A 72,089-nucleotide genomic window follows, 5' to 3' on the forward strand; every position below is an offset into this window, starting at 1 on the left:
AGATATTACTTACGTTTTCTTCTTTTTTCCCTTCCCTTGGGCCTAGAAAATGCTTGGTAAACAACAGACTTTTATTAGGTAAATGGAAGGGAGTCTCTGTTTTACTCTTATTTTAAATTCATAGCTGTTAAAACCAAGGCAAAATAATTAACTGATACATTTTTCTTCTAATGCTACCATAGGTGTCGTGTTACCAGGAGAGCGCATTATGTAAGCTAAATTCTTCACTGGAAGGGAGGAGGCCATTGTCTGAGGAGAATTTTGTTGTAAAAATATAATATTAGTAACGTTTATAGGACAATTTTATGTGCCAGAATCAGGCTAAATATTTCACATGAAGTGTCACCTTTTCATCTTCATAATGGCAACATACATTAGACCCTGTTATAATTCCCATTTCACAGAGAAGTATGTGTTACCCACCCTTTTGAGTTGGACCCCAATAAGAGTACTCCTGCCTGGTGTCAATGGAGCCAATACAACAAGACCAAGATCATCAGATTCAGAATCAAAGAAAAGCTTTGCACGCTGATCAGCAAATGAAGAGGACAAGTTCGTGCTCTAGAGCAGGAGCCCCCAACCTCCAGGATCTAATGCCTGCTCATCTGAAGTGGAGCTGATATAATAATAACATAAACAAAGTGAACAATGAATGTAATGCGATTGAGTCATCCTCAAATCAGCCCCCTGGTCCATGGAAAATTTGTCTTCCAGGAAACCAGTCCCTGGTGCCAAAAAGTTGGGGAGTGCTGCTCTAGAGCACAGGTTTTTTGAGGCCGTGGGCGGGACTGCTTTATAAGGTTTGGGGCGGGGTGGAGGGGCGGAGACTGTCTTTGGGGAATGATGCTAAAGCTGAAGCTCCAGTACTTTGGCCACCTCATGCAAAGAGTTGATTCATTGGAAAAGACTCTGATGCTGGGAGGGATTGGGGGCAGGAGGAGAAGGGGACGACCGAGGATGACATGGCTGGATGGCATCACGGACTCGATGGACGTGAGTCTGAGTGAACTCCGGGAGTTGGTGATGGACAGGGAGGCCTGGCGTGCTGTGATTCATGGGGTCGCAAAGAGTCGGACACGACTGAGCGACTGAACTGAACTGAACTGAACTGGACGGCCGGAGGCGTCTTTGGGGCGGGGCAGAGGGGCGGAGTTCTCGCAGGGCTCTATGGGAGTGCTGCTGAGATCCTTCCAGGTTCTGGGCCAGTGTCTCTGCCCAGGCCCGCCACCATCTTGAGCTGAGCTGTCCGAGTTGAGTGGAGACGTTTCCCTTCAGAATCCTGGTCTGAAGTGTCCAGTGCAACGCCTCCACATGCAGTTCCCTAGGAGCAAGTGAAACTAGTTGAAGCACGAGGGAAAAACAGGTTAGACTGTATTTTATTATGCAGTTTCTATTTTTATTTCTCAGTAACTATTAAGGGGCTTTGCTGGCGATAGATATTCTGGTTATTGTCTTGTCCTATATGAAGTCATGGGCCATCCCACTGCCCCATTTCCCCCTTACTGTCAGCTCTCAAAGAGTTGGAGTTGATAAGTCTAAAAGGAAACACAAGAAGGAAGTGACTAAAGATTAAACGAGGTGAGAGGTTTTACCCCGCAGAAACGCTGTTGAAGAGATCAGAAACAGAGAGCAGAGCGCTAGTCTGCTGAGTGAGAGTGAGGAACTTGGATTAGAATTATGTGCCTCCCACCATGTGCCTCACATTTACTATTAGGAGAGAGGATAAATTTTCAGGTGAGGTTAGGATGGAAACTTGGAGAAAGGCAGTGGGAACCTACTCCAGTACTCTTGCTTGGAAAATCCCATGGACAGAGGAGCCTCGTAGGCTGCACTCCATGGGGTCGCTAGGAGTCGGACAACACTGAACGACTTCACTTTCACTTTTCATTTTCATGCATTGGAGAAGGAAATGGCAACCCACTCCAGTGTTCTTGCCTGGAGAATCCCCAGGACGGGGGAGCCTGGTGGGCTGCAGTGTATGGGGTCACACAGAGTCAGACCGGACTGACATGACTTAGCAGCAGCAGCAGGATGGAAATTTAAATGGTTGGCTTTCCTTGCCTTTCTTTGCTAACCTGCGAGAATTGAATGTGTTTTTCCTCATCCCCTGGATGGCTTGAATATTATGTCTTCTTTTCCATCAAAGAAAGAGGAATAAATTAGAATCTGAGTTTAATAAACCAGTAAAGTCAACAGAAGTTAAGCCAAATGCTGTAAAGAGCAATATTGCATAGGGACCTGAAATGTTAGATCCATGAATCAAGGCAAATAGGAAGTGGTTAAACAAGAGATGGCAAGTGTGACCTTTTAGGAATCAGTGAACTAAAATGGACTGGAATGGCTGAATTTAACTCAGATGACCATTATATCTACTACTGCCAGCAAGAATCCCTTAAAAGAAATGGAGTAGCCATCACGGTCAACAAAAGAGTCTAAAATGCAGTACTTGGATGCAGTCTCAAAAATGACAGAATGATCTCTGTTCGTTTACAAGGCAAACCATTCAATATCACAGTAATCCAAGTCTATGGCCCAACCAGCAACGCTGAAGAATCTGAAGGAAGACCTACAAGACCTTTTAGAACTAACACCCCCAAAAGATGTCCTTTTGGGTATACAGGACTGGAATGCCAAAGTAGGAAGTCAAGAGATACCCAGAGAAACAGGCAAATCTGGCCTTGGAGTACAAAACGAAGCAGGTCAAAGGCTAACAGAGTTTTGCCAAGAGAACACACTGGTCCTAACAAACACCCTCTTCCAACAACACAAGAAATGGTTCTACACAAGGACATCACCAGATGGTGAATACCGAAATCAGATTGATTATATTCTTTGCAGCCAAAGATTGAGAAGCTCTATACAGTCAGCAAAAATAAGACTGGGAGCTGACTGTGGCTTAGATCATGAACTCCTTATTACAAAATTCAGACTTAAATTGAAGAAGGTAAGGAAAACCACTAGATCATTTAGGTATGACCTAAATAAAATCCCATATGATTATATAGTGAAAGTGACAAATAGATTCAAGGGATTAGATTTGACAGATGGAGTGCCTAAAGAACTATGGACGAAGGTTCATGACATTGTATGGGAGGCAGGGATCAATACCATCCTCAAGAAAAAGAAAGGCAAAAAGGCAAAATGGTTGTCTGAGGAGGCCTTACAAATAACTGAGAAGAGAAGCTAAAGACAAGAAAAGGAAAGATAAAAGCATCTGAATGCAGAGTTCCAAAGAATAGCAAGGGAAGATAAGAAAGCCTTCTTCAGTGATCAATGCAAAGAAATAGAGGAAAGCAATAGAGACTAGAGATCCCTTCAAGAAAATTAGAGATACCAGGGGAACATTTCATGCAAAGATAGGCACAACAAAGGACAGAAATGGTATGGATCTAATAGAAGCAGAAGATATTAAGAAGAGTTGGCAAGAATACACAGAAGAATGATACAAAAAAGATGTTAATGACTCAAATAATCATGATGGTGTGATCACTCACTTAGAGCCAGACATCCTGGAATGCAAAGCCAAGTGGACTTTAGGAAGCATCACTTCGAACAAAGCTAGTGGGGGTGATGGAATTCCAGTTGAGCTATTTCAAATCCTAAAAGATGATGCTGTGAAAGTGCTGCACTCAATATGCCAACAAATTTGGAAAACTCAGCAGTGGCCACAGGACTGGAAAATGTCAGTTTTCATTCCAATCCCAAAGAAAGGCAATGCCAAAGAATGTTCAAACTACCACACAGTTGCACTCATCTCACATGCTAGCAAAGTAATGCTCAAAATCCTCCAAGCCAGGCTTCAACAGTAGGTGAACTGCCAACTTCCAGATGTTCAAGCTGGTTTTAGAAAAGGCAGAGGAACCAGAGATCAAATTGCCAACATCTATATGTTGGATGATCGAAAAAGCAAGAGAGTTCCAGAAAAACATCTACTGCTTTGTTGACTATGCCAAAGCCTTTGACTATGTAGATTACAAAAAATGGTGGAAAATTTTAAAGAGATGGAATACCCAACCACCTTACCCACCTCCTGAGAAATCTGTATGCAGGTCAGGAAGCAACAGTTAGAACTGGACATGGAACAACAGACTGGTTCCAAATAGGAAAAGGAGTATGTCAAGGCTGTATATTGTCACCCTGCTTATCTAACTTATATGCTGAGTACCTCATGTGAAATACTGGGCTGGATAAAGCACAAGCTAAAATCAAGTTTGCCAGGAGATATATCAGTAATGTCAGATATGCAGATGACACCACCCTTATGGCAGAAGGTGAAGAAGAAATAAAGAGCCTCTTGATGAAAGTGAAAGAGGGGAGTGAAAAAGTTGGCTTAAAGCTCAACATTCAGAAAACTAAGATCATGGCATCTGTTTCCATCACTTCATGGCAAACAGATGGGGAAACAATGGAAACAATGAGAGACTTTATTTTGGGGGCTCTGACATCACTGCAGATGGTGACTCCAGCCATGAAATTAAAAGATGCTTGCCCCTTGAAAGAAAAGCTGTGACCAACCTAGACAGCATATTAAGAACCAGAGACATTCCTTTACCAACAAAGTTCTGCCTAGTCAAAGCTATGATTTTCCCAGAGTCATTTATAAAGAAGGCTGAGTGCTGGAGACTTGATGCTTTTGAACTGTGGTGTTGGAGAAGACTCTTATGAGAGTCACTTACACAGCAAGGAGATCCAACCAGTCCATCCTAAAAGAAATCAGTCCTGAATATTCATTGGAAGGACTGATGCTGAAGCTGAAACTCCAAAACTTTGGCCACCTGATATGAAGAACTGACTCAGTGGAAAAGACGCTGATGCTGGGGAAGATTGAAAGTGGGAGGAAAAGGGGACGACAGAGGATGAGATGGTTGGATGGCATCACCCACTGGATCGATATCAGTTTGAGCAAGCTTTGGAAGTTGGTGATGGACAGGGAAGCCTGGCATGCTGCAGTCCATGGGTTGCAAAGAGTCAGAGATAACTGAGCCACTGAATTGTACTGCAAGTTGACTGAGAAAAGTGAAAAGGAAGCCTAGGCTTTCTCGAAAAAGGCTGAAAGAATGGGAGATGTGGAAGGCAGAGAAAGGCTTCCCTCAGATAATTGCTTAGAAAGTGAGGGAGGGGTTGGAGCCTAGCTGTGGAGATCCAGCCCCAGACTCCTGGTATTGCCCTGGAGACACTACAGAAGTTCTGAGGAGAAGGGCTGTGGGAAGAGTCCAGGGAGGGCAGGTTCAGTGCCCCTTTGCTTCCCTTGGCTAAGTAGGTGAAGATGGTGAAGATTCTTCCCTTTATCTTCATTGTGTTAAGTCTAGCAAGGGGTAGCTTTTGTCTTCCTTGAGCCAAAGTGTTCATGGAAGTGATTAAAGGGGTAGAGCTTAATGGCAAGGTGCTTGTGAGAACTGGATTAAGAGGATCTCGCTGTCCCATCCCACCTCAGGGAAGGTCAGCCTCGGGCCTGCCTGAGCAAGTTCTCTTTCTGGATGTTGTTATCTCATGACCTGAATGGGTGGGTCTCTGTTCTATTTTGTTGAGGTGCTATTGTAACTGAAAGTGAGGTCTGCTGCTTGCCGCTCAAAATCCAATAAAGAGGCTCAGTTGGTGGAAAGGAAAGTTTGCTTTATTTAGGATGCTGGGTGGGGGAGGGCAACGCCTGTCCAAAGGCAGACTCTTCCCTACCCCGAAAATCAGGGGACAATAGCTTTTATAGACAGAGGGAGGGGGCTACAGGCAGAAACAGCACAGTCAGTTCTGACAGTCACCTTGAAACTGGTTATCAGTGGTCTGATCATCAGTGTCATCTTGACTGTTTTAGCTACAGTGGGTCTTCAGTTCCAGGGTCAGTTTGTTTCCATTTCCTTGAGGCCAGTTATTGGAATTGTGGCAGATTATGTCATGGCTACAATCTGGTTGTCATGTAGTTAACTTTTTTCTACCTGGTGAGGGTTTCAGTATCGATAAGACAACTCACAGGATATGGCTCAAAATATTATTTACAGCCCCTGAGAAGGAACTAAAGGTTCTTGGCTATGCCTAATGACTACGTTATTTGGTCTCCTTTGACTGTTTTCCTCTGTTTCTGCATTTTCTCACTTCTCTGATTAAACTTATTCTTTGGGTAAAGTTTTTGCACAGGTAAATGGTAGGCAGAGAACACTGGGGTGCAAGGACCATAGATCTTGCTCCGTTTCAGTATTATTTAGTCCAATACGCATAAGGATTCCTGATGTAACATAACTACATTCTGAACTTAAGCAAAATATATTTTTAGTATATTAATATCCTTATAACTGAATTTTCCTGCTTTTTTGTCTTATGACTGCAAGAAGCACTAAGTATACTAAAATAGTATACTCTGTGTTCTTAAGGAAACAAGAGAACCCGATTCGAGTTCTGCGGTTTACCCACAGTGAGGCCAAGACAAGTGGCAGCCCCCTCTAGGTCTCAGATTCTCTCTTCGAAAAAACGTGGAGGGTGGGCTGGTTGCTGGATACAGCTGCAGTCAATTCTTATGACTGTGGATCCTTTGATTCTTCCATACAGAGTCAGTTATGCAACTATTACCCACAAGCTGCCAAATGGGCCAGCTAATAAAGATGAACAAAATATGATGGTATTTATAATTACCCTGGGGATCAGTTCAGATCAACAAGAGTATAAATCTAATAGAACTGAATATTGGAGAAGTTGTTAATTTGCTGGCCTCTGCTGCTGTGCCATTTTTTTTTTTTAACTTTTAATTTTATGTTGGAGTATAGCCGATTAACGATGTGGCAGTGGTTTCAGGTGAGCAGCAAAGGGACTCAGTCATATATATACATTTATCCATTCTCCCTGCTGCTGTGCCCTCTTGATTGAGGTTTTGAGTGATGGAAAAGGGAATGAGCAAAGCAAGCCTGGGAGGGAGAAGTCAGACCAATGGGGTGCAGCTGCTGCCTGCTTGCACCAGGATTGTCTGAGCTTGTTACGTAAAAGATATCTTCTTAGCTACACCTGGAAGCAGGAGGGCTCCTTTTGAGTATGGTATATAGTTAATACTAGATGAGAAGAGTCAAAAGGTCTGCTTCGTTATTATTTTTAAAAAAGAACAGTTTTACTATGTAATCAGTATTTAACTAAATGCTAGGATCAAGGACTTTTGCTACCTGATCTCACTTCATTAGGACTTTAAGTTCTGTGAAGTAGGTATGTTTTGTCACTCTAAATGGTTTAGTGACAGGGAAGCTGAGATACCAAAAATAAAAATTATTTTCCCAAGTTGATCCAGGGGTTTTTGCAGTAAATAAAGAAGCTATCATTTTGGGTGGAAATAGAAAGAAAATTGCCCTCACATCCCTCGTTTATCCCCGCTTCTACTCTTTCATCATTTCATTTTGAAATGATATCACATGATGAACTATATGCAAGCAACACCTGAGGTGGGGGAAAGTCCCCAGAGGGTAACAATTTGAGAAGGTTTCTGTGAAAGTGGAAAGGAACAGACTTGTTGATGTAGGGGTGGGGAAATGCCACAGCTGATTATGTAGGCACATGTGAGACTTAGACTTTCTTCCCCGTACATTTCTAAATCTGTATCTTTTCATCTTTGGTCAAAATCCTGACACCAATCCCAGTGGCCAGACAACGGTTCTCTTCCACTTGAGCAATTTTTCCTACAGTGTGGAAAGGTTTTGATTATAAAGTCATCCTAACACTTGAGGAGAGAGGAGTGAGACATTAATATTCTAAAGAGACAAAGTTGGCTTTCTGTCTGTATGGACTCAAAGCAGAATTTTTTCTCACAAATACCAATCTCCCTTCCACTGCCTTCACTTCACATTGATTAAAGGGCTGGAAAAAATTTTACTCTTCACTAAGTCCTAGTTAAAAAGAGAAATTCAGTATTGCATATTTGAAAGTTGCTAAAAGGATACATCTTAAAAGTTCTCATTACAAGAAAAAAAATATCATAACTATGTGTGCGATGCTTGTTAACCAGAATTTTTTGGTGATCATTTTGTGATATCTACAAATACCAAATCATTATGTTGTACACCTGAAACTAATAGAATGTTATGTGTCAATTATAACTCAATTTTTAAAAGGAGAAAAATTTAAAAGTGGGGGGCAGGCAAAATGTTGGTTAGTGCAAGAATCTAAGCCTTGAAATATAAACCTTAAGCTAACTTTCCCAAAGTAAATCCCAGGAAATACTGGTTTCACAAGTTGGTCTCCAAATTAAAGGCTCTGTGGTCAAATTCCTTTGGGGATGTTACATTCTCTGCCAGCGTCAATGAGAGGTTACTAGCATTTAGGGGCAAACAATTCTTTGTTGTGTGGTATTGTCCTAAGTATTGCAGGGCATTCAGCATCCACACTGTCTGGCCTTCAAGTGCAAGGAGGGTCCTCAGTTATCATGATGATCAAAATTTGCCCTAAAACATTTCTAAATGACCCTTGATGGAGGGTACCAAATATCATGTAGAACAAACATAGCTATCACCTTATGCAAATTCACAGAGCATTTTTTTTTTTTTTGGTATATTAAAGATTCTGGGAAGAATTCCTTTTAAAAATATTTTTCATTTAATCCAGCATATCCCAAATAAATATAGTTTCCCCTCTTTTCTCATTTACACCCCACCCCCACCCTTTGTGTTTCCTTTTTTTAGAACACCAAGTGAAATTCCATGAAATGCCTTTTGAAAATACTGCTTTAGCAAGAAGGACCAGGACAGGAATATTAAAATGTGAAGCTATATTAATGATCAGCTAATATCTGTTGTTGTTGTTCAGTCCCTAAGTTGTGTCTGACTCTCTGTGACCCCATGGACTGCAGGCTCCTTTGTCCTTCACTATCTCCCTGAGTTTGCTCAAATTCATGTCCATTGAGTCAGCAATGCTAGATGCTATCTCACTATCTCATCTTCTGCACCACCTTCGCCTTTTACCTTCAGCCTTTCCCAGCATCAGGGTCTTTTCCAATGAGTCGGCTCTTCGCATGAGGTGGCCAAAGTATTGAAGCTTCAGCTTCAGCCTCAGTGCTTTCAGTGAATATTCAGGGTTGATTTCCTTTTGTATTGATTTGTTGGATCTCCTTGCAGTCCAAGAGACTCTCAAGAGTCTTCTCCAGCACCACAGTTCAAAAGCATCAATTGTTAGGCGCTCAGCTTTCTTCATGGTCCAACTCACATATCCATACATGACTACTGGAAAAATGATAGCTTTGACTATATGAACTTTGGTCAGTAAAGTGATATCTCTGCTTTTTAATATGCTGTTTAGGTTTGTCATAGCTTTTCTTCCAAGGAGCACGCATCTGTTAATTTCATGGCTGCAGTCACCATCCACAATAATTTTGGAATCAGGAGAAGAAAATCTGCTTCCACTTTTTTCCCATGTAATTGCCATGAAGTGATGGGAACAGATGCCATGATCTAAGTTTTTATAACGTTGAGTTTTGAACCAGCTTTTTTACTCTCCTCTTTTACCCTCATCAAGAGGTTATTTAGTTCCTCTTCACTTTCTGCCATGAGAGTGCTATCATCTAATACCTGGCACCCGCTATTCACCCCTAAATATGAACTAAATATGACCAGTTTGCTACACAGCTTGTGGGATCTTAGTTCCTCCACCAGGAATTGAACCCTGGCCACCTCAGTGAAAGCTCCAAGTCCTAACCACTGGACCACCAAGGAGTTCCCTAAAGTTTTTGTTTTGAATGTAATCACCAATCATGATCTTTTGAGCCTTTGGGACCTAACCATCTGTTTGTCTGTGAGACCAACTCCCCAGGTGTCAGGCTAACTGGCTTTTATTTTATTTGATGCTGATAGTAGCTATTATGCAATTTGAGCTATTCAGGTCTCATTCCACTAACATTTCATCGCAAAATGAGCAGGATGGAATATTTGCTGCCAAAAGGAAAACAGATGTGATACAACCTCCCTATGCATTTTACTTGTGTTTGGTCATAGATAAAGTCTCATATACCAACTGTGGACCCTTTAACTCACCTATGTTTTTAATTAAAAATATTAAGCTCGGTAAGCACATGTGCGTAGATGTCTAATTTTGTATTAGTCAAAGGAAAAAAATGCATTTTTCTGTATTTCAAACTCTGTATCTCACTGATGGAAGAAACCAGCTCAGACAGTGATCAGTGGCAGAGATACGATTGGAGCCTGGAGTCCTCACTCCCAGGCCATAGTCTTTACGCTGCTCTATTTTGTTATCTCTTAATAAAAGAGCTACTGAGATGGGGGAAGAGAAGTAATTGCAATGGGCAATGAGAGGTGGATGGAAGAAAGAAATTGAGCTTGAATTGGAGGGAAAGTTCTCAGAAAGCCCTTATTTAATTGTTCCAGTGCTTAAAAAAGAGAGAGAGAGAGAAAAAAACTAAATCCAACAAGCCAAAGGACATATTTTATGCCAAATATATAGCAAAGTAAACTTAACAACAGCTTTGGTGAACCGTCAGTGCCCAAGGCCACTGTTATCAAAGAGCTGTGAGCCTAGAGAGCAAGTTCAAGTTTCTTGGGGGCACAGCATAACAGACCAAATAAAGCTGCTTTTCAAGAAAAAAATCCAAATGCAGTTTAAAAGGAGATTTAAATTTCCTAAATTCTAGCCTGCTTTTGGCAGGTCTTGATAAGATTATATGGTCTTCTCTTGAAAGACCTCAAATATTCCTTTCATCCCTTTCTTAGTCACTCATAGTACATTTTTCTTCTTCCATTTGACTGATTAAGTTTTCTGGATACTGCTTGCTCTCTTCTGCAGCTGTGGCAGTGGATTCAGAAATGACACAGTAACTCTAAACTGTATTCTTTTGATAATTTTTCTTCATTAAGAAAACTCTCAACGTGTACTATCCTCATGTTTAAAACACCAAATGATAGGAGCCGTCTCATTATAAGCAATTAAGTCGTGAATTACAGTTTTGTTAGCATACTTTCCCCAAGCATGTTATCCCTTTTTATATCAAAATAACAAGATACATAGCTTGGAAAGGGTTTGAGGTTTGAGGATGTGAAACAGTGGTAGTTTTTAGAGAAAGTGATATTTAAGTTATGTTTCAAAGCACAATTCCAAGACTCACATACCTGATAGAATTGGAACAAAAAGCAATAATGAATGAAACTGGCCAAGTATCTAACAACTAAATGCTTATGCCTGATGATAATAAACAACTGACTGTAGGTCAGTGTGGAGTCCTGGTAACTGTGGAAAACTACAGTGGGTACACTTTATCTGGGGGGATATTGACTCACAGTTGGCTGTCTTTCAAGTGAAACTAAATCTAGATTTTAAGTACTGGAAACCATCGCATGAAGATGTTACGTGGATGAACATGTCAATGATAATGGACTGAATCGCACTGGTTCTTGGCTTAGACTTAGTTCTATTTTCGTATCTGTCTTCCCTTTCAAACTAGACTCTTCCAAGAGCAGGCACCATTCAGATGCCTTTCCTTTCTATGGAGCTGGTGTTCAGTGTGCAGGGATCAGAAGTGTTTTAGCTTCTAATTCTAACTGTTAAAATAGCCAGCAGGGGGAACCCATAGACTGTATGACTTAAAAAACTACAGGAAGAGATTTCTAAAAATTTCTACAATAGAACTTTTAAAGCAATTTTGAGGACAATCCTCCAGCTTTCTGGCCTCCAGTTTGAGTTTTATCTTATATACCACCCCTTGTTTAAATATGGTTATGTAAAGAGATAGAGGAAAACAACAGAATGGGAAAGACTAGAGATCTCTTCAAGAAAATTAGAGATACCAAGGGAACATTTCATGCAAAAGATGGGCTCGATAAAGGAAATAAATGGTATGGCCCTAACAGAAGCAGAAGATATTAAGAAGAGGTGGCAAGAATACACAGAAGAACTGTACAAAAAAGATCTTCACGACCCGGATAATCACGATGGGGTGATCACTCATCTAGAGCCAGACATCCTGGAATGTGAAGTCAAGTGGGCCTTAGAAAGCATCACTAAGAACAGAGCTAGTGGAGGAGATGGAATTCCAGTGGAGCTATTTCAAATCCTGAAAGATGATGCTGTGAAAGTGCTGCACTCAATATGCCAGCACATTTGGAAAACTCAGCAGTGGCCATAGGACTGGAAAAGGTCAGTTTTCATTCCAATCCCAAAGAAAGGCAATGCCAAAGAATGCTCAAACTACTGCACAATTGCACTCACCTCACACGCTAGTAAAGTAATGCTCAAAATTCTCCAAGCCAGACTTCAACAATATGTGAACCGTGAACTTCCTGATGTTCAAGCTGGTTTTAGAAAAGGCAGAGGAACCAGAGATCAAATTGCCAACATCTGCTGGATCATGGAAAAAGCAAGAGTTCCAGAAAAATATCTACTTCTGCTTTATTGACTATACCAAAGCCTTTGACTGTGTGGATCACAATAAACTCTGGAAAATTCTGAGAGAGATGGGAATACCAGACCACCTGACCTGCCTCTTGAGAAATCTGTATGCAGGTTAGGAAGCAACAGTTAGAACAGGACATGGAACAACAGACTGGTTCCAAATAGGAAAAGGAGTATGTCAAGGCTGTATATTGTCACCCTGCTGATTTAACTTCTATGCAGAGTACATCATGAGAAATGCTGGACTGGAAGAAACACAAGCTGGAATCACGATTGCCAGGAGAAATATCAATAACCTCAGATATGCAGATGACACCACCCTTATGGCAGAAAGTGAAGAGGAACTAAAAAGTCTCTTGATGAAAGTGAAAGAGGAGAGTGAAAAAGTTGGCTTAAAGCTCAACATTCAGAAAACGAAGATCATGGCATCTGGTCCCATCACTTCATGGGAAATAGATGGGGAAACAGTAGAAACAGTGTCAGACTTTATATTTTGGGGCTCCAAAATCACTGCAGATGGTGATTGCAGCCATGAAATTAAAAGACGCTTACTCCTTGGAAGAAAAGTTATGACCAACCTAGACAGCATATTCAAAAGCAGAGACATTACTTTGCCGACTAAGGTCCGCCTAGTCGAGGCTATGGTTTTTCCTGTGGTCGTGTATGGATGTGAGAGCTGGACTGTGAAGAAGGCTGAGTGCCGAGGAATTGATGCTCTTGAACTGTGGTGTTGGAAAAGACTCTTGAGAGTCCCTTGGACTGCAAGGAGATCCAACCAGTGCATTCTGAAGGAGATCAGCCCTGGGATTTCTTTGGAAGGAATGATGCTAAAGCTGAAACTCCGGTATTTTGGCCACCTCATGCGAAGAGTTGACTCATTGGAAAAGACTTTGATGCTGGGAGGGATTGGGGGCAGGAGGAAAATGGGACGACAAAGGATGAGATGGCTGGATGGCATCACGGACTCACTGGACGTGAGTTTGAGTGAACTCTGGGAGTTGGTGATGGACATGGAGGCCTGGCGTGCTGCAATTCATGGGGTCGCAAAGAGTCGGACACGACTAAGCAACTGAACTGAACTGAACTGAAATCATCATTTACATAATTGGAAACACTGAAACAAAATATTTTCTGGAACTTTGGTCAACACATGAAATGTGGCTTAAATGCCGAAAGTAATAATCATTTCTTCATTTGGACTGATGCTGAAGCTCCAATACTTTGGCACCTGATGCAAAAAGCCAACTCACTGGAAAGGACCCTGATACTGGGAAAGATTGAAGGCTGGAGGAAAAGGGGATGACAGAGGATGAGATGGTTGGATGGCATCACCGACTCAATGGACATGAGTTTGAGCAAACTCCGGGAGACAGTGAAGGACAGGGAAGCCTGGCATGCTGCAGTTCATGGGGTTGCAGAGTTGCAACAAATCTGAATTTGTCTAAGTGCTTCCTCAGTTGAGAGAGTGGGTGATGTATCTCTAGTCTTATTCATTTTGACACTAATGGATTGATATCAACCAGCATTTTATTATAAAAAAAAATCTGGCTATGTATAGAGCATTGTATTCTGATGTGCTGCAAAATTTTGTTCTATTGATTTGCTGTCCTCAAAGAGTGTTAGGGATGTTTAGGCTAGTTCTGAAGGAATGTGTGTGCGTACACACACAGACACAGACACACAGACACACAGACACACAGAAGTGACTTAGTATGGTCTATCCCATGGAGAAGTCTTATGCAGAATTGTTGCCAGCAAATACTTTTTAAATTTTATCCTGTTATGGCATATGTAAAAAATGATAGTACTTGAAAGCACATCAGGGATATTGAATAGGTCTGGTTGTATAAAAGATAAACAGTTCTGCCTTCCCCAGGCCACACCTGGCCTTGAAGAAGGCTGTGGGGATGGGTATGTGGGCAGACCCTCAGTCCACTGGTGGCCTGGCAGAGTGCTATGAAACACTGGCTGAGGATCCTCTGTTGTAGGTTTGTAAAGAGAAATTCGATAAAAGTAGAGCCAGCTTCGGGGATGGTTTCTCCCGTATATTTTCACTTTTTCCTCACGTTGATTTAGTTATTTTCCATTAGCATTTGTCAAAAAATCAAATCTTTTATGATTTTTCTTCACTTAGAAAATATAGGATAAAATGAAAGATTTGGTTTTCCAGAAATGTTCTCTTCTCTTCCAGAGTTCTAAGGGCAATGTCTCTTACCTTTAGGAAAGATGAACTCCTTTCCCATGTATGCGGGCTGTATTTCATCCTACTGTGCGGTCTGGTTGAGGCTAGTTTGCCTCACTCACCTAGGTGGGATTAGCGGTAAAGAAACTGCCTCCCAATGCAGGAGATCTAAGAGACACAGGTTTGATCCCTGGGATGGGGAAGATCCCCTGGAGGAGGTATGACAGCCCACTGCAGTATTCTTACCTGGAGAATCCCATGGACAGAGGAGCCTGTGGGCTACGATCCATAAGGTCAAAAAGAGTTGGACATGACTAAAGCGACTTAGCATGCATGCAAGCAATGTTGTGGAGGAAGAGAGATCAAGCAGGAAAAAACAGAATAAGGCCGCTGTTAACATGATTATTATTTCTAAATTAAAGCCTAATGAATACCCCCTCTGAGCCATCCACCTCTGTACTCATTTTTTCTTTTTAATGGCTGCTACTACTTTGGAATAGAATAATGTTGAGTTATAATCAAGCATATTGAAGCCTAATGATAGAGTTATTAGTGAACTGAGAAGAGAATGGGAATTTTCATCTTTATGCAGAACAGCACCAAATGATCACATTGTTGAGCAGTGACTGTCCTTTGCTCCTCTCCTTCATAGCTAATCAAGTTAGATTACAGCTATTAAACAAATATGCTTCTATGCTTTGGTCCTCACCACAACATTCTGCAAACAAAATTAGAGGTAGAAAGGTGAGGAACCTCTCTTTCCAATTTGGAAAACAAAAGTGTAATTTTGGATTTTTGATGGTTAGCACAAGCTGCCAAGAATTCTGGTTATATCCTAGTTTGAATTTAAAAGGGTGAGATAAAGCCTTTTAGGAAAAGGGCAACGTTACCATAATGATTCATAGCTCTGCTTCATCATCCCCTGGCTCTTTCATTCCTCTTCCCAGCTGTATCTGTTAATATGCTATGGTTTTAAGAAGGGGATTATATTAGCTAGAAGTAACTTAAAAGTTGTTTTAATTTGAAAAATTATAAAACCTTTAAGAATGTTTTCAGTCTGAGTTAGACTGGGACCTAGAAGATACTGCTTAAGTGTGGGGAATGCTGTAAAAACCAATATAATTTTCCTATATTTTTCCAAGCAAATGTGGCTGCCAGTCTTAAAAATTCCCCCAGAAATCTAGAGCTCATAGGTCCCAGGGTGAGAGGTCCTCGTTGTTGTAACAAGGACTCCTGAGCAGTTCTCTACATTCTGTTTGAAATTTTATTTGAACAAAATCTTTCTCAGTGGCCCCTAAAGCACTCTTCCTGTGAGGTCAGGATATTTGCATTCCAGAAGAGAACTCTGTCTCATTTACTCTCCACTGGACTATTTATGTCAGCTGTCCTAAAGCTCCTCACTTGAAGAATTATCACTTATTTCTCTCAGATCATCAGTCAGAACAGATTCACAGCAAGATTTTATAATTTCTGAATCAAAGGAGAAAGCAGTCTTCATAGGACTAATTGAAAAAATAAACATAAAGATCAATTGTAGATGAATCAGAAAGCAGTAATTACAGTCTTTCCTGGGTGAGTTGAAAGCCATTTGAGATATTTAAGTCTGTGGGGAAGAAGAGTGAGAGGTAAATTAACCCCAGTTTAGCCTGTCTACCAATCCATGTAATAATTCCCAACTTGAGATCCACAAGGTAACTATGTAGGTGCTATCTACATTCCTCCAAATATATATTTTTTAATCTAGAAAAAATTGCATGTTTTGCTATAATGATACCCCATAGGTTAAAGACAGAAACCATAAGCTTTGGTCTGGGAGTCTGTTTGCTGAATTATTTAGTAATTTACTTTAACCTGTTATCTCTGGCGGGTTAGAAGTCCCAATTGACTGTTTTGGTCTTGATTAAAATGGTGCAGGAAGAAATTTAAAAAAAATCAAGAATTTATTAGTGATAGAAAGAGTGAGAAATCCTTCACAGTATAATAGAGTTAATAAAACTGGTTCTGAATAACTAGTTTTTAAATAGTTATTTAATAAATAGCACTTAGAGTTTTATGAATTCTCATTTGTGTATTCCAAAGCTCCAGTTAAGTAGATACAATAGAATGAACCCTGAACACCAGAGAACAGAAGTCATTCTCCAAAGGTGAAACAGATACTGCTTCTCTGACCACTACTGCCACAACTTGGTACCAACCCTTTCTGGAAGGTACTGCATTATTCTCACGGCAATGTGGTTACAATTATAGTCTTCAAACAAAGATTGCTGGGTTTCAAATACTGACTCTAACCTGTATTAGCTGTGATTATGGAAAAGTTATTTAATCTTATTCTCTACACTTGAGTCTTCTCAGCTTTTTTATTTTTTTAATGTGAATAAGAAAATGGAAATAAGAAAATTATCTTAGGTGGGAATAAGAAAATTATCTAGTTTGGGTGGTGTTGAGAGAATTACTGAGTTAATAGATATAGGTAGTTATGAGAGGGTCTGGAATAGTGAATATTCAATAAATGTTATCTATTATTACTACTTCGGATAAGATTGATTCACAAATCCCCAAATCCACAACTCTTATATGGTAGATTCTGGACTTGGATCCAAGTCTGTGTGACAATAAAGCTCTAAACCAAAGTCAAGTTTCCCTATTCACGCATCTATGTTCTAATATATAATGCAATTAGAGAATAATTGGAGGCTGTTAAGCTGTTAATATTTATTCCTGAAGGTATGTGAGATAGAGATTCAGAGAAAGTAGTGTCTTTTTTGTATGTTTAGTATGGGTGAGGATATCAAGGAGGTGTTTGAACCATTAGGTAGCATTTCCAGGACTCTGAAGAGCTCAGGCACCACAGTGCTTTATGTCTCAATGCAGAAATGAATTCAGCAAGATGTAAAGTGATAGATAAGTGATTTGTCAGAATAGGATGCTTTTAAGGCTCACAAATGGGCAGGCAAGTGTTGCACTGCCCTGTGTACTCAGTGGGTTCAGTTCAGTTCAGTCGCTCAGTCGTGTCCAACTCTTTGCGACCCCATGAATTGCAGCATGCCAGGCCTCCCTGTCCATCACTAACTCGGAGTTCACTCAAACTCACGTCCATTAAGTCGGTGATGCCATGCAGCCATCTCATCCTCTGTTATCCCCTTTTCCTCCTGCTCCCAATCCCTCCCAGCATCAGAATCTTTTCCAATGAGTCAACTCTTCTCATGAGGTGGCCAAAGTACTGGAGTTTCAGCTTTAGCACATTCCTTCCAAAGAAATCCCAGGGCTGATCTCCTTCAGAATGCACTGGTTGAATCTCCTTGCAGTCCAGGGGACTCTCAAGAGTCTTCTCCAACACCACAGTTCAAGAGCATCAATTCTTTGGCGCTCAGCTTTCTTCACAGTCCAACTCTCACATCCATACATGACCACTGGAAAAACCATAGCCTTGACTAGACGGACCTTTGTTGGCAGAGTAATGTCTCTGCTTTTGAATATGCTGTCTAGGTTGGTCATAACTTTCCTTCCAAGGAGTAAGTGTCTTTTAATTTCATGGCTACAGTCAACATCTGCAGTGATTTTGGAGCCCCCCAAAATAAAGTCTGACACTGTTTCCCCATCTATTTCCCATGAAGTGATGGGACCAGATGCCATGATCTTCGTTTTTGGAATGTTGAGCTTTAAGCCAACTTTTTCACTCTCCTCTTTCACTTTCATCAAGAGGCTTTTTAGTTTCTCTTCACTTTCTGCCATAAGGGTGGTGTCATCTGCATATCTGAGGTTATTGATATTTCTCATGGCAATGTTGATTCCAACTCAGTGGGTTACATTTTTATAATCAGAGGGAGAGAGAGGTGGGGAGAAAAGACCTTCTTTGTCTTTCTTGTGCAGACATCACGTTTGTCCCCCAGGTAGGGCAGGGAAGTTTACTTTCTCTCCATATATGGTTGGGCCAGGACTGTCATAATACTTTGAGCAGTCTTTTCAGGTCTCAGTACAATGAGAGTCTTTCATTTTGAAAAGTCACCTTCCCATAAATGATTGTTTTTTGTGTGCACAGAGCCTGTTTTGGGGGTCATTAGTAAACTCCGGGAATTCGTGATGGACAGGGAGGCCTGGTGTGCTGCAGTCCATAGGGTCGCAAGGAGTTGGACATGATTGAGCAACTGAACTGAGCTTGATGACACCCCTGGGAAGGCTGTAGGCCTTATTATCTACTATTGTTTTATTGTGTGGGGAGCACTGTGCATATATGTCTTATGGGCCAAAGAACATGTTTTGAGGGTTACTACCTCATTGAGTTGACTGGGCAGGATGTAGGTCTCTTGGCACCTTTTTTTTTTTTGTTTGTTTGGGGGCATGTCTTCTGCTTCTGTTGCATGGTTTTGTTGCTAAGCAAGTTAGCTTGTTTTTATCATTAAGCAAGCAGCCTGACTTTGATGCTAAGCAACTTGTTTTGCTTTGTGAGTCAAGCAAGCCCACATTGTTTCAGAATTTTCCCATTACTTTCTTGAGTCTTGCTGTGGTCTCCCAAAGCCCCCTAAATTTCCCTCTCTATCTACAGTTCTCTAATGGGGTTTCTAAGCTAACTATTTGATCATCCTATAATGTCCCTAGCACCTTCCTGAAAAGAACAGATGTTTGATAGGCACGGAGAGGTCAGGTCAGGACTTATTCCAGGTTGAAGGACCAGCAGAGGAAAGGAATAGGGAAAACAGACTTGGCAGTTACAAGCACAGGAGGAGACTAGCCTCATGAAAATCCATTTTTGTCTTTATAGACACTAAGAAGATGATCAGATAAATAAAATGGGACCCAATAGAGGGAATCTTCAATATCAGGTAGTAGAATGTGGAATTATGCGATAGAGACTATGGAGTCATTGTAAATGATTCAATGTGGGATTAAATGGATTAAAATCATGTTTCAGAAAGATTAACCTGGCAGAAAAGGAATGAAACCATTAAGAAGATTGCTGCAATGATGTAGGCATGAGATGACAAGGGCTTAGACTTCAGTGAAAGTGAGAATATGGCGAGAAAAGGATAAACTTAAAATTATAAGACATGATTATCTATACAAAGGCAAAGTGACTTGAGGCCTACTGTCAGAAAATTAATGTAACGGTGGATGTGATTTGCAATCTTTTGTGTTTAGTTTGCATGGCATCTTGAAAAATAGGTAATTTTGAATAGACAATAAATTTCTAGCTACTTTGCAAGATTTGGAAGGTCTGGTAATGCATTAGACTGGAGTAACAGTAGCCCAGTTAAAATGAGTTATGTGCTCTGAACTCGACCATATCCTCCATCTGCCACACTTCTAAAACTTGTTTAGAACATGTGAGCGTTTAATTTTGTGACCCCTGCTTTAGACTTTTGGTTTTGATGTGTGGAAAAATGATGCTGTTGATGATAAGATATGAATGGTTGGTAAGAGGAGCTCACCTGTCGCAACCTCCAACTTTCGATTCTTCTTTCTCTCCTGCTACCATGTCTGGGATTTATAACGCTGACCTACCTTTTCAGATATCTCAACTATGAGAATAGGCTATAGCTATTAAACCTATACTAGTCTTAGTAGTCAAGAAGCTTAGTAGTCAAGAAGCTTTGTTTTAATCTCACTTGATCCTAACACGCACTTCATGAACTACTTCCACCCCTCCCCCCGCTTTTCTAGACGAGGAAATGAGAGAGATTAAAAAGTAGACTGGTTCAAGGCAAAAAAATTAGCAGATCATAAAGACAATAGGTCATAGATATTGTCATGCTGCTGCTGCTGCTGCTGCTGCTAAGTTGCCTCAGTTGTGTCCGACTCTGTGCGACCCCATAAACAGCAGCCCACCAGGCTCCTCCATCCCTGGGATTCTCTAGGCAAGAACACTGGAGTGGGTTGCCATTTCCTTCTCCAATGCATAAAAGTGAGAAATGAAAGTGAAATTGCTCAGTCGTATCCGACTCTTCGCGATCCCATGGACTGCAGCCTACCAGGCTCCTCCATCCATGGGATTTTCCAGGCAAGAGTACTGGAGTGGAGTGTCATTGCCTTCTCCAAGTTTTGTCATAGGATGTAGTAATTATTGAGAAATCATTTTAAATTTACTTATGAACTTGCTTGATACTGAATATTTAAAAGATTGCCAAGCACTGTGCCTAATGCCTATAACCCACTTAGAATGTTTCCCAGCACATAGTAAGAAGTCAGCTACTATTTGGTTACTCAGCAATTAAAACAACACAATGATAATAGTGGGGAAAGATGAGACAAAGGAATGCAAAGCAAGTGATTACAGGATAGAATGGGACAGTGTTTACCAGGAATCGAGCATGTCATTTTGCATTTTAGAGGACAATTATTTTCAGTTCTGGCTGAGCCACCCTTGTCCTACTCAGTTAAAATATATGGGGGAAATGTAGAATTCCTTAGATTTACTGAGAGAGAGAGAGTCGGGGAAGGGTAGGAAAGAGTTATAGACACATTTGCCGTATGATTCTCTGATTTAACTATTTATTTGATAAAGTTCTTTCAAAATCATAGGATGTGATGTTAGGGGATCCTTGGTTCATATCATCATTAATCAGTTGATAATAGCAGATTTGGAATAATTAAGAGACCTTCTCAAGGTCACAAATCTAGTTAGTGCATAACTGGAAATAGAATCCAGGGCTCCTGAGTCACAAGTCATAGCTTATTCAGTTAATTCACATTTCTTAACAATGTATATATCAAATCCTAAAATTTTTCATTTTTATATATCTTTTTCATTTTTATATCCATAGACCTAACAGGACTTATCACATATTTTCATTTAGTAAGTATTACGGGAAGAAGGAAGGAAAGAAAAAGACAGGAAGAAAGCAATTATATCACAGGTAGGCAAAAATTGAATTCAATACTTTACAGTAGAGTTTTGCAATCCTGGTTCAATGACTATTTACTGGAGTTGTTGTAGAGATGAACAGAAATGTCTTTGGGTGATAAAATCTGCCGGGTAGTATAATCATAGAGTGTTTGAAAAGCTATATATGTTTTTTAAGATTTCAGTTATTTAGAAATTCCATTCAAAATATGGTATTTACTTGCCTCCTAAACTGTAAAGCTGTTATTTAATTGCCATAACATAGCTGATGAAAGCCTTGGCATTGGATTTAGATGAATCTTTGACAACCATGACACTTTAATTCTGAAACAGAAATGCTCCATTAGGCTTATAGTTTTGTAACTACAGGAAGAAGACATTAAGTTATCCTTGCTACAAAAAAAAGGAACACTGAATTTGCCAGAACTACTTTTAATTATGTTAAATTGAAGCAAAATTTGTTCCTGACAATCTGTAATTATATCTACATTATATCTGTCACAGGAGACTTCTAGGGAAAGAATATTCTCTAATTTGTAACACAGCGACTTAGTACAATATATATATGTCTTAATCTCACTTCAAGCTGGTTTCAAAGTAATGCTAAATTTCATCATGGTTTCATGTAAGAACTGTTTCAGAAACATATAGAAAAATGAAGACGATAGTTATCATTATGAAAGGATTATAACATTGTGAGGTCAGTGAAAGTAGAGAAGAGTAACAGTCTTTCACAAGTGACCCCTGAACAATGTCATTGTGTGTCATTTCTTCCTCTGATATACTCAGTCTACTCTGGCTTTGCCTGGAGTGACTCAAGCCAGTTTGTGAGCAGAATATTTTGTTACACTTCACAGGAGATTCAAAATCAGCATATATGATTCATGTTTGACATTACCTCTGAGAAAGATGAGCAGACGCAGTAATTCATTTGTTGCCATTCTATTCAACAATCAGTTGATAAATGACCTTGTCACTCCAACTTCTTTGATTTAATACATGCATCATAATGGGGTCAACTTTACCAAAGCTAACTCTTACAATTGTTTATTCAGACTCATGTATTTTTTTTTTTCCCGATAAGAAAGAAAAGGGGAGGAGAGAGAAAGAAAGGAGGAAGCAAATGAAGAGACAAACGAGGAGAAGGAGAGAAGAGGAAAAGGCGAAGAGGACAGTCTAAAGCAAGAAAAGAGAAAAAAAGAGGAAAGATGAGATGATTTTTTAAAAAAGGGTTTGCAAACAGAAATACCAGAACACAAATAAAGAGGTTTAAAATAGATTAAAATTATGACTGATGACACAAGGTTTTAGATTGGAATGCTTCTCCCTGCATATCCAGTTAAAATGCCTAAAACAATACAGAAAATATATTAGCTCATAGAACAATAAACCTAGAACAGTGGTTCACAACTGCAGTGGATCACAAGGGCAGTATTGGTAACAGTTTTGACACCAGGGAACATTTAGAAATGTATGGAGACATTTTTGCTTGTTACTGTTGGCAGAGTGTGCTAATAGTCTAGTGAGTGGCGACCAGGGATGTTGCTAACCATCCTATGAACCCTACAAAGCACAGACAGCTCCCCAGAACAACAACAGAAAACCCTAGAGCCAAAGGTGTCCATAGTGATGAGATTGGTAATCCTGCTCTAAAATAAAGGTAGGAAGGTTCTAGAGTTGTTGAATTCAGTGCCTATATGATATCATCAGAGATCTGATTTCTTTTCATCAGTTTATCTTCCTAGCTTGTCCTCGCAAGTTGACCAACCTCATGGTGTCAAGATACCTCCCACAGTTTCAGGTGTCACCTCTGGATAACAATATCTCTAGGGATAATAAGGGAGTGCTTTGCTTCACTTGTACTTTCCAAACCTCGCTATTGAGATTAAAGCCTATCATTATTTACCCCTTGAGCTTGGAACAAGTTTACGTTTCTCTAAAACATATGGCTGCCTGATAGTTGAATAAAATCAGTGTATTTTAACAAGGAAGAAAGAGAACAGTGGTTGTTGGATAGAACAGCTTTGTTTTCCTTGAATTCTGGAACCCTGATGCTTTAATATGTGCCAGGAATAAGTAAGTTTGAAGGCAAGAAGATATTTAGTTATCTTGACAGGGTACTCTTTCTCTGGCTATTGATGGAAGGACTTGGGAAAATAATATATTCCTGGCCTTTATTTTTCTGTGTTTTCATCACTTCTTGATGCTTTTATATTTGACATTATTTCTTTAGTTATGCTAATACCCTAAACTGAATTACACTCTCATCTTGCTGCCATGGAAGCTATATTTTTTCTCTGTATAGTGACATTATGTACTGCTCTTAACCATGTGGTTATTTTATAGTTTTAACTCTCAAAAAGTAATACTTGATGTACTTAAATAAGACCTTTCACTATTGCCTTCCCTTACCCATATATTACCTATAGCATTAACACTTCAGTTCTTATGAATCCTGAAAAGCAAGATAGAGCTTTTGCAAGGTAAACTTGTTTCAGTGTTTCTCAGTCTTATAGTCATGACATTCTTCTTTTCTTTCTTCCTTCATTCCTTCCAGGATTATTATATGTTTTAGAGGATAAGAAGGAAAACCTAAACTACACAAAAAAACTTTGTGATTCACTGGCCTATTTCTAGGTAGGTAGGATTATTTCTTTAAAACTTGTATCATATTTAAACTAAGCACCAATCATGTTTCTCTAAAATTATGACCAAGATTTATTGCAAAATGATGACATTCAAAATGCCAAGAAAGGTGTTAAAGTTGATTAGCAATATTGTTTCATTATCAACCTCTCCAGACTTCCCTTTTTATGCTGGCAAAGGACTTAACGTTTCCTTTTGAGTGGCCTGAAAATTTTTGCCATTACTGGATCAGAATACAGAATTCCAGTACCAGGTAATTGGAATCCTGGAAGAAGTACCATAACGATGTGTACTGACAAGCATAACACAAGTGCTTCCTTTTCCTCTCCCATATCCAGAGCAGATATCATATTTGAATTTGATACTTCATTTCATTAACTTTGTAAATAACTGAAAGCTTTGATAGTCTAGATCGGCACTATCTAATGCTGTACCCACTTGACACATGATTATTTAAACAAAATACTAACAACTTTTTGAGGTTTTTTGACATACAGTAAATTGCATAAAGTTTACAATTTGAGTTTTAAGATGTATGTACACCTATGAAAAATAGCACAATCAGGAACATATCTATCATTTTCCAAAGTTTTTTGTGCCTACCATACTCTTGAATTAAAAATGTTACAAAGCTATAGTAATCAAAACACTATGGAATTGGCATAAAAACAAATATATAGATCAATGGAACAGAATGAAACAGAATAAAGAGCCCACATATATATGGTCAATTAATTTACAATAAAAAACCCAAGAATATACATTGGGAAAAGCATAGTTTCTTCAATAAATGGCCCTGGGAAAACTGGACCCATATACTACACTATACACAAAAACAAAATCAAAACCAAAATGGATTAAAGATTTGAGCCTAAGACTTGAAACCATAGAACTCCTAGAATTAAATGTAGGAGATAAGCTCCTAAACATGTCTTGGCCATAATTTTTTTGACACCAAAAACAAAGGCAACAGAAACAAAAATAAGCAAGTGGGACTACATCAAACTAAAAAGCTTCTGCACAACAAAGGAAACTATCAAAAAGTGAACAAGCAACCTACAGAATGGAAGAAAATATTTATAAGTTATTTAGCTTATCAGGGGCTAATATAGGAAAAGGTGTTCAACATCACTAATTATCAGACAAATCAAAACCATGATGAGATACATCTCATACCTGTGAGGATGGCTACCATCAAAATGACAAGAAATTACAAGTAATGACAAGAATGTGAAGAAATGGGAACCCTGTGCATTGTTGGTTGAAATGTAAATTGGTGCAGCCACTACAAAAAGCAGTAAAGGTTCTTTAAAAAATTAAAAATAGAACTGCCATATAATCCAGAAATTCTGCTTCTGGGTGTATAACTGAAGGAAGCCAAATCACTATGCTGAAGTGATATCTGCATGGCCATGTTTCAGTTCAGTACAGTTCAGTCGCTCAATCGTATCCAACTCTCTGTGACACCATGAATCACAGCATGCCAGGCCTCCCTGTCCATCACCAACTCCCGGAGTTCACTCAGACTCACGTCCATCGAGTCCGTGATGCCATCAAGCCATCTCATCCTGGGTTTTCCCCTTCTCTTCTGCCCTCAATCCCTCCCAGCATCAGAGTCTTTTCCAATGAGTCATCTCTTCACATGAGGGGGCCAAAGTACTGGAGTTTCAGCTTTAGCATCATTCCTTCCAAAGAAATCCCAGGGTTGATCTCCTTCAGAATGGACTGGTTGGATCTCCTTGCAGTCCAAGGGACTCTCAAGAGTCTTCTCCAACACCACAGTTCAAAAGCATCAATTCTTCGGCACTCAGCCTTCTTCATAGTCCAACTTTCACATCCATACATGACCACAGGAAAAACCGTAGCCTTGACTAGACGGACCTTAGTCGGCAAAGTAATGTCTCTGCTTTTGAATATACTATCTAGGTTGGTCATAACTTTTCTTCCAAGGAGTAAGCATCTTTTAATTTCATGGCTGCAGTCACCATCTGCAGTGATTTTGGAGCCCCCAAAAATAAGGTCTGACACTGTTTTCCACTGTTTTCACTGTTTCCCTATCTATTTCCCATGAAGTGATGGGACTGGATGCCATGATCTTCATTTTCTGAATGTTGAGCTTTAAGCCAACTTTTTCACTCTCCTCTTTCACTTTCATCAAGAGGCTTTTTAGTTCCTCTTCACCTTCTGCCATAAGGGTGGTGTCATCTGCATATCTGAGGTTATTGATATTTCTCCCGGCAATCTTGATTCCAGCTTGTGTTTCTTCCAGTCCAGTGTTTCTCATGATGTACTCTGCATATGAGTTAAATAAGCAGGGTGACAATATACAGCCTTGATGTACTCCTTTTCCTATTTGGAACCAGTCTGTGTTCCATGTCCAGTTCGAACTGTTGCTTCCTGCCCATGTTTATTACAGTGTTATTTACAAAAGCTCAATAGCCAAGATATGGAAATAATTTAAGTGTCTATCAATGTGGATAAAGAAAATGTGATATATATATATATATATATATTATTTATGGAATAAAAAATTCAGCCATAGAGATGGAAATCCTGCCATTTAACACAAGATGGAGGGACCTTGTGGGCACTATGCTAAATGAAATGTCATACTGAGAAAGAGAAAACAATAGAATCCAAAAGAATAGAACTCAGAACAGAGTGGGGGGTGGAGAAGAGGGGAAATGGGTGAAGGGGGTCAAAAAGTGTAAACTTAGAAGAAAAAATTTAAAGAGCAAATATGCTTCCCTTATTCTTGATCTTGCTGGCAAAGCCTCTGTCTTTCATTGTTAGGAATGAAGTTATCTGTAGATGTTTCATAGATGTGCTTTGTCAGGTTGAGGAAGATCCTTTCTATTCTTATTTTGCTGAGAATTTATCCAGGTTGAATTCTGAAAAACTTTGTTTCTGCATCTATTGATGTAATTGTACCCATTTGGGTAGACTTGGTTGCTCATATAATGAATTACATTGACTTATTAAATGTTAAGTCAAATTTACATTCTTGGCATATATTTCACTTGGGTTATGATCTGTTGCCCATTCTATACATTGCTGGATTAAATTTGCTGAAAATGTGCTAAGAATTTTTGCATCTGTGTTCATGAGGTATATTGTCTGTGCTTTTGTTTTCTTCTAATATTTTTGTCTGGTTTTGGTATCGGGGTAATTCTAGTCCCACGAAATGAGGTATAAATGTTTCCTCCTTTTAAATTTTTCTGGAAAAATTTGTCTGCAACTAACAATTATTTTATTTTTAAAAGTTTAGTAGACCAGTGAAGTCACCTGAGCTTGAGTTTTCTTTGAGGGAAGGATTTTAATTATAAATTAAATTTGTTTAGTAGTATACGGATGTTCTGCTTTTCTATTTCTCCCTGGGCGAACTTTGGGTCTTTCAAGGAATTTGTCCACTTTATTCAAATTGTCAAATTTACTGGTGTAATATTTTTTTATTAATGCAAAGAAAGTAAAGTTCAATACAATTTAAAATTTAATTTCTCAACCACACTAATGAACATTGAGGACCAATCCTCATTAAGTATACATGGCTAGTTGCTACTGAGTCAGTCAGCACAGATATGGGACATTTCTATCACTGCAGAAAGTTATATTGGAAACCTAGAGATAGCTGGAAAAGGCAATGGCACCCCACTCCGGTACTCTTGCCTGGAAAATCCTATGGATGGAGGAGCCTGGTAGGCTGCAGTCCATGGGGTCGCTAAGAGTCGGACATGACTGAGTGACTTCACTTTCACCTTTCACTTTCATGCACTGGAGAAGGAAATGGCAACCCACTCCAGTGTTCTTGCCTGGAGAATCCCAGGGACGAGGGAGCCTGGTGGGCTGCTGTCCATGGGATCGCACAGAGTCGGACACAACTGAAGTGACTTAGCAGTAGCAGCAGAGATAGCTATTATCAATTAATTTAAGTTGCAGTTTCAATGAAAGTTTTTCTATGTTTTATTTATCAGTTAGGACTCAAGATTGGGAATAGGTCCACTCAAATGGGAAGTGAAATATACATTACCCCAAACCAATTCAGTTCTCAGAATGTTTTAATTTTTAATTATATTTTAAATCTGGAGGATAGATATTAAATCCACATATTCCTTGGCTTAGATTTTATTCACTTTTAGGGTGCTGTGCTGTGCTGAGTCGCTCTAGTCATGTCTGACTCTTTGCGACCCCATGGACTGTAGCCCGCCAGTCTTCTCTGTCCATGGGATTCTCCAGGCAAGAATACTGGAGTGGGTTGCCATTTCCTATGAGTTTATTAAATAGTACAGTCTTGGGACTTCCAGTGGTCCAGTGGTTAATCTGTCCATTGGTTAATAATCTGCTTGCCAATACAGAGGATATGGGTTCCATCCCTGGTTCAGGAGAATTCCACATGGCACAGAGCAAATGAATTGTGCCCTAGAGTTGATGTACCACAACTACTGAAGCCTGGACAACCAAAGCCCATGGTCCTCAGCAAGAGAAGCCACCATGATGAGAAGTCCACATGCTGCAACTGGAAAGTAGCCTCCCACGTGCCACAGAGAAAGCCTGCCTGCAGCAGTAAATATCCAGTGCAGCCAAAAGTGAAAAAAGTTTTTTTTTTTTTTTAAGAATACAGTCTTTTCAGCATTCAGTTCTACAGTAAAACTGGCCTCACCTAATTGACTTGATAAAGCCTACGAGAGAGGAAAGTAAATTAAAAATAAAGAAAGAGAAGAAGAAAAAAGAAATTTCTAATCTCTAATTTCTATACTTTGATAAAAAGCTCTGACTCTGTATGTTAGATCTCTGTACAGTTCTTTTTACAGAGAATTTTTCTGACTCATTATTGAAAGAGATATTTGGCATGTATTTATACTTAAATACATTCTAGCTATCCTAAAATCTGCAGATCAGAATTTACATAGTGGAACTATCACTTGTTATAGGGACTGATATTTCAGGCAATTGCTCAGAGCAGAATTTCCTCATTATTTCACTGGCATTTCTAAGGGATTTGTTTCAAGTGGCTTGCCCTGTTGATGATTGCATGTTCTAATTACTCCCAGTGAAACAGAAATAATCAATTATATTTAACATCCTGACCTAAAGAGTGGGTGTTTTTTTCAGGACTGGTTATTTTGGAGTGGAAGAAATAATCTTTATAATTTGGAATAGGTGAGGACCTTTGGTTTTCTTACCTAGAAGAATAATCAGAGGCTTCTTTTCTATTCATTTAATTAGCATTTCTTGATAGATTTTTTTTTTAAATCCGTATTTTCAGACCCAAGACATGTGTTTTTAACAATGAAATATTTGTTTATTTCGTTCCTTGGGGTGGCTAAATTAGAACTTTGGTGCAAAGCAGATCTGGAATTGAATTATCCTTGGCTGTGTGTCATGATGGATCTGACCCTCAATTTCTGAGCTCTAAAATTAGTGATTAAATATAGCTCACAAGGAGATAGTAAAGCATAGTAACTAAGTGCTATCTTAGACAGATGTGTGTATATAATCTTAGGTCTACTTAGTGATCTGATCTTGAAAACTTTTAAATCTAAGTTTCAGTTTCAGTTCAGTTGCTCAGTCGTGTCCGACTCTTTGCGACCCCATGAATCGCAGCACGACAGGCCTCCCTCTCCATTACCATCTCCCGAAGTTCACTCAGACTCATGTCCATCGAGTCAGTGATGCCATCCAGCCATCTCATCCCCTATCGTCCCCTTCTCCTCCTGCCCCCAATCCCTCCCAGCATCAGAGTCTTTTCCAATGAGTCAACTCTTCGCATGAGGTGGCCAAAGTACTGGAGTTTCAGCGTCAGCATCATTCCCTCCAAAGAAATCTAAGTTTACTCATTTGCAAATGGACACCCTAACATATAATGTGCCCAGTCGCTCAGTCGTGTTTGACTCTTTGCAACCCTATGGGCTGTAGCCCGCCAGGCTCCTCTGTCCATGGGATTTTTCAGGCAAGAGGACTGCAGTGGGTTGCCATGTCCTCCTTCAGGTGATCTTCCCCACCCAGGAACTGAGCCAGAATCTCCTGTATTGGCAGGCAGATTCTTTACTATTAAGCCACCTGGGAAGCCTAATATATAGGATTATAATTAGAATGTTATATGGATTAAATGTATTCATTAATAGCATTCGTAAAGTAATTAGCACACTGCCTGACTTAAAATATTGAAGTTATCCTCCTTTTCCTCACTAGCTTATTAATAGTAAAGTAGATAATATATAGTGCCTATTACTTAATAGATGTTTGAAAATTTTACTTCCATGCTACTTTTAATTCAGATTTTATTTTATGAAAGACTAAGTAGATTCAGCTCTTCATATATTTTTCTTAATTTTAAAAATCTTTTGCTTTCTCTCTTCAGTTCAGTTCAGTTGCTCAGTTGTGTCCGACTCTTTGCGACCCCATGAATCGCAGCACGCCAGGCCTCCCTGTCCATCACCAACTCCCAGAGTTCACTCAGACTTACGTCCATCGAGTCAGTGATGCCATCCAGCCATCTCATCCTCTGTCGTCCCCTTCTCCTCCTGCCCCCAATCCCTCCCAGCATCAGAGTCTTTCTCTCTTAGTCATATTTGAATAATCAGTTCTGGAAATATCTACAAATACTATCTTAGTGGTATCCAGAGTTTCAACTTTTGGCTTTGTCTATATATAAAGCATTAAATATTGGACATGTATGCCTAAGAGTTTTCATGGGTTAGAGGTATTATGGGAAACCTGTTTTTTCTTTACAAATGCTTATGTTTTCTACAAGAAAAATGTGTGAATTTAAAATATAAAGAAACAAATATTCTTTAAAAGAGAGGAAGGGAAAGCAAAACCAATTCTAGTGGTCCAAATGGGCAAAACAGGTATTCAATGTACCTTTTGCAATAGAGTTTTATCAAGGTTGATTTCTTGTCTGAGTCTTCTGCATCTTGCACATTGAGGATAAGCAGAAAAATCTGAGTCTCCTTGATGGAATGGCTTTGTCTCATCTTCTATAATGAGAAAACAAGGAGCGATCAAACTAAACGAAGTCCTAGCTAGGTCCCAGGAACTTTGGCTGGCTAAACAGCCAGACAGTCTGCTGGGAAAGTGCATCATTTCTGCTGCTCTCAATCTGTTTTTGAACTCAGAGTGCTATGGCAGAGGACCTGATATTTGAGGCTTTTATCATTCTAGGTCACCTTTACAAACTTCCTGATATGAGGTGGGAAATTCTAACTTGAACTACAATCCATTACTATACTAGACATATTGTGGCTATTGCGTGTAATGATCTCTGAACTGTTATTAAAGGTAAGGTATTACTCTACAAAGTTTAGGATAGTAGTCTTGCTGAAACAAGCAAATACCTTCTATTACATCAGCGTTCTATTTAAATAAGAAATAGCTGGCCTCTGACTCTGTATCATCCTCTTATGTATGTCTGGGCAGGAGGGCTTGCATGCTGGTGAATATTTTTAGGCTCCTTCAAGCAGCCAGAATACCAGTTATTGCAAGATCATTTTGACAGCTCTTTTTAGATCTCAACACTTGATGCTTTTTGTGAGTGCTTTGTAGTGGCAAGGATTATAATTTCCACCTCTAATACAGTTATAAAAGTCTGATGCATCTTTTCAGAAGAGAACTTGACAATAAAAAGGGAAAATTGAAGTAAATTAAGTCAGGGAGTTTTCGAGCCATCAAGGAAAATGTTGTATACCATCATGACATTTTAACCCCAAAGTCGGTGCTAAAGCTTATCAGTGGAGCTGATGAGCTGTGGCTGAAAAATAAGTAAGGGTTTGAGCCACTCAAATATCTTCCTAAGTGGCTTGCCTATCACAGTCTATCCAAGCACCTAATCGAGGGCATTTAATCCTGTGGTTGCAGTAAAGATGGAAATATCAATGGAGAACGATTGGTTATTTGAATTTGCTCAGTGTTGAGCAGGAAATCTTACAGAAATCTTAAGCTTCACTGTTCTCGCATTCGTAAGAGCTCTGTCCTTTAGCTAACTCCCTCATAATTGAAAGTTTTTGCAACAACAAAAAAAGCAACACTAATAGTTTCTCTGTTCATGTGGTTGTGGGAAGAAGGATTAACTTAAGTAGATATGTTAAAAAAGATTATAATGCATAAACTAATTGTTAAGATAATTGCTATGCTGTAAGAGTGATTAGCAACTTTGTTTTGTCTCTAAATGCTCTTTCCAGCTGTATTCACTAGGGGAAATATTTCTGTGACCATGGACAGAGACTTGCATATTTCTTAACGATTTTACTTCTTTGCTGTTGTACAGTTGCTCAGTCATGTCCAGCTCTTTGCGATGCCATGGAGTGCGGCACGCCAGAGCTTCCTCAAACTCATGTCCATCTCATCAAGTCAGAAATGCCATCCAACCATCTCATCTTCTGTCATCCCCTTCTCCTGCCTTCAGTCTTTCCCAGCATCAGTGTCTTTTCCAATGAGTCAGCTCTTTGCATCAGGTGGCCAAAGTATTGAAGCTTCAGCTTCAGCATCAGTCCGTCCAGTGAATATTCAGAATTGATTTCCTCTAAGATTGACTAGTTTGATCTTGCAGTCCATGGGACTGACAAGTGTTCTCCAGCACCACGGTTCAAAAACATCAGTTCTTCAGTGCTCCGCCTTCTTCATGGTCCAACTCTCACATCCATACATGACTACTGGAAAAACCATAGCTTTGACTGTATGGACCTGTATTGACAAAGTAATGTCTCTGACAAAGCAATGTCTCTGCTTTTTAATGCCTTACACTCAGATAATAGATTTATGATTCCTTAAAGTTGTAAATGTGGCTTTAATTTAGAGATTAGATTGTCTAGGTCTAAGATATTAATTTCTGTGAATATGGTTTCAGTGTGTCTGCCCTCTGATGCCCTCTTAACACTTCCATCTTACTTGGGTCTCTTACCTTGGCGTGGGGTATCTCTTCACAGCTGTTCAAGCAAAGCACAGCCGCTGTTCCTTACCTTGGAGGAGGGGTATCTCTTTACCACCACCGTTCCTGACCTTCAACGTGGGATAGCTCCTCTAGGCCCTCCTTGTGCCTGCACAGCCACCACTCCTCAGGTTGCTCCTCCCTGCCCTCGGGTGTGGGTGGCTCCTCCCAGCTGCCGCCCCTGGCCTCGGGCATGGGTGGCTCCTCAGGGTCACCGCCCCTGGCCTCGGGCGCGAGGTGGCTTCTCCTGGAGGCCACTGGCCTCGGACGTGGGGCAGCTCCTCTCAGCCGCCGCCCCTGACTGCGGACGCGGGGTGTCACCTCCCGGCCGCCGCCCCTGACCTCGGATGCAGGGTGTCTCCTCCCAGCTGACACTGGCCTCGGACAGGGGGCAGCTCCTCTCCGCAGTTGCTGCGCTGTCGCAGCCTGGCACTCTGGCCGCTGCCCCTTGACCTCGGAGGTGGGCTAGCTCCTCTAGGCCGCGCTTAGCCGGCTCGCAGCTGCCTGCACTTAGTGAGCCGGCTTGCAGCCGCCTGCGCTCAGAAAGTGAAGAGCTAAAAAACCTCTTGATGAAAGTGAAAGAGGAGAGTGAAAAAGTTGGCTTAAAGCTCAACATTCAGAAAACTAAGATCATGGCATCTGGTCCCATCACTTCATAGGAAATAGATGGGGAAACAGTGGAAACAGTGTCAGACTTTATTTTGGGGGGCTCCAAAATCACTGCAGATGGTGACTGCAGCCAGGAAATTAAAAGACACTTACTCCTTGGAAGAAAAGTGATGACCAACCTAGATAGCATATTCAAAAGCAGAGACATTACTTTGCCGACTAAGGTCCGTCTAGTCAAGGCTATGGTTTTTCCTGTGGTCATGTAAGGATGTGAGAGTTGGACTGTGAAGAAGGCTGAGCGTCAAAGAATTGATGCTTTTGAACTGTGGTGTTGGAAAAGACTCTTGAGGGTCCCTTCGACTGCTAGGAGATCCAACCAGTCCATTCTAAAGGAGATCAACCCTGGGTTTTCTTTGGAAGGAATGATGCTAAAGTTGAAGCTCCAGTACTATGGACACCTTATGTGAAGAGTTGACTCGGAAAAGACTCTGATGCTGGGAGGGATTGGGGGCAGGAGGAGAAGGGGACGACAGAGGATGCGATGGCTGGATGGCATCACGGACTCGATGGACGTGAGTCTGAGTGAACTCTGGGAGATGGTGATGGACAGGGAGGCCTGGTGTGCTGCGATTGATGGGGTCACAAAAAGTCAGACATGACTGAGCGACTGAACTGAACTGAAGATATTAATTAAGCATTTCAATGTTCATTCAAAGGTAAGACTTCCCCCTTACTGGTTCTGCTGAGAAAACAGTGAAACTTAAGATTTCCATCTTTGGAGTCCTTATACTCCTTCTTCTGTTTGGAATGTGCTGTCTCTACCTTGCTCATGTGACTTACTCCATTTCCTCATTCACATATTTGCTCAGATTGTTACCTTCTCAGTGATGCCTACCTCATCTATTTTGACATTTCTCACCCCCTTGTCCTGCTTTTTACTGTCATGTTTATTGTCTCCCACACCTCGCTAGCATGACAATTCTATGAGGGCAATGATTTATGTCTGGTTTTTTTGTACTAGTATATACTCAGAATCTAAAATCGTACTTAACACTGTCTAGGGGCTCAATAAGTGGCTTCCCAAGTGTTCAATTTCTGTGAACTAAAATGGACTGGAATGGGCAAATTTAACTCAGATGACCATTATATCTACTACTGCCAGCAAGAATCCCTTAGAAGAAATAGACTGGCCCTCACAGTCAACAAGAGAGTCCAAAATGCAGTACTTGGATGCAGTCTCAAAAACGACAGAATGATCTCTGTTCGTTTACAAGGCAAACCATTCAATATCACAGTAATCCAAGTCTATGCCCTGACCAGTAATGCCGAAGAAGCTGAACAGTTCTATAAAGACCTACAAGATCTTCTAGAACTAACACACAAAAAAGATGTCCTTTTCATTATAGGGGACTGGAATGCAAAAGTAGGAAGTCAAGAGTAACCTGAAGTAACAGGCAAATTTGGTCTTGGAGTACAAAAAGAAGCAGGTCAAAGGCTAACAGAGTTTTGCCAAGAGAACACACTGGTCATAACAAACACCCTCTTCCAACAAAACAAGAAGTGACTCTACACAAGGACATCACCAGATGGGGAATACTGAAATCAGATTGATTATATTCTTTGCAGCCAAAGATGGAGAAGCCCTATACAGTCAGCAAAAACAAGAATGGGAGCTGACTGTGGCTCAGATCATGAACTCCTTATTGCCAAATTCAGACTTCAACTGAAGAAAGTAGGGAAAACCACTAGACCATTCAGGTATGACCTAAATAAAATCCCTTACAATTATACAGTGGAAGTGACAAATAGATTAAGGGGTTAGATCTGAAAGACAGAGTGCCTGAAAAACTATGTTTGGAGGTTCATGACATTGTACAGGAGGCAGTGATCAATACCATCCCCAGGGAAAAGAAATGCAAAAAGGCAAAATGGTTGTCTGAGGAGGCCTTACAAATATCTGAGAAAAGAAGAGAAGATAAAGGCAAAGGAGAAAAGGAAAGATATAAGCATCTGAATGCAGAATTCCAAAGAATAGCAAGGAGAGATAAGAAAGCCTTCCTCAGTGATCAATGCAAAGAAATAGAGGAAAACAGTAGAATGGGAAAGACTAGAGATCTCTTTAAGAAAATTAGAGATACCAGGGGAACATTTCATGCAAAGATGGGCATAATAAAGGACAGAAATGGTAAGGACCTAACAGAAGCAGAAGATATTAAGAAGAGGTGGCAAGAATACACAGAAGACCTATACAAAAAAAGATCTTCATAACCCAGATAATCATGATGGTGTGATCACTCACCTAGAGGCAGACATCCTGGAATGTGAACTCAAGTGGGCCTTAGAAAGCGTCACTATGAATAAAGCTAGTGGAGGTGATGGAATTCCAGTTGAGCTATTTCAAATCCTAAAAGATGGTGCTATGAAAATGCTATACTCAATATGCCAGCAAATTTAGAAAACTCAGTGGCCACAGGACTGGAAAAGTCAGTTTTCATTCCAATCCCAAAGAAAGGCAATGCCAAAGAATGCTCACACTACCACACAGTTGTACTCATTTTACATGCTAGAAAGGTAATACTCAAAATTCTCTAAGCTAGGCTTCAACAGTACATGACTTCCAGATGAACTTCCAGCATGAACTTCCAGATGTTCAAACTGGATTTAGAAAAAGGCAGAGGAACCAGAGATCAAATTGCCAACATCTGTTACATCATCAAAAAAGCAAGAGAGTCCCAGAATAATACCTACTTCTGCTTTATTGACTATGCCAAAGCCTTTGACCACATGGATCACAACAAACTGTTGAAAATTCTTCAAGAGCTGGGAATACCAGACCACCTGACCTGCCTCCTGAGGAATCTGTATGCAGGTCAAGTAGCAACAGTTAGAACTGGAGTTGGAACAATGGGCTGGTTTAAATTGGGAAAGGAGTATGCCAAGGTTGTATATTGTCACCCTGCTTATTTAACTTATATGCAGAGTACATCATGAGAAACGCTGGGCTGGAAGAAGCACAAGCTGGAATCAAGATTGACGGGAGAAATATCAATAACCTCAGATACACAGATGACACCACTGTTATGGGAGAAAGCAAAGAAGAACTAAAGAGCTTCCTGATGAAGGTGAAAGAGGAGAGTGAAAAAGCTGGCTTAAAACTCAACATTCAGAAAGCTAAGATCATGGTATCCGGTCCCATCACTTCATGGCAAATATATGGGGAAACAATGGAAACAGTGAGAGACTATGTTTTTGGGCTCCAAAATCACTGCAGATGTTGACTGCAGCCATGAAAGTAAAAGACGGTTGCTCCTTGGAAGAAAGTCTATATCAACCTAGACAGCATATTAAAAAGCAGAGATATTACTTTGCCGGCAAATGTCTGTCTAGTTAAAGCTATGGTTTTTTCAGTAGTCATGTATGGATGTGAGAGTTGTACCATAAAGAAAGCTGAACAGTGAAGAATTGATGCTTTTGAACTGTGGTGTTGGAAAATTCTCTTGAAAGTCCCTTGGACTGCAAGGAGATCCAACCAGTCCATCCTAAAGGAAATCAGTCCTGAATATTCACTGGAAGGACTGATTCTGAAGCTGAAACTCCAATACTTTGGCCACCTGATGCAAAGGACTGACTCCTTGGAAAAGACCCTGATGCTGGGAAAGATTAAAGGCAGGAGGAGAAGGCAGTGACAGAGGATGAGATGGTTGGATGGCATCACTGCCTCGATGGACATGCGTTTGAGCAAGCTCCAGGGGTTGGTGATGGATAAGAAAGCCTGATGTGCTGCAGTCCATGGGGTTGCAAAGAGTCAGACATGGCTGAGTGACTGAATTGAAGTGTGCAATGGTAAAGAATCCACTTGCCAGTCCCGGAGATGCAGTTGACATGGGTTCAATTCCTGGATCAGGAATGCCCTCTGTAGTAGGAAATGGCAACCCATTTCAGTATTCTTGCCAGGAAAATTCCATCGACAGAGGATCCCGGTGGACTACTGTCCATGGGGCCACAATGAGTCAGACACAGCTGAGCTACTGAGCGTGCACATGAACAGGAGTTCAATAAATATTTATGGACTGAATTTGGTGATATGCTTTCTTATGTTTCTTGAAAAGTTCCCAGTACCAGGAATTTTTATTTAACAGTTCCTTTGACCTAGGCATTTTCTGGGTAGAAACTTTGACTCCTTCTCACACTCTTAGGAATCTCCTGTCCACTGTAGCTAGTGGGGATGCCTTCATTTTTAAGTAGCCCTATTCATTAGGACCAAGATGACCTCAAGTGACCCACATTGATCCAGGGGAAATATTCATTTCTTGTCCCAACAAATGGCAAAGGCAGGTAAAGCCAACTTTATCCTGCTAACTTGGCTTGCTTTATATTCCCAGGTTTGAGTCAAACTGAATGCTCTGAGTTCTCCAGAGAAACAAAACCAATAGAATAGTGTCACTAATCTCTGCAATCCCTCTAGTAATGTAGTATTGCTTTTGGTTTACTCTTTTCCCAGGTAGAGACAAGTCAACTTAGGTGGAAGATTCCACTTGGCCTTTCCTACCATAATTGCATAAACTCTATAAGTCAAGAAATCTACATGAGTATTCTGTTTCTGTCAGTTACTGAAGATTTCTATTCCAATAATGCATTCCAAAACTGGGGAAATAACTACAGGATGAGTTTGGAGACTGTATTATTAGGGTCACTAGAGAATCAGAGCCAATAGGAATATGTATATGCACATATACATATATATGCATACATGCATACATACATCACATATATATTTATAGTAAATATATTTAAATTTAAACAAATTATATATTTTAAGAAATTGACTCATATGATTGTGGAGGCTTGGTGAGTCTAAAATAGCATGAGGAAGGCTGGCAGACTGGAGGCTTAGATAAGAGCTGTATTTGAGTTCAAAGGTAGTAGTCTGCTAGCAAACCAGGAAGAACTAATATTGCAGATAAAGACTGAAGGCAGTCAGAAGTCCCTCTTACTTAAAGGAGGGCAGCCTCTTGTACTTTTCAACTGATTTATGAGGACCAACCATACTATAGAAAGTGATCTGCTTTACTCAGAGTCCACTAGTTTAAATGTGAGTCTTATCCAAAAGAACCCTCACATAAACACCTGGAATAATGTTTGACCATATATCTGGGCACCGTGGTCCAGCCAAATTAACACATAAAATTAGCCATCATGTTACCCACTGGATGTACTCTGAGATGGACCTGAGCTAAAATTCCAGCAATCGCCTGAATTCTATAAGCCTTTACTCTAATGAATGCCAGCAACTTTTTGGGTCTCCTTGAATCAGTGTCAGTTCAGAGCCAGGGTCTACTAATCTCTCTGAAGCTTCTGATAATTTTCTTTTCTCCACTGTACAGTCACCTTGGTAACAGATCTTTCCTTTGGAAAAAAGCTAGGAGAAAGATTAATAGTATACATTTTTAGCAGCATAGCTGGATCCTTCCTTAAGGGGACCTGGTCTCCCTTTCATTAAAGGTGTTCTTGATCTGTAAACTGACTCAAGTTTGGGAAATTTTCAAATCTGTTTATATGATTCAAGCTAGACCTTGGTATACTTGGCCTTGAACTCTTCCAAGTTCTCTAAATTCAAGTAATAATTAAGTAAACTACTCATATATTTAACTTCTAGGGACACCATGATCAATCAACTAATGTCAGAAGATCTCTGTGAGGCAACTATTATGACTATTAGACAGCGTTGACTCTGCTGTCTACTAAAGTAATATCTCATTTTGCCTTTGGAAATTAAATGCCTGTTCTTGGTCCCTGGCACTCTGGGATACAACTGTCTTCATTGCATTTAGATTTCTCAAATCAAAAAACTCATCCTTAAGATTCTGGCCCTCGAAAACTACTCTGTGTAGCAAAATCTGCATTAGTTAGGGTTCTTCAGAGAAACAGAGTCAATAGAATATACACATAGATATAAATATAGATATAGATATAACATATACATAGAGAGATGAAGAGAGAGATTTTCAGGGATTGGTTCACATAATTGTGGTGCATAGCAAGTCCTAAATCCATAGGGCAAACTGACAAATGAGATTCAAGTAAGAGTTGATATTCTAGTTTTGAGTCTGAAGGCTGGAAACTCAGGCAGAATTTTTATGTTGTACTCTGGGGCCAGAATTCTTCCTTTGGGAACCTTCTGTCTTTCCTCTTAAGGACTTTAACTGATTGGATAGGACCCACCCATACTATGGAGATTAATTTGTTTTATCCAAAGTCTACTGATTTAAATATAGTCACATTTAGAAAAAAAATACCTTTATAGCCAATTCTAGATTGTATTTGACCAAAAAATTAATTGAGCTCCACAGTCTAGCCAAGTTGATAAATGAACTTAAATATTGCATAGGCCTAATTATCTGAGGGAACGTTACGGAATACAATTCTGATTCTCTAAGTGGTACCATGGACGTGCCTTAAAGTAGACTTGAGGAAAAGGAAGTACCATTTTGTTTTCCTTCCTTGGTTGGGGGTTGAGAACTTAGAGTATATAAAGCCTTTTTCTCCAAAAATGTATCTTCACAAATCTTCTCTTTGGCTCTGAAATCATTTCCTTTATTCATTTTTGTTGAAGTATATGATACAAGTCCCAAGTTAAGTGTACAGTGTAATAAGTTTTGACAAACATGTTTAGTCATCAAACTACTTCTGTGATCTTGTGTTGTTGAGGTCCTATAATGGACTGGAACCTGGTGGTCCCGAGTCAACCGATAAAAAGGTAAAGGAGAGAGAAAGAGGCTGATATTCCTTGGTTTACGCAGAAAGCCAATAAAGCCCCTGCACGGGGCTTGCTTTGTTCACGGAGGCCTTAGGCACCGTCTCGATGGGGTGAAGGCGCAGGGCGCCTTCTCGATAGAGTCTTAGAAGCCCAGGCAGGAAAGTGAACTCAGAGAGCCTCTGTGCTCCAGGGGATCAGCCTGAAAAAAAAGAGAAAGAGAGAGAGAGAGAGACACGGGGACCAAAGCTCTGACGGAGCAAAGCTGTTTTAATCAACATGGTGTGGGCATATATACTGTCTTACAAGGTAGTTATTTTCAGCAAAGATAAAGATTAAAATTCCAGACTTACAAAACTTAGGCAATCCATATTAAAGAGAGAGAGAGCTGTAAACAATCACTTTTACCGTATGGTTCACAAGAAGGAAGAGAGTACTTATCACGTATAGAAAAACTAATGCTATCTAGGTTTATCATGGCTTTTCTTCCAAGGAGCAAGCGTGCTTTGATTTCATGACTGCAGTTACCATCTGCAGTGATTTTGGAGCACCAGAAAATAAAGTCTGTCAAAATATAATTGAGTGATCACACTCCTTGATATTTCCCCAAAGGATCTGACGAAATACATACATACAAAAACCTGCACACAGACGTTTATACCAGCTTTGTTCAAAATTTTCAAAACTTGGAGCAACCAAGATATCCTTTAGTAGACTGGATAAACAAACAGTGGTACATCCAGATGATGGAATGCTATTCAGTGCTAAAAAGAAATGAGCTATCAAGCCATGAAAAGACATGGGAAACATAACACATATTACTGAGTGAAAGAAGCGAAACTGTAAAGACTACATAACATATGATTCAAACTATATGACATTCTGGAAAAAAAGCAAAATTATGGAGACAATACAAAGATCAGATTTACTAGTAGTGGGAGTAGGAGTGGAAAGAGACAAAAACAGGCAGAACACAGAAAATTTTAGGAGGGTAAAAGTACTTTGTTTGATACTATAATGATGGATATATATCATTATATATTTATCGAAACCCATAGAATCACCTATACCAATAGTGAGCCGTATGGAAAACTATGAACTTTGGGAGATTATGATATATCAATGTAGATTTACCCTTGTAATAAATGACCATTCTGGTGAGTGATGTTAATAATGGGGAGGCTATACATATCTGGGGGCAGATCGTTTATGGAAAACCTCTGTATCTCCCTCTCAATTTTGTTGTAAGTCTAAACCCCCTCTAAAAAAAAAATAAAATCATAAAAAAACAAAAAACAAACAAACAAAAACAAACAAACAAACAAACAGAAAAACTAATGAAGGAAATGCCTGGATTCCTCAGCCCCTGGGAGAGGCTTGACTGTCCTCTTAATTCCTGAGTATTCAGGAATTAATAAGGAGCAGAGAATTCCTGACAGATCCAAAACAGCACACAGGAGGCCTCCTGTTAAATGCTTCCTGACATTGTGTAAGTTGCTAAAATTGAACTTTTTATTTAAAGTTTTTTCTCATCTTTTAAGGGCAAGGTAAAATCTAAATTCCTTTTAGTGTTATGTAAATTCAAAGAGATATGGCCATAAATCACCTAGTGTAAGGCGTGGCACATGCTAAGATCTTGATTAATGTTGGTTCCCCATTTGTCCTCCTACCGATGGCAGAGGCTGTTTCATATATTTAACATGCCTTAGCAACTCATAGGAGTGAGGGACTAGAAGATGCTGAGTAAATATTTGTGGAGTGAGCAAATAAGTCAAGTGCTATAAACAGAAAAATTAATTATAAATTCATTAAGATCATCATATTTCCTTTCCATCATTTCTGCATTTACCAAGCAACTTTCTCATATTAATTTATTTCCCAAGAAATGTTGCCCACTAGAAAAAGAATACACTATCCACTTGAGAATTTTGGTCCATGAGGCAATAATGTTTCTCATTATAAGTGAAGAAATTAGATTTCAAGTTGCTAATCAATATGTAGTGAGTTTGATTCACATTAATTAGTCCCCAAGAATCTAATCAACCTTGAATAAATGAATAAGAGAGAACTTTTGGCATTGAAAAGATAAGAGTCAGGTCTTTGCCCATGGAGATTTTGCAAGGAATCATGTAAGATACCAACAACCTTCTTACTGAGAAACTGGTAAATCTGAGTGTAGCAATACTAGGGTTGGGCCTACCTTTTCCCTTTCCAATCACCTTAATATTGCTTTTATTTTTTGAGGAAAATTGCTACCAAATTAAATATTAGCTGTTTACAAATTATACAGGGCCCTAACACAAGTGGTTTCATCAGTCATTGACTGCATTATCTTCCAGTAGGATCCCTCTGTTCACTTCAGTCATAACAGACTACTTTATATTAATACTTTTTCATGCCTTTATCTTTTCTCAGCCTTAAAATGTCTTCTTTTCATCTTTACCTAAAAAGTAAATTAAACAAAGTTCAAGGCCTGATTCAAGTATGCCTTTTCCCTGGAGCTTGCCTTGATGAGGTTAGTTTTCATTAATAGGTCTTTGAACCTTTTATCAGAATACATATGACATTTATAAAACTTGTGTAACCTATAAATTCAGACAGGACTTTAAAAAAAGTGTATTTGCTTTTGATTGAACAATAATTGCTTTGCAATATTGCTTTGGTTTCTGCCATACATCAACATGAATTAGCTGTAGGTATACATATGTCCCCTCCTTGTTGAACCTCTCTCCCACCTCCCTCCTTACCCCACCTCTAGGTTGTTACAGAGCCCCAGTTTCAGTTCCCTGAGTCATGTAGCAAATTTTCATCATCTATTTTACAGATGGTAGTGTATATGTTTCCATACTGCTCTTTCCATTAGTCTTACCCTCTCCATCCTACTCTGTCCCCTGTGTCCATGAGTCTGTTCTCTATGTCTGGGTCTCCACTGCTGCCCTGCGAATAGGTTCATCAGTACCATCTTTCTAGAGTTCATATATTTGTTAATATATGATATGTTTTTCTGACTTATTTCTCTCTGTGTAACAGGCTCTAGATTCATCCACCTCATTAGAACTGACTCAAATGTGTTCCTTTTTATGGCTGGATAATGTTTTATGGCATATATGTACCATGGCTTCTTTATCTATTCATCTGTCAGTGAACATCTGGATTACTTCCATATCCTAGCTATGGTAAATAGTGTTGCAATGAACATTGGGGTACATATGTCTTTTTCAGTTTTGGTTTCCTTAGGGTATATGCCTAGAAGTGGTATTGCTGAGACATATGATAGTTTTATTCTGAGGTTTTTAGGAATCTCCATACTGTCTGCAATAATGTCTGTATCAATTTACATTTCCACCAACAGTGCAAGAGAGTTCCCTTTTCTCCGCACTCTCTCCAGCACTTGTTATTTGTGGATTTTTTGATGATGGCCATTCTGACTGGAGAATTTTGAGCATTACTTTGCTAGCGTGTGAGATGTGTGCAATTGTGCAATAGTTTGAACCTTCTTTGGCATTGTCTGTCTTTGCAATTGGAATGAAAACTGACCTTTTCCAGTTCTGCGGCCACTGCTGATTTTTCCAAATGTGCTGGTATATTGAGTGCAGCCCTTTCACAGCATCATTTTTTAGGATTTGAAATAGCTCAACTGGAATTTCATCACCTCCACTAGCTTTGTTTGTAGTGATGCTTTCTAAGGCTCACTTGACTTCACATTCCAGGATGTCTGGCTCTAGGTGAGTGATCACACCATCGTGCTTATCAGGGTCATGAAGATCTTTTTTTGTACAGTTCTTCTGTGTACCCTTCCCACCTCTCAATGTCTTCTGTTTCTGTTAGGTCCATACAAAATTCTGTCCTTTATTGTTACCATCTTTGCATGAAATGTTCCCCTGATATCTCTAACTTTTTTGAAGAGATTTCTAGTCTTTCCCATTCTGCTGTTTTCTTCTATTTCTTTGCATTGATCACTGAGGAAGCCTTTTCTATATCTCCTTGCCATTGTTTGGGACTTTGCATTCAAATGAGTATATCTTTCCTTTTCTCCTTTGCCTTTATCTTCTCTTCTTTTCCCAGATATTTGTAAGGCCTCCTCAGACAACCATTCTGCCTTTTTGCATTTCTTTTTCTTGGGGATGGTCTTAATCACTGCCTTCTGTACAATGTCATGAACCTCTGTTCATAGTTCTTCAGGCACTCTATCAGATCTAATTCCAACATCCATTGGATCATAGAAAAAGCAAGAGAATTCCAGAAAAAAACATCTATTTCTGCTTTATTGATTACGCCAAAGCCTTTGACTGTGTAGGTCACAACAAACTGTTGAAAATTCTTCAAGTTATGGGAACACCAGACCACCTGACCTGCCTCCTGAGAAATCTGTATGCAGGTCAAGAAGCAACAGTTAGAACTGGACATAGAACAACAGACTGGTTACAAATAGGGAAAGGAGTATGTCAAGGCTGTATATTGATACCCTGCTTATTTAACTTATATGCAAAGTACAGCATGCACAGTGCTAGGCCAGATGAAGCCCAAGCTGGAATCAAGATTGGCGGGAGAAATATCAATAACCTCAGATAGGCAGATGACACCACTCTTATGGTAGAAAGTGAAGAGGAACTAAGAGCCTCTTGATGAAAGTGAAAGAGGAGAGTGAAAAAGCCGGCTTAAAACTCAACATTCAGAAAACTAAGATCATGGCATCTAGTCCCATCACTTCATGGCAAACAGATGGGGAAACAGTGGAAACAGTGAGAGACTTTATTATTTTTGGCTCCAAAATCACTGCAGACGGTGACTGCAGCCATGAAATTAAAGATGCTTGCTCCTTGGAAAAAAGCTATGACCAACCTAGACAACATAGTAAAAAGCAGAGACATTACTTTGCCAACAAAGGTCTGCCTAGTCAGAGCTATGGTTTTTCCAGTAGTCATGTATGGATGTGAGACATGGCCTATAAAAAAAGTTGAGCACCGAAGAATTGATGCTTTTAAATTGTGATGTTGGAGAAGACTCTTGAGAATCCCTTGGACTGCAAGGAGATCCAACCAGTCAATCCTAAATGAACTCAGTCCTGAATATTCATTGGAAGTTATGATGCTGAAGCTGAAACTCCAATACTTTGGCCACCTGATGTAAAGAAGTGACTCATTGGAGAAGACCCTGATGCTGGTACAGACTGAAGGCAGGAGAAGAAGGGGATGACAGAGCATGAGATGGTTGGATGGTACTACCGACTCAATGGACGTGAGTTTGAGCAAACTCCTGGAGTTGGTGATGGACAGAGAAGCCTAGCATGCTGCAGTCCATGGGGTCACAAAGGGCGGACTCGACTGAGCAACTGAACTGATTCTGATTGGTGTGAGGTGAAATCTCACTGTAGTTTTGATTTGCATTTCTCTAATAATGAGTGATGTTAAGCATCTTCAGTCAGTTCAATTTTTCATGTGTTTATTAGCCATCTATATCTTTTTTGGAAAAATGTTTAGCTCTTTAGTCCACTTTTTGATTGGGTTGTTCATTTTTTTCTGGTATGGAATTACATGAGCTGCTTGTACATTTTGGAAATTAATCCTTTGTTAATTGTTTCTTTGCTATTATTTTTTCCTATTCTGAGGGTTATCTTTTCACCTGTTTATGGTTTACTTTGCTGTAGAAAGCTTTTAAGTTTAATTAGGCCCCACTTGTTTATTTTTGTTTTATTTCCATTATTCTAGGAGATGGGTCATAGAGTATCTTGTCATGATTTATTTCATGCAGTGTTCTGCCTATGTTTTCCTCAAAGGGTTTTATGGTTTTTGATGTTATATTTAGGTCTTTAATCCATGTTGAGTTTATCTTTGTGTATGATGTTAGGCAGTGTTCTAATTTTCAGACAGGACTTTTTACAATGCAGTGAAAATTAGTTGTGGTAATCAGTCTTCTAGATGACTCTTAAATGTCTTCATCTTCTGGTATTCATTTCTTTGAGTGTTTTTCCCCCACTGAATTAAGGCTGACCTTGTGTGATCTATAGAATATGGCAGAAGTGATGGTTTGACTTTCAAGTTTAGTTGGTTAGGTTGTAAAAGACATTTCAGCCTTGGTCTTAGGCTCTTCTCTGACTTTGAGAGAAGCTCATTATCATGCTATGAGGCCACTCAAGAAGTGCTATGAATAGGCCCTCAAGAAAGAATCTGAGACCCCCTACCGTAGCCTGCAGCCAGCATGAACCAGTCAGCCATGTCAGTGAGTTATCTTAGAAAGGGATTCCCCATTTCAGTCAAGCCATTGGATGACTATAGCATCAGACCTATGGGCAATAATATGAGAGACACAGCCAGAAGATTCCATCTGAGCCACATTATGTTCTTAACTGCTAGAAACTGTGAGATTTAATGTGATTTTTGTTGTGTTAAGCCATTAAAGTTCGGGTAATTCATTATGAGCATTGTAAGCATTTGTTAACTAATATACTGATTCAGATTGGTTCAAGGACAAAAAAATGAATGTATCTATTGTTCACATAATGGAAAATTCCAGGGGCATGGCTTTTAGGATGGATGCATTGTGGGTGGGAAGGATTGGGAGCCAGGGATTAGCAGATGCAAACTATTATATATAGGATAAGCAACAAGGTCCTACTCTGTAGCACAGAGAATTATATTTACTATCACATGATAAACCATAATGGAAAAGAATATTAAAAAGAATAGACATATATATGTATGAGTCACTTTGCTGTGCAGCAGATTAACACAACATTGTAAATCAACTATACTTACATAAAAAATTTAAAAAAAGGATGGATATATTTAGGTACAAACAATTGTTGCTAGCAATATGCTTATTCCCATATCTTTTATACAGGATAAATGATACCCTCTTTTCCTCTTTTCAGGTTTCTTTCTTCTGGCAGATTCTTCCTATGATTTTGCATAGATGAGTAGGAGTAACTCCAGATAGACATTCTAACATGTTAGCAACTCAGAGAAGCAAAGTGTATCTTTCCCAAAGTTTAAATATCTAAGATTGAGTCTTTTTAGCCTGCTTTGTGATGGGTACACTTGAGGCCAGAGGATAGATCTGTGGGTGTTAGAACGGCTATTCAATCATCCTTAAAGCTAAATAATGGGGTAAGCGCCCACAAAGGGAGCAATTATGAGAGAGAGGTGATATTCCAAAGAACAGTTGGGGTATTATATCTGAAGAATATATCCTGAACTGATGAAACTAAAGTAATCAACTGCAAACACTTATGCAATAATCTTCCAAAAGCCCTAACTTGATCATGTTTCTCAGAATGTCAAGACTGCTTGGTGCCTTTAACTTTTCTACATTAAATATTTCTTTGAAAAATGGGAAAAGTAATATGTTCCTGTTGCAATCACTAAAACATTGCAAAGAAATTGTGATGATTAGGTATGTTGGATTGAATAATTCCTAAGACATGAATTGAGCACCTCTTATGTACTTTCACATGATGTTAGGTGCTACAAATTCAGTGGTGAGCAAGAGAAGTTCAGTAGGTCCCTGCCTTCCTACTGTGTGTAATGTAGTTTGAAAAATACCCCAAACATTCAAGAAGTAATTATATAAGTGACACTTTAAATATAATGTTAAGCGCCATCCAGGAAAACTATAAGATACTCTGGGAGCACAGAATTGTCTCGTGCTCAGTAAGTAAACATGAGGTTCAGATAACAGATTTGGTGTCTAAGCCCTCAGGTCAAATCCTGGTGTTGTTTCTGGGTAATTGAGCAACTTTGTGTGAAACACTCAGCTTCTCTAAGTTCTGCTTCTTTCATAAACCATGTTTACAAGATTAAGTAAGATATTGCATGTGCTAGTGCAGTGCCAGACTCATAGTTCAGTTCAGTCGCTCAGTCGTGTCTGACTCCTTGCGGCCACCATGAATCACAGCACGCCAGGCCTCCCTGTCCATCAAAACTCCCGGAGTTCACTCAAACTCATGGCCACTGAGTCGGTGATATCATCCAGCCATCTCATCCTCTGTTGTCCCCTTCTCCTCCTGCCCTCAATCCCTCCCAGCATCAGGGTCTTTTCCAATGAGTCAACTCTTCGCATGAGGTGGCCAAAGTACTGGAGTTTCAGCTTTAGCATCAGTCCTTCCAAAGAAATCCCAGGGCTGATCTCCTTTAGGATGGACTGGTTGGATCTCCTTGCAGTCCAAGGGACTCTCAAGAGTCTTCTCCAATACCACAGTTCAAAAGCATCAATTCTTCAGTGCTCAGCTTTCTCCACAGTCCAACTCTCACATCCATACATGACCACTGGAAAAACCATAGCCTTGACTAGACGGACCTTAGTCGGCAAAGTAATGTCTCTGCTTTTGAATATGCTATCTAGGTTGGTCATAACTTTCCTTCCAAGGAGTAAGCATCTTTTAATTTCTTGGCTGCAATCACCATCTGCAGTGATTTTGGACCCCCCCCTAAAATGAAGTCTGACACTGTTTCCACTGTTTCCCCATTATTTCCCATGACATGATGGGACCAGATGCCATGATCTTCGTTTTCTGAATGTTGAGGTTTAAGCCAACTTTTTCACTCTCCTCTTTCACTTTCATCAAGAGGCTTTTTAGTTCCTCTTCACTTTCTGCCATAAGGGTGGTGTCATCTGCATATCTGAGGTTATTGATATTTCTCCTGGAAATCTTGATTCTAGCTTGTGCTTCATCCAGCCCAGCATTTCTCATGATGTACTCTGCATAGAAGTTAAATAAGAATGGTGGCAATATACAGCCTTGACGTACTCCTTTTCCTATTTGGAACCAGTCTGTTGGTCCATGTCCAGTTCTAACTGTTGCTTCCTAACCTGCGTATAGGTTTCTCAAGAGGCAGGTCAGGTGCTCTGGTATTCCCATCTCTTTCAGAATTTCCCACAGTTGATTGTGATCCACACAGTCAAAGGCTTTGGCATAGTCAATAAAGCAGAAATAGATGTTTTTCTGGAACTCTCTTGCTTTCTCGATGATCCAGCGGATGTTGGCAATTTGATCTCTGGTTCCTCTGCCTTTTCTAAAAGTAGCTTGAACATCTGGAAGTTTGCCATTCATGTATTGCTGAAGCATGCTCAGTATTTTCTGCCAGTTTTATGATTTTGCACCTAGGACTTGACACAGTGCCATGGATTAGCCTATGTTCAAACGTGTGCTGGATGGCTAGGAACCCTCAAAGCACAAAGCTGCATGACTGTCCCTCACCTTCTTTAGGTGTTTAGTCCAATGTCACCATCGATTCTGTTTACATTGAAGTCCCCCCTTGTCCTTCACTGTTTTTTTTTTTAAATCATCATTCTCTATACATTTATCACCATCTGATATACTACATATTTTAGTTATTTATTTAGGGTTTGTTCTCCTATTAAATGTAACCTTGATGAAGTTCTAGATGTTTGCTTATTTTGTTCATTGGTATCTGTATAGACCCTCAAACAATGCCTGATAAGTAGTAGGCATGGAATATATACTTAGCACAGCAATTGAATTGATTGATCACTTTTCGTATGTCAGGCACTGTTTTAGTATTTTGTATGCATTCATGTATTAAAAATGAGTATCAAGACACTTAAAATATGTTTTAGCACACACACAGGATCAACAAGAGCTGTGATTTTGGACATGGGCAACATACAAGCTCAGCGGTCCTGCCAAAATTCCCATCTCCTGGGGATCTCCCTTGTTGAAGTTCTGTAAGTTCTCCAGTCCCACCCCTAGGAGTTATTCTCTACTCTGTGTGAGTAGTATGTTTACTTATATAGCATGTTGTTCTGTGTTTCCTGAGCTATTAGTTAATGCATTTGGGAGGCGTGATTGCCAGGAAGAATAAGATTCTGGAGAAGGCAACCCACTCCAGTGTTCTTGCCTAGAGCATCCCAGGGACGGGGGAGCCTGGTGGGCTGCTGTCTATGGGGTCGCACAGAGTTGGACATGACTGAAGTGACTTAGCAGCAGCAGCAGCATACTGTTATATGTATTTGTCAGTTTAGCCCACCTGACCCTGACCCCATGGGGAAAATATGCAGTTTTCTCACTATCTTTTTACTTCCTTTAGCTTTTTCATAGGCACAGGTATCTTTACATTTTAAATTAATACCTCACCCACATAAACTGGCATGTATTACCCCTGCTTTTCACCCATTCTATTGAATCTGAAATAAATGTTGATGGAATTGAGTTTCCAAAGTTTTAAGTGAAGCATAATTCTCTGTCTGTATCTTCTGAGATAGCTTGGTCTTCAAATTTCTTTGGTTACTTTTAAAAAAGCTTATTATACTTATATTAACTCCTAGATTAAAAAATATTCAGAAGATTATATTGATACATGCATAAAATTGAAATTTTGCCTCCCAGATCTATTCACCAAACATTAATTTTAAGTTTTTTTTTGTTCAAGGTCAAAGAAATTTTCTGAACACACATGATCATAGTTATGTGTGCATATATAAGTATTTATTTTTACATAAATGGGACCAAACTTCTCTGCATTAGTCATGCCCAACTCTTGGTGACCCCATGGACTACAGAACACCAGGCTTCCCTGTCCTTCACCATCTCCCGGAGTTTGCTCAAACTCATGTCCATTGAGTTGGTGATGCCATCCAACCATCTCATCCTCTGTTGTCCCCTTCTTCTCCTGCCCTCAGTCTTTTCCAGTATCAGGGTCTTTTCCAATGAGTCAGCTCTTTGCATCAGGTATCCAAAATATTAGAGCCTCAGCTTTAGCATCAGTCTTTCCAATGAATATTTGAGGTTGATTTCCTTTAAGATTGACTGGTTTGATCTTCTTGCAGTTCAGGGGACTCTTGAGTCTTCTCCAGCCCCACAGTTCAGAAGCATCTATTCTTTAGCACTCCGTCTTCTTTATGGTCTAACTCTTGTATCCATATGACTACTGGAAAAACCACAGCTTTGAGTTTAACTCAGACATCTTTAAAAATCAGTTTATGTACATCTTTCTTATTTAAATATTTTAGGTTTTGAGGAGATCAAAGATGTACTGAGATTAGTCAAGCATACTCTATAGTTTATGACAGATAAGTAACATCCGTCTTTTCTTGCTTTACCCTGTTTTGACTTGATACACACTTCCATGCTTTACTCCCATCCCCCATACATCTGACATCTACTCTAATGTTTTGTATATATGCCTTTGGATATGTATATCTCACTGAAAATCCATGCAGTAATGTTATGTAGGTTTACATATAAGCATTCATACAATATTTTATATATGTATGTATTTTAATTTACATGCACAATATTATACTTTTTATTTCTTTAAATAATCCTGCAGTTTAAAAATCTCATTCTGTTGCTGTATATAGCTCTAATTCATTGTTTCTGACAATTGCTTAGCATTCTAAAAACAACATTTCATTAAAGAAAGAGAAAAACTGCCAAATATTACTTTAATTTCTCACTTACTGACACTTGTTTTTATTCTATTGGGTTGATTAGTATTAAGGGAGCAAGAACAATACAGGAAAGAGGTGGAGTTAGAGGAGACAGATTGGGTGGAATATAACTGGGTGGAAGAGTTTTTAGAGTTGTGTGTATTATTTGTTCATGTTGTATTTATAAATAGTTTTGGACTTTCAATGGTTCAGTTGAGGGTTTTTCATCTTTATGGTAGTGTGAAAGCAATGTGCATTCAGTAGAAACCATACCTGGAGTTTAAAATTTTGGTCTTTTCCTAGGCTAGAGGTATGTGGTACAATACCCTCTTGTGATCCTGGGCAGGTTCAGTAGACCACAGCCACAAGTCAGCCATGCAGTCATGAGGGTAAAGAGCCAACACACTTAAAGCTTTCTGTACCCATACAACCTTTTCCTTTCACCTTTAGTGTAGCATTCAGTCAATTATAAGAGCTATTACAATCCTAAAGGAAATCAACCCTGAATACTCATTGTAAGGATGATGCTGAAGCTGAAGCTCCAGTACTTTGGCCACCTGATGTGAAGAGCTGACTCACTGGAAAAGACCCTGATGCTGGGAAAGATTGAGGGCAGGAGGAGAAGGGGACCACAGAGGACGAGAGAGTTGGATGGCATCACCGACTCGATGGACATGAGTTTGAGCAAGCTCTAGGAGATGAGCGTGGCGCGCTGCAGTCTATGGGGTTGCAGAGTCGGACATGACTAAGTGACTGAACAACAAAACCCATTGTATTAGACAGTGGCTTTGGGTTAGATGATTTTGCCCAACTGTAGGCTAATGTAACTGATCTGAAGGCATTTAACATAGACTAGGCTAAGCTATGAAGTTTGCTAGGTTAAGGGCATTAAATACATTTTCAACTAACAATGTGTTTATTGGGATATATCCCCACTGTAAGTCAAGGAGAACCAAATTTGCCACCCGAAAATATCTCTTTGGCATGTGGATTATTTCAAGCTGAAAACAATCAAGGCCCAAAGAACTTTGGGAAGAATGTTGGACCTTGCCCCTAACTGCCTGAAGAATTTAGGTAGAGGGTCTATTTCAGGAATAGTGCTGTCACCATAGGTAACTATAGTATGAACTAGTGTGCTAGACAAAGAGGACCCAGCAGTCTGTTTGTTAAAAATTCTTCTCTATGTCCCACTGTCTCTCCAAGGCTCAGCAAACATTTATTTACCAAACAGTTGCCTTTCCATCTTCATGTGAACTGCCTTTCTCCCCTTTGTAGCCCCAAACCCCTACCCCCACCATCCTCTTTTGTGTTTAGCTGAAGATGTTATTTTAAGTGAGAGTTCCACCCATTTTGGAAAGTTACTCAGTACTCTTGGGTCTCTCCCATGTATTTTGTTGCTCAGTTGCTAAGTTGTGTCTGACTCTTTGTGACCCCATGAACTTTAGCATGCCAGGCTTTCCTGTACTTTGCTATTTCCCTGAGTTTCTCCAAACTCATGTCCATCTAGTCGGTGATGCCATCCAACCACGTCATCCTCTGTTGCCCCTTTCTCCTCCTGCCTTTAGTGTTTCCCAGCATCAGGGTCTTTTCCAATGAGTTGGCTCTTTGCATCAGGTAGCCAAATATTAGAGCTTCAGCATCAGTCCTTTCAATGAATATTTAGGGCTGATTTCCTTTATGATTGGCTGGTTGGATCTCCTAGCAGTCCAAGGGGACTCTCAAGAGTCTTCCCTAGCCCCGCAGTTCAAAAGCATCAATTCTTCAGCACTCAGCTTTCTTTATGGTCCATCTCTCACATCTATACATGACTACGGGAAAACCCATAGTTTTGACTATACAGAACTTTGTCAGTATATTGATACCTGTGCTTTTTAATACACTCTCTAGGTTTGTCATAACTATTCTTCCAAGAAGCAGGCATCTTTAAATTTTAATTTAATTTTAATTCCTCCCATATATATGTTATCAAACTTTGTTTGATTTTCTCTTTTTAATGTATGCCATGTCAATTTAATTCTTAGACTAGCCAGAAGAACCTAAAAGAGTAGAGGAAAATTTCCTTCTCCCCAACAGTATCTAAGATCATAAGGACCTTTTTAGGCTTTTTAAAAGATAGCTATTAAAATTAATTTGTATAGGCTAAAGTTATGGGATGCTTTGTACCATGGGAATTAGCTAAGTAAATTCAATTCTGAAAGATAAATCCTGTGGTGAATAGGGATGTAAAAAGAATACTTATAAAGGGAAAAACATATTAACATAAGAGAAAAGCCTTACATAGAGAAGAGAGTTTAAAAGTATACCTTCAGTATTTTGCAGGAAAGGAATACAGTATATTGGATTGCTGGTATATCTCTTAACAGTTTGCATGCTTGTATACATACTAAGTTGCTTCAGTCATGTCCAACTCTTTGCAACCCCATGGACTGTAGCCCGCCAGGCTCCTCTGTCCATGGGATTCTCCAGGCAAGAATACTGGAGTGGGTTGCCATGCCCTCTGCAGCGGATCTTTTAACCCAGGGATCAAACCTGTGTCTCTTATGTCTCCTGCATTAGCAGGCAGATTATTTTACCACTAGTGCCACCTGGAAAGTCCTAACCATTCTCAGGTATAGTTAAGTTTGATATATTGCATTTGCTAAGCTTTCAGTAGCTTCCTAGGACTAAAATATTTCCTTGAATTTTGTTTTAATCAATAAATAGTTTGATTATTCAGTCGACCTACTTGGCACCATTATACTAGTAGAAAGTGAGTTTAAATATGAAATGTTGGAAGGCTGGGAAACTGGGATGGAATATAATCATTACTCTCATCCATTATATATCAACATGGTGGCATTTGGATGCTAAAATGGCCTCATGTGATTAACTTAGTGTTTGGCTACCACTGAATATTGGATCATACTTGGATAAATAAGAATATGCAGCTTCTGGCATTTTAAGATGGGAAATCCATATTCTGAAAATATGGTGTCCTGAGAGATGCAGTCCCTCAGAGGTTTTGCAGGTAGCCAGCTGATAATCTTGGATAATAATCCCAGTATGCATTCCCAATATTGAAATCTTTTCAAGTTAATAAAAAAATAAAATCAAGCTCATCAAATTTGCATTCTGATTTTCCATCTTCTTTCTTCCCTTCCTTTCATTTAGCAGATATTTCTTGAGTAACTACAATGCCAGGCAGGGTTCTAGATGCTTCATAAACAAGGCAGATATGTTTCTTTTTATGAAATAGATAGTCTAGAAGTGGAGATGAAAAAATAAGAAATAGGTAAGAATTTCAGAAAGTGCTATAATGAAAAGTCAGGATAGCATAATAGAAACTAGCTAGAGGTAGGAATAGTCTGCTTTGTGTAACTGATATGAAAAAACCTCTCAAAGATAGTACTATTTTATTATTACTTAATGAGGTAGAATGAGCCATGAGAGTATCTGGGTAAGAATATTCTGGAGAGAGGAAACAGCTTGTGGAAATGCCCTGAGGTAGAAACAATCTTGGCATTAAAAAATTTAAACCTTTGCAAATTTAAACGAATATGGAATTAAATCCAAATTTACAGTATTTTGAAAATTCTAATTGCATGTTCAGACTTTAGGGTAACACAACCTGATGTGAAGTATTAAACAGCCTGTTTTATTTTGGGGCAGGGGTGTGTGTAACAAGATTCATCTTATTTATATGTCAGTTTTAGAGCAGATTAAAATGTGATTTCATGGAGATTTCTTTCCATGTTGTAATAAATGTGTTATCCTTGATTGGTGTATGCTGGTATTGATAAAATAATCAGGTCTTATATGTCTGTCTATATTAGCTTAGGTGCAGATTGGTAAGCCCAATTCACAGTTGGCTAAAGTAGAAATTTATTGACTCAAAGGATCCAAGGAATGGTTCGACATAAAATTGGGGAAAGGAAAGGAATAGAGCTGAGTCTCAGTTACTACCAGGATTCACTCTCCCTTTTTATTTTTTTATTTCCCCCTACTTGCTGTTTGAGTTAACTTAATTTTTCCCAACTGTAGATGGATTTCTCCTGACTGGCAATTAAAAGGCCAGTAACAGCTTCTGAGTTTTGTATTTTTAACCTTCTGCCACCAGCAGCTACTCTTATCTCAGATTCCCATAAATCTCAGATAAGGGCTTCGATTGACTCAGCATGTAGAAGGAAAAGTTGAAGCAGAAGTCAAGTAATATAGAAACATGGCAGTTCTACTGGTGCAGTTCAGAAGACAAGGGATTGCTTTTGCCTGAAATGAGTGGAGAGTGAGTGGGTTGGAAGGTGCTGTGCAGTTACGACAGACACTTGATATTCAATACCCTGTTAATCAATATCCATTTGAAAACCAATATAAAACACTAAACTTGCTCCCAGTATGATTCTACTCTTGTCTACAGCAACAATAACAACAACCAAAAGACAAAAAAAAGGACCAGTAAGCTCTTTTAATTGTTCACCTTTAATCACAAAATTCAGTTTGTTTAGAAACAAAGTTAATGTGGACAGAGTAGAAAGTCTTAATGTCCTACAACTACCCAAGTCACATTTTTAAGATGAAAGGAATTGTTCCAGAACGGAAAAATAATAGATTGAGAGAGGCATGGGTGTTTTGAATGTCTTTATGAGTCACTCTTCCAGAATTATCACAGAAACTCCACTCTATGTTGATTAATTGTGAATGAAGGAATTAGTTTTATTTATTCAGGATATACCTATATCTCTGATTATTTTAAGCTAAAATGTGTGTATGTTTCCCTTTCAAATTTGAATTAGCTGGGGAATTGCTTCAATTCTATGCTTTACACTGCTTGTGATGTTTAATTTTACGTGTCAGCTTGACTGGGCTAAAGGATGCCCAGAATGCTGGTAAAATATCATTTCTGGATTTGTCTGTAAGAGTGTTTCCAGAAGAGATTAGCATTTGAATAAGGAGACTGAATAAAGAAGATTACCCTCATCAATGTTAGTGGGCATCATCCAATTCATTGAGGGCCTGATTAGAACAAAAAAGCAGAAGCAGGCTGAATTTGCTAAAGATGAGACATTGATCTTCTCCTGTCCTCAGACACCAGGGCTCCTGGATCTCAGACCTTCAGACTCAGATTAAATTACAACACTGGCTTTCTTGGTTCTCCAGGTTGCAGATACAGAGAGTATGGGACTTCTCAGCCTCCATAATTGCATAAGCTAATTCCTATAACAAATCTCATCATATAAATATATATCTCCAGTTGCTTTCATTTCTCTGGAGAACCCTGGCTAATCCTCTGCTTCACAATAAAGATTAAGAGATTATGTAGTTGACTTGAGCATTGTAGATAAATGTGACATGACAATTCAATTCCTGGACTGGAATCCTTCTATTTGCGATTCTGTTCCAACAGGTTAATCACCAAACTGTGTTTTTGTGTGTGCATTGTGCTGTTATCTAGGAGTTTTTACTTTGTACACACTCCGTTTAACTTAAATCATACAATAAAGATGATTTTTAATATAACCCTAGCCTTCAAACCTCATTTTTTTTAAACTGATTACCAAAACATCTGAAGCTATTTAGTGTCATTAGGATAATTTAGCATTTTAAGGAATTTGAAGTTTATTTTTGGATTTGTTCCACTCTTTTCAGATTCTAATGAAGTGGCAGCAATGAACAATAAGAAATTACGCAGCACACAATTTCCAGTAATAATCACATACCAATTACCTTAAGGGAGCAATCTATTTCTCCTGTTGCTTGCCCTTGGCCCCTCTAATTACATCATTTTGGAAGCAGATAAACTTTATGAAGATTTAAGGTGTTTCAAAATACCATTCTATTTATTTTTTTTCCTGTTAAGCTCCCCACCCCCACTAATATAGTCTAGGAAATTGGGAGAACAAATAGATAATTTGTTCTATAGAAACTTTTAACCAAAAATGTACTTCTTTGAGATTACCTGTTTAAATAACTGAGGATTGGTTTGTGCTTATTTTAACAGACATTTTAAAAGATTATTTTTCTTTTGTACACTCATTTCTTACAGCATCAATCATGAGGCATTTACACTAAGTAATGGAGATATGTTTAATCTAGATTATGTTAGTTCTATTGGCCTCCAGACCCTATTCAAGGAAGATGATCCCTCAGAACTGTCTCAGGTGATCGATGCTTTGTGAGGCATTCACTCCTCTATACGGGTTTAAAGGGCTTCCCTCATGGCTCAGGAGTAAAGAATCCACCTGCAATGCAGGAGATCCATGAGACATAGATTCAGTCTCTTGGTTGAGGGCGTGGCCATCCACTCCCGCATTCTTGCCTGGAGAATCCCATGGACAGAGGAGCCTGGTGGGCTACGGTCCATAGGATCACACAGAACAGGACACAACTGAAGTGACTTAGCATGCACACATGCCCATGGGTTTAAAATGATTTCCAAAACTATAAAACATTTTGTAAATGAGGAGAAATTGTTTGTTGTAGCTCCATGGCCCAGACTTATGATTCAAAGTAGACTAAAGAAAGACAGTGTAAAATATATAGCTAGTGGGAAGCTGCTACAAAGCACAGGAAACTCAGCTTGCTGCTCTGTGATGAACTAGGTGGGTGGGGTGGCTGGGTGGGGGTGGTCCCAGAAGGAAGGGATATTTGTATATGTATAGCTGATTCACTTTTTTGTACAGCAGAGGCTAACACAACATTGTAAAGCAATTATATTTCAATACAAAATAAATTTAATAGCAAAAAGGAAAAGAAAAAAAGGACAGTGGTCCCTGGTGAAAGCCTATTGTGTAAACTGATCTAAGTCTCTTAGGCAGTTTGCAGCAGAAGCCTCTGAGGTTAGAGACAGTAGGCTTTGTATAGTTCCCTTGGTCACAACCTCACAGTTCGTGAGATGTTCTAGGATCTCCTACCATATTCTTATATCACTTATACATTTACTTCTGATCAGACGCAAACTTTTGTTTCTGTCATGCAACACCCCATTCTATGGCTGCAAGCACTCCAAATGTACCATGCTTGAGTGATTCATTCTAAAATGGACACTAAGTGATTCACCTTCTAACTGGATAAGGTTATAAAAGTATCTGTTAGACCAGGGGGACCCAGGTCCTAAAGAAGTTCTAGACCTAAAGTGATGCTTTCAAGGTGTTGAGCACTTGGCTGTTTTGGATATCTGGTTCATGAAAAGGCACTGGAGCTTATAAAATATTTCTTGTCAACAAGAGATCTTGAACACCTCTTATTTTTACTAATGGGGGAAATCAACATTCCTTTTGTAAATTAACACCTGGGTTACTAGAATATATTTAGCAAAAATATTTGAAATGCTAGCGTAGTCTCTTTGAAACATAGATTCTTGATTGCAATGCTTGAAGTACTAAGTAGCTGTCCCTAGGGTGCAAATTAAAATACATAGTATACACACCCACGAACAGATTTATGTAATATATTATTGTTTATATGGAAATATTTTGATATAAATTGACTTGAAGTGAAAGTCGCTCAGTCATGTCTGACTCTTTGAGACCCTATGGACTGTAGCCCACCAGACTTCTCTGCCCATGGGATTCTCTAGGCAAGAATATTGGAGTGGGTTCCCGTGTCCTCCTCCAGGGGATCTTCCCAACCCAAGAATTGATCCTGCGTCTCTTATGTCTCCTGCACTGGGAGGAAAGCTTACCAATAGCACCAAGTCAAGAGGAATTTTTGGGGTGGGTGGAAGGCAGGCCCAAGAATCAGCAGAAATCTATGATTTAGCTACGTAGTATCATAAACAAACAAATATTAAATTTGGCTCTAGCCTTCTCCTACTCTGTTCCCTTGGATTTCATCAAAGGTATCAATTATGTGGCAGGTTAGACAGATGCCAAACTGTAGATTAAGAGAAGTATTGAGCCATAATCCAATCTCTATGACTGAAACACTTATATATATATATAAATTATATAATATACTTATAAATTATATAAATATATATAAAAAGAGCATACTATTTTGTATTGTTTTTCCAGTAGTCATATATGGATGTGAGAGTTGGGCTATAAAGAAAGCTGAGCACTGAAGAATTGATGCTTTTGAACTGTGGTGTTGGAGAAGACTCTTGAGAGTCCCTTGAACTGCAAGGAGATCCAACCAGTCCATCCTAAAGGAAATCAGTGCTAGGGGTTCGTTGGAAGGACTGATGCTAAAGCTGAAACTCCAACACTTTGGCCACCTGATGAGAAGAGCTGACTCATTTGAAAAGACCCTGATGCTGGGAAAGATTGAGGGCAGGAGGAGAAGGGGACGACAGAGGATGAGATGGCTGGATGGCATCACTGACTCAATGGACGTGAGGTTGGGTGAACTCCGGGAGTTGGTGATGGACAGGAAGGCCTGGTGTGCTGTGGTTCATGGTGTTGTAAAGAGTCAGACACGACTGAGTGACTGGACTGAACTGAATTTTGTATGAACACTACATTTCTTCAATGTATATCTCTTACTAGCTCTCTAAACATGAGATTGGAGAATATTCTTTTTACTTGTGTAATTCTCAGTTTCTGGCATAGTTTAATGCACCATGGAAACAGCAGATGGCACATGGCAAGATGTCCATTCTAGTAGTTTCTAGGAGAGCCTCTTCCTTGACTTTGTGAGGTGTTTGAGGACAGGAACTGGCTCTCGTTCATTTTTGTATCTCCACTACTGACTACTTACAGGTTTTTGAAACTGTACATCGAATAAAAGAGTGAGTGAATAAGTATATGAACCAAAGAAGGAAATATATAGATGTTAGTTTAGAGAAATGAAAGAAAAGTAACATGGTGGAAATAAAAAAGCCAAATGAGGTTATTTAAATCTTTGGCCACTAGGTGGTATATTAAATTCTGTCTTTTTTGTTTTGTTTTGTTTTCTCCTTCTAGAAATAGCAAGATGAGCAAATTTTTACTTCCACCTTTAGAAGCTTGCATCCTTGAAGTTCAGTAGAATCAAACAATCAGCCTTGTGAGGATGCCTGGAAAGTAACTTTAAATATAAAAGTGAAAATTTGTTATGTTACTCTTTAATATTTTAAGACACCAGGGACAATGATGAGGTATGACTTGAAGGAAGTGAGAGAATGAGGAGTGAGGATGTCAAGGTAACTACTGTTCCAGGCAGGTGAGTAGCAGGGGCTCAGACACTGAGACTAGTTCAAGGAGAGGTGATGGGAGCAGCCTAGTTGGAGAGAGTAGAGAGAGAGGCTCTCAGACACAGAAAGAAATAAGTGCTTGGTATTCACTCTGAATGCAGTTAGGAAGACTTTAAGGACTTTGAGTAGAGGAATGTAATAATTGGCTTATATTTTAAAAGTATTCTTCTGTCTACTGTGATATCAGGATTGAGAGTAAGAATGGAAATCAGAAACCTGCTAAAGGGCACACGGGGAATTTCTGTGGGAGGAGATGGAAAATAGATGAAAAAGATCATCTCAGAAGTGATAAACACAGAGAACAAATCACCGATGTGACAGGGGCTAGGGGCTGGATGGCTGTTTGTCCACTTTGAATAAGGTCATCAGGGTTGGTCTTTCTTAGGAAGCAATATTTTAGCTTAGATGTGAAGATGAGAAAACTCACCTTTATGAAAGCACAAGGGCAGAGGATGCTTGGTCAAAGAATAGTAAGTGTGAGCATTGCTCAGACTTCACACTGTGTTAAATGAATTTTCAGTTGACTCAGAATTCGAACCTTTTAATATGGTTCTGATTTGGGAGATGTGTGGTGAAGTTGAAGTGCACAGGCTTTAAAGCAAGGCTAATTTTACTTCAATTCAGAATATTCCCTTGATCAATTATATGGCCTAAGATCAGTCACTAAACCCCTCTGAGCTTCACTGATCTCATTTTAAAATGGAAATAGTAAAACCTACCAGATATGATTAAATGAGGTAACATACATAAAGCATGATGTGCTTTAACTCCTGATGTGTATTTTGTGTCCAACAAATATTATTTCCTTATTAAAGTTAGAGAGAGAGAGAGAGAGAGGAAAAAAAAAAAAAAAGTGGGCTTCCTTGGTGGCTCAAATGCAGGAATTTGCCTGCAATGTGGGAGACCTGGGTTTGATCCTTGGGTTGGGAAGATCTCCTGGAGGAGGGCATGGCTAAACGACTCCAGTATTCTTGCCTGGAGAATTCCCATGGACAGAGGAGCCCAGCAGGCTAGAGTCCATGGGGTTGCAAAGAGTCAGACATGACCGAACGAAACAGCACAGCACAGTGAATAACGTGGCATCACAGCCGACTAAGACAAAGATGTTGTTTCTTTGTGGTGGACAATTCTAACCTGGCGTGCCATGCATGTGTGTTTACTCACTCAGTCATGGCTGACTCTTTGCGACCCCATGGAGCACAGGGAATTGCTTTTCCCTACTGCTCAGGGCTTCGCTTCGTATGCACATGGGTTCTGTTGACTTTCTGTTGGAGGAAGGGGTAGGTTTGGAGTTGACAGTGGTACAGCAGGAATGCTGAGTGGGCCATGGTCTTGAGTTTAGCCTTCCTTATTGTTAACGTAAGAAACCTTACAGTTCCTTAAAGATATGCTGGCTAAGACAGAAGATTCTTTGATAACAGAAAGAGGAAATATCTCCAGGCACAAGTCCAAGAAATGCAGAGGCTTTGAGGCTGTGGTAATTCAGAGTTCTATACTGTCTGCAACATAAATTTTTTATTTAACAGAGAACTTTAAACTTAGTGATCCATAATTTCAAGTGCAAATATTAAATAAAAGACTTAAAATTTTTGTTGGTTATTTTACTCTGAAAAAATTTTAACACTTCAGTAGTGAATATGAGTCTCTGTCTAGTGGTTCAGAAATGTAATCTTTGTTTTTCTGTAACTCAGTGTTGTGTTTCAAGAGCTCATTCCCCTGATGATAGGAGCTAAAATCTCAATCAATTCAAGGTCCTGACTTTCCCCCAGGGTGGTCGCTGAATTCCGTAGCTCCTGTTGCAGGGCACAGTGCTATCTGGCCCCTGACTGTCATCTGTACATGCAGATGTCTTCTGTGATATCAGTCATCGGGCTTAGTCCTGGGCCATTGATTCCTGAAAATTGCTGCTGTGCTGTCCTTTGCTCCAGGTCGGCTCTTTATGCTGCCTCTGAGCCACTCCTGGGAGCATGGAAAACAATTGACGGCTTTCTCTGTCTACTCTGAAGCTATGGGAAACCAGGGGATGGGATGAGGTCGGGGCTATACAGGCATGTACCCCATAGCAGTTTCTACTTTAGGATTTCTGGGAAAAGTTTCTCAGAAATATCACGCCTCTCAGCTTTCTTCTATCCCCTCTGACTTTTTTCTGTCTAGGTTTTTACAGCTCGAAAGCTACAAGCTGAATGAAGCATTCTGTTGGATCGTTCCCATCACTGGATTAGTAAAGACAAGAAGCCTAGGTGCTCTAATTAGGAGAAGGTGTTGGGTAATGAGAAATATCTAGGATAAAAACATTGATTAATATTTCAAAATATCTTTGCATTTTCATCACTTATGTAGAAAAATGCAGTTGATGAAATAATCTTTTATCAACTTTAATCAATGCTGTTTATAAGGGTAGAGAAAGGATAGTTACCCCTTAAGCAGTGACGGTCATCAATATTCATTGCTACCTCTATGGTGCATCTACTGAGCTTGGTTCCTCGGTGTTCTTTTAAAGACAGACTTTTTCAGGTGACTCAGATTGGTAATGTTTAAAGAATTCCTCTATCTCATATTCCTAGTTTTGTCTAAATCATGTCCCCTAGTCAAAAGGAGTATCACAAGCAAGTTGGTGTATGTTTGTTTTGTACTGCTAAAACATGGCCCTAGAGATTATGATCATGAAAAACTTCAATATATACTGATTATAGTATGTAAGATACACTGCATGAGCGCTGTTTTAGCCAAAAGCCACAGAAATCTAAACTCCTAAAGCTAAAAGGGGAATATAAGTTTATATATCGTGAACCACTTGACTCTGCATATCAAAATTAAGGGACACATATCATATTATTGACATTTTCTTTGTCATCTGTCTCTTCTGTTTCCATCTTCCAGCTCTTCTTCCTTCTACAGGTAGGTTCGGTTCTGAGCCTTTCTGTCTAGGGAAAAAAGAAGCAGGTTTCCCCCTCATCAGTCTCCAAAGAGCAATTATCTGGAAGGCTTATACTTCTTTAGGCCATGTGTCCATCCTTAACTCAATCACTGTAACTAGAGACATGGAGTCCTCTGATTGACTCACCTTAATCTCATGTTCATATTTATAACTGAGAGCTACATCAAGACCATGTGGAATGTGAAAACATTGATTCTGAATAGAAACAGCAGTTTTCCTATTACCAGAAGAGTGGAGGATAGCAAAACAGATTACTACTACAAATTAGCAGAAGCAGGTAGGTTGAGGCTGCTTCTGTGTTTCTTTTTAAATCTGTTTTGGGAGTTATGTACACATTCATGATTGCTTCACGCGTCATGAATGGAGATGCATAATACCCAAGGAACCTTATGAGAAAAGATAATTGCTATTTCTATACCTCTCAGCTAGGTTTTTACCTTGTTTGCTGAGGTACTTTATGGAATTTCTCTTAAGACATACTTTATTATTTTACCCTTCCTAACTCCACCTCCATCCTATGTCACCAGGTACAAAGGTGTACTAAGTTTGCACAGTTGGTTGAACAGGCTATTAAGGCCAGACTAGGTGTTGATAAAAATTTATTTGTGTGGGATTTGATCTAATGTGTTGAAAAAATTATTTCAAAGTTTCTTTGGAGGGAACCTCTTTCTAGAGTTAAAACAAAACAGAAGCCTAACTGCAAAATCTTTCATCATATATCACACTTATATCTCAGAATCTAGTTCTTCTTCTTCACTCTGTTTCTATGGCATGATGCATGCTCCTGCCAAAGTCCGAATTATCAGTGGTATGGAGAAAGAGACCAAATCAGATTTATTGTAGCATGTGGGTAAAGCACCTCCAAATCAGGCAGAAACTGTCAATATCATTGACCTCAGGGGAGATATGTGGGTTTTGTTACAGTGTAGCTGTAGGCCCTTCAGCCAGCAGCAAAGCATCAAAACAGCAGCAGAGAGGGACTATCTCACGACCAGAATGTAAAGTGTCATCTCTGTACAGACTTAGGAAGAGCTGTAACAGTTCCAAGTCTGTACAGGGAAAACTGAGTGTGAGGCCAAAGAATTTGAAATTCTAGCCTTGGCTCTTTCTCTCTATGTCTGGGAATTCTTGTTTAACCACTGAACCTCTTTCTTCATCACTTTCAGTTCAGTTCAGTTCAGTCACTCAGTCGTGTCCGACACTTTGCGACCCCATGAATCGCAGCACGCCAGGCCTCCCTGACCATCACCAACTCCCGGAGTTCACTCAGACTCACGTCCATCGAGTCGGTGAGGCCATCCAGCCATCTCATCCTCAGTCGTCCCCTTCTCCTCCTGCCCCCAATCCCTCCCAGCATCAGGGTCTTTTCCAATGAGTCAACTCTTCGCATGAGGTGGCCAAAGTACTGGAGTTTCAGCTTAGCATCATGCCTTCCAAAGAAATCCCAGGGCTGATCTCCTTCAGAATGGACTGGCTGGATCTCCTTGCAGTCCAAGGGACTCTCAAGAGTCTTCTCAAACACTACAGTTCAAAAGCATCAATTTTTCAGCACTCAGATTTCTCCACAGTCCAACTCTCACATCCATACAAGACCACAGGAAAAACCATAGCCTTGACTAGACGGACCTTTGTTGGCAAAGTAATGTCTCTACTTCCATCCCTTTACACTTTGATATATATATGATGATAATAGTTCTCATGGAATCTGGACTAGATCTTGCTGCTCTTTCATTTATGGTTACACAATTTCCATTAATAATGTTGTGATGGTTAGTTTAATGTGTTAACTTGATTGGACTAAAGAATGCCTGGATAGCTATAAAACATTTTTGAATGTGTTTTTCAGTGGTCATGTATGGATGTGAGAGTTGGACTGTGAAGAAAGCTGAGCACCGAAGAATTGATGCTGTGGTGTTGGAGAAGACTTGAGAGTCCCTTGGACTCCAAGGAGATCCAGCCAGTCCATTCTGAAGGAGATCAGCCCTGGGATTTCTTTGGAAGGAATGATGCTAAAGCTGAAACTCCAGTACTTTGGCCACCTCATGCAAAGAGTTGACTCATTGGAAAAGACTCTGATGCTGGGAGGGATTGGGGGCAGGAGGAGAAGGGGACGACAGAGGATGAGATGGCTGGATGGCATCACTGACTCGATGGACGTGAGTCTGAGTGAACTCCAGGAGATGGTGATGGACAGGGAGGCCTGGTGTGCTGCGATTCATGGGGTTGCAAAGAGTCGGACACGACCGAGCGACTGAACTGAACTGAACTGATGAAAGTATCTCCAGAAAAGATTAGCACTTGAATCAGCAGACTGAGTGACGATCACCCTCACCAAGCCAGATGAGAGGCATCGAATCCATTGAGGACTTAAATAGAACAAAAAGGTGAAGGGAGAGGCGATTTTTTTCCTTTCTGCTTGAGCTGAGACATCCATCTTCTCCACCTCTCTGACAATAGGCCTTTGGGCTCAGTCCAGGACTGAGACTGATGCTCTGATTATCAAGCCTTCAAACTTGGAGTAAATTATACCACCAGTTTTCCTGGTTCTTCAGCCTGACGACATCAATGCATCATGAGACTTCTTGGCCTTTGTAACCACATGAGTCAATACCCGTAACTTACTATACTTCCTATGGATTCCATTTTTCTGAAGAACCTCAACTAATACGAGTATCCTTGTCTAATATTTCTTACATCACGTGTGTACTTTTACAAAGACTTTTTGCATTTGCAATGTTGCTGGAGTCCAGCTCCAGCAGCCAGGGATTCAACCTGAAAAGATGGACCGTGTCGGCGAGAGAAATGAGACAGCCTCTCGATTTTCATTTGGACTGCCTATGTATTTCAAGCTTATGATTCTCTTTTATACTTTTACAAAAGCATTAGGTCAGAGGTTTGGTATTTTCAGTTCCCACTGACCCAGATTTGTTGTCTCCATAAATCATTGTTGCTCTTCAAACAGAGTTCCTGCTTCAGTGATTCTCTGGGAATCAGCCTTATCATCTATTATCTACCTCTTCTAATGTGTCCTATAGTTAACTTGTGATTACGTTGTAACTCATGATACATTCTTCAGTTTACTACTTACCTTCCTAAATCCTGTTTGACCCTAACATCCTGAGCTAGCTATCTCTTAAAAAGGCTTCTAGCTATAGTGTCTCTAAAAATTCCTAACTTCTATAAGCTATAGTAAAATATGCTAACTTTACAACATTCCTTAAATCTTTAATTTCTAACTATTTAATTATTTCTAAGCCCTAAATTCAGTAAACTCCTTTGCCATAAACATTCTACTCACAAATAGGCTTCAGATATCAATCCCTCCATGGCCTCAAGCTACAGCCTATGTGCTCATCCTGGAACACTCTTTTGTAAAAGTCCTTGAACAAATGTCAATGATTAACTTTATGAATTATTTTCTGAGCACAGCTGCATAAGGCTTTGTGCCTTCTCATGCTCCTCTCAAGAACAATAAACACCTTAATATTCCTTTTCAGTCAACTCAGCCAAGGAGAGGAAAAGACAAGTCAGAATTACAAGGCCTAACTCCTTCATCCCGGGTCCCTGCCTATGGAATGAGGAGAAGGGGGGCCCTGGGGCTGTGCCTCCACTTTGTCAGTAATGCCTAATGTGGCTCCTGACACAATGTCATTTAATTTTTTTAACAACAAGAGAGTATTTTTAGTCCAACTTTTAGAAGAAGAAACTGAGAAATCCATAAGTGAGCTGACTTCCTTGCAAGCCCTAGAATACCATGGAAAGTTACAGGACTCAAACTTCTGTCTCTGTATTTTGACTCATTGCTTGTTCTTGTCTTTCTTTCTAATTTCATGATTATATGCTCCTCTCTTTACTAGTAAAACCTTAAGTCTAAAGCTGTGAGTTTCTTTTTCTTCTGTGTCCTCCATGTTTCTTTGTAAATTGTATCTAGAAGCTAATATTTAATGAGCATTCATCACAAGACAGAACCTATGCAAAGTGTTTTACACTCATTGCTTCATGAAATTCTGGCTGAAACTGTAATTTAGGGACTATTCTTATTCTCATTTTACAGATGAGGATTTGGGGCCTTAAAGAGTTTAAGAAACTTTCTTACTGTCACCCACTGCTTAGATCAGCTCTTACATCCTGTGAGACACTGTCTCCCTGATCTACAACAGCTGCTTTCTGGGATCACTTTCCAGCTACTTCAGAAAAGATGGATTAGGTAGCTGTACCCCTTGGAGAGTAATTTTCTTCATTATGCTTCCCTGTATTTCCACATTGGTATACTTACCTTCCTTTAGTTAGGGCATACCAATTGAGCGTATCTTTCCCACTTTATTTGTTCTCCGTATAACAGAACAAACTGTAGAAAAATCTTTTTAATTCTGTTTTACCACTTCACTTGTCAAAGTCTTCCTGGGGAATATTGCTCTTTCACCTAGAGTTGATAATTCCCAAATATGGTATTCTGAGGACTATAAAGAGGACTGCTGACTTAGAAAGTATATGTACTAGTAAGTTTAGAAGACAATAGAAGCTTTTTTACTGGAGGATAATTGCTTTACAATCTGTTGTTTGCCTCTGCCATACATCAAAATGAATCAGTCATAGGTATACATATGTCCCCTCCCTCCTGAAACTACCTTCCATCACCCAACCCATCCCACCCCTGTAGGTTGTCCCAGAGCTGAGACTGGGTTGAGCTCCCTGTGTCAAACAGCAAATTCCTAGTTGCTATCTATTTTGTATATGGTGATATGTATGTTTCCATGCAATTCTCTTAGTTTATTCCCCTCTCATTCCTCTACTGTGTCCACAATTCAGTTTTCTATGTCTACATCTCCATTGCTGCCCTGCAAATGGGTTCATCGGTATCATCTTTCCAGATGCCATACACACTCATCAGAAGGAGGAATGAAATAGACTTTTGACAGTAGATCTTTGTATGGTCTTTGGCGTAATAGTCAATATTGTTACTAATAAAATCCTGGTTGCTCAGACGGTACAGAATTTGCCTGCAGTGCTGGAGACCTGGGTTCGATTCCTGGGTTGGGAAGATCCCCTAGAGAAGGGAATGGGTACCCACTCCAGTATTCTTGTCTGGAGAATTCCATAGACAGGGGAGACTGACAGACTACAGTCCATGGATCACAAAGAGTCCAGACCTGATTGAGTGACTATCACTTTCAAGAAGATCCAGTATGAGGCCTTACTCAAACCTATTTTTCTGTGGAGCCCTTTTTTAGAAGAACATCTTGCAGAACTAATGTTCCTTCAAACCTAACTTTGGATATTCTGTGAAGATTTCTAATTCCTCATTAGACCCGTCCTGAGCTCCAGGTATATATTTCTAAGTTCATACTTGATATCTAGATTTGAATAACACCTGACTGTCTCAAATTAGCACCAGATTGTTCTTTTTCTTCTTTTGGTTAACCACATACATTTATGTGAAGTATATAGAAAGAGAGGTGAAGGGAAAAAAATATTTTAATAAAAAATGGATGAAAATTTTCCACATATGATGATTAAATCTATAAACATACATATCCAAAAACTCCAATGATTTCTAAGCTGACTATATGTAAAGAAAACTACCTTAAGGTACCCCATAATCAACTTGCTGAAAACCAGTGATGAAAAGAAAATCTTAAGAGCAGCCTAAGAAAAATAATATAACAGACTAAGGAACAAAGATGGTTCACAACCAGAATACAATATAGAATGACATGCTTAATAAAATGAAAGAAAAGAACTGTCAATGTGGAATTCTGCAACCTGAAAAATAAGCTTTGAAAAGTAAAGGAGATATAGGTTTTTTTTTTTTTTTTTCCAGGCAAATAAAGTTGCAAAAATCCCTTTTCAGCAGATCTGCACTCAAGAAATTAAAAAAAAATGTTATATTAGAGCATAGTTGATTAACAATTTTATGTTAGTTTCAGGTGTACAACAAAGTGATTCAGTTATACATGTATCTGATGTTTTTCAAATTCTTTTCCAGTTTAGATTATTACAGAGTATTGAGCAATGATCCTTGTTCTATACAGTAAGTCCTTGTTGGTTATTTGTTTTAAATGCAGCAAAGATAGTTCTTTAGACTAAGGAAAATAATATCAGATGGAAATTTAGATATATATAAAGGAATATGTCCTTTATGATTATACAGTGGAAGTGATAGATAGATTTAAGGGATTAGCTCTGATAGAGTGCCTGAAGAACTACGGACAGAGATTCATAACAGTGTATAGGATGTGGTGATCAAAACCATCCCTAAGAAAAAGAAATGCATAAAGGCAAAATGGTTGTCTGAGGAAGCCTTACAAATAGCTGTGAAAAGAAGAGAAGCTAAAGGTAAAGGAGAAAAGGAAACATATACCCATTTGAATGAGGAGTCCCAAAGAATAGTAAGGAGATATAAGAAAGTCTTCCTAAGTGAGAATGCAAAGAAATAGAGCAAAACAATAAAATGGAAAGCACTAGGAATCTCCTCAAGAAAATTGGAGATACCAAGGGAACATTTCATGCAAAGGTGGGAATGATAAAGGACAGAAACAATATGGACCTAACAGAAGCAGAAGATATTAAGAGGTGGCAAGAATACACAGAAGGACTATACAGAAAAGATCATCATGACCCAGATAACCATAATGGTGTGATCACTCACATAGAGCCAGACATCCTGGAGTGCAAAGTCAAGAGGGCCTTAGAAGTTTCACTATGAACAAAGCTAGAGGAGGTGATGGAATTCCAGTTAAGCTATTTCAAATCCTAAAAGATGATGCTGTTAAAGTGCTTCACTCAATATTTCAGCAAATTTGGAAAACTCAGCAGTGGCCACAGGACTGGAAAAGTTCAGTTTTCATTCCAATCCCAAAGGCAATGCCGAAAAATGCTCAAACTGCCGCACAATTGCGCTCATTTCACACACTAGCAAGGTGATGCTCAAAATTCTCCAAGCAAGCTTTCAACAGTACGTGAACCAAGAATTCCCAGATGTTCAAGTTGGATTTAGAAAAGGCAGAAGAACCAGAGATCAAATTGTCAACATCTATTGGATCATAGAAAAAGCAAGGGAGTTCCAGAAAAACATTTCCTTCTGCTTTATTGACTACGCCAAAGCCTTTGACTGTGTAGATCACAGCAAATTGTCGAAAATACAAGAGATAGGAATACCAGACCACCTTACCTGCCTCCTGAGAAATCTATATGTAAGCAAAGAAGCAACAGTTAGAGCTGGACATGGAACAACGCACTGATTCCAAACTGGGAAAGAAGTATGTCAAGGCTGTATATTGTCACCCTGCTTATTTAACTTATATGCACAGTACATCATGTGAAATGCTGGGCTGGATGAAGCCCAAGCTGGAATCAAGATCGCCAGGAGAAATATCAATAACCTCAGATATGCAGATGACACCACCCTTATGGCAGAAAGTGAAGAGGAACTAAAGAGCTTCTTGATGAAAGTGAAAAAGCAGAATGAAAAAGCTGGCTTAAAACGCAATAAACAAAGATCTTGGCATTGATCCCATCACTTCATGGCGAATAGATGGGGAAACAATGGAAAGAGTGACAGACTTTATTTTCTTGGGCTCCAAGATCACTGCAGATGGTGACTGCAACCATGAAATTAAAAGACATTTGCTCCCTGGAAGAAAAGCTATGACCAACCTAGAGAGCATATTAAAAGCAGAGACATTACTTTGCCAACAAAGGTCCATCTAGTTAAAGCTATGGTTTCTCCAGTGGTCATGTATGGATGTGAGTGTTGGACCATAAAGAAAGTTGAACACTGAAGACTTGATGCTTTTGAACTGTGGTGTTGGAGAAGACTCTTGAGAGTCCCTTGGTCAGCAAGGAGATCCAACCAACCTATCCTAAAGGAAATCAGTCCTGAATATTCACTGGAAGGACTGATGCTAAAGCTGAAGCTCCAATACATCGGCCGCCTGATGTGAAGAACTGACTCATTGAAAAGACCCTGATACTGGGAAAGACTGAAGGCAGGAGGAGAAGAGAAGGGGATGGCAGAGGATGAGATGGTTTGATGGCATCATCAACTCCATGGACATGCGTTTGAGAAAGCCCCAGGTGCTGGTGATGGACAGGGAAGCCTGGCGTGCTACAGTGCATATGGTCACATAGAGTCAGACATGACTGAGTGACTGAACTGAACTGAAATGAGTAAAGAACCCAAGAAATGGTAAATATGTGCGAAATGGTATAATACAATTTTTCTAATTTTTAATTTCTCTGAAAATAATTGTTTAAAGCAAAAAAATAGTAAATGATATCTATAACTACATAGATATGAAATGTAT

Source organism: Capra hircus, chromosome 29, assembly GCF_001704415.2.
Source record: "Capra hircus breed San Clemente chromosome 29, ASM170441v1, whole genome shotgun sequence".
NCBI classification, from domain to species: Eukaryota; Metazoa; Chordata; class Mammalia; order Artiodactyla; family Bovidae; genus Capra; species Capra hircus.